This window comes from Bos javanicus, chromosome 6, assembly GCF_032452875.1.
Source record: "Bos javanicus breed banteng chromosome 6, ARS-OSU_banteng_1.0, whole genome shotgun sequence".
Classification (NCBI taxonomy): Eukaryota; Metazoa; Chordata; class Mammalia; order Artiodactyla; family Bovidae; genus Bos; species Bos javanicus.
The window spans coordinates 94,308,342-94,380,430 of NC_083873.1; the positions used below are offsets into that span (position 1 = coordinate 94,308,342).

The 72,089-nt window shown below is 38.4% G+C and overlaps 1 protein-coding gene across 1 annotated transcript; it reads right to left on the reverse strand.

Annotated features, from left to right (window-relative positions):
• Positions 1-11,302: 11,302 nt before the first annotated feature.
• Positions 11,303-20,651, reverse strand: NAA11 (N-alpha-acetyltransferase 11, NatA catalytic subunit). Its single transcript, XM_061420580.1, has 2 exons — positions 19,609-20,651; positions 11,303-11,972 (listed from the first exon to the last, which is right to left on the reverse strand). Exon 1 carries the CDS (start codon positions 20,308-20,310, stop codon positions 19,621-19,623), a length of 690 nt encoding a protein of 229 aa, XP_061276564.1. The 5' UTR covers positions 20,311-20,651; the 3' UTR covers positions 11,303-11,972; positions 19,609-19,620.
• Positions 20,652-72,089: the final 51,438 nt, after the last annotated feature.

Consider the following 72,089-nt stretch of genomic DNA (forward strand, 5'->3'; position numbering starts at 1 on the left):
CATTGTGTATTGCATGTCCTCTGTTCCTTGTATTTAATTGCTATTAAAATAAAAAAACATATTGTTCACAATAATAATACTGTATTCTCCTATTTTGGCAAATTGTATACTGAATCATATGTAAGATTTCTTGGTACTTATTACATGGGGAAGTGATGAATTAAAGTAATAAACTTAAATGGGGATAAAAGTAATTTTCTAGATTTTGGTTCAAAAATCCATGTACAGTAATAGAGGACACCAGAGATTTGGCTAAATGGGAGCATACGTGGCAAGGACTTTGGTATTTTAGTAATAAAAGTTCTGTATGACTAACCAATATATGTCTGCCAAAAAATCTAATTCAAGTTAGACACAATAATAGAAATATAGTGGTGAGGAAAAGGTGGTTGAATATTCTCTCCCTGCTCACTACAGGTCATACTCTGTTGCTGTGTTAGTCACTCAGTCGTGTCCAAGTCTTTGTGACTGCATGGACTATAGCCCATCAGGCTCTTCTGTTTATGGAATTCTCCAGAGAAGAATACTGGAGTGGCTTGCTATGCCCTTCTCCAGACAGGTCATACTAAGCATAGACTATTACTTTTGGTTCCAAATGCCACCCTATAAAAGGAACCAATTTGGTGCTTACCAGGAGAATAGAAATCAGGCCTTTAAAAGTTTTGAAAACTCTTATAAAGAAGGAGCATTTTTAAGCAACTGAGTTTTGAAGGACTTTATAAATGTCCTCAAATATTTCAATTAACATGAAAAGATTAATCATACTCTGTGCAGTTCAAGAAGACAGAACTAGAATGGATCAGTATACATGTTTTCTAGTTCAAAAAAATTAAAAAATTTTAGAAATATTCCAAACATGAGAATTTTGAAAATAAATTCAGTCTTTCATTGTAATGAGTTTCCAGTCATTGAAGTTGTTCAGGTAAATGCTAATGGATGTGATATTAGAGATTCAGGTGGCTCAGAGGTTAAAGCGTCTGCCTCCAATGCGGGAGACCAGGGTTCGATCCCTGGGTCGGGAAGATCCCCTGGAGAAGGAAATGGTAACCCACTCCAGTGTTCTTGCCTGAAAAATCCCATGGACAGAGAAGCCTGGTAGGCTACAGTCCACAGGGTCACAAAGAGTCGGACATGACTGAGCGATTTCACCTTCACCTTCAACTAAAGATTGTATCAGTATCTTTTCCTTTGAGGGTCTGCTACTGCTGCTGCTGCTAAGTCGCTTCAGTCGTGTTTGACTCTGTACAACCCCGTAGACGGCAGCCCACCAGGCTCCCCTGTCCCTGGGATTCTCCAGGCAAGAACACTGCAGTGGGTTGCCATTTCCTTCTCCAATGCATGAAAGCGAAAAGTGAAAGTGTAGTCGCTCAGTCGTGTCCAACTCTTAGCAACCTCATGGACTGCAGCCTACCAGGCTCCTCTGTCCATGGGATTTTCCAGACAAGAGTACTGGAGTGGGGTGCCATTGCCTTCTCCCTTTGAGGGTCTACCATTTACCAAATAACACTTGGCCAGACTCATTCATTTTTGTAAACCCTTGTGAACTCCATGTATTATGTGTCAAATTCCCTTTCATTTGCTCTGCCTTTACAAATGTTGTACTATCCCATTTTATCCATCACTGTCTCAGCTTTGCAAACCTCTTCATATCTTTAAATCTTAGCCTCAGTGTCCCTTCTTCCTGGAGGCCTTCTTGGATTTGGGGTTTTTTTTGTTGTTGTTGTTACAAGTCTATCTCCCTACTAAGTCTGAATTTCTGGAGATAAAATACTGCATATCCTATCAATATATCTGCCACTCTACATAGTGCATAGTGCAGTGGATAGATGGATGGGTGGATTCATTAGTTAAGTATCATTCTAGCCTAAACAGAGATAAGACATATGGCAGCATTTCTGCAAAAGGAGGCAAGGTATGTAGAAAGAAAGTGGTGAATGTCAAGGCATATTATTTTTGGATCAGGAAGTAAAGTAGCTGTAGAACAATAACAAAATAACAAAAGGACAACTTAAAAATTTTAAATGGAAAAGAAAAGCTGTAGAAACATTACTTGAGAGAAAAAATGTGTGCTTATGAACAAATAATTTCCCCTCTGTGTATTACTTGTTTTCTATGGTCAATTCAGCTCATAGAGTCTTTGATTATAATTTTGCATGAAGATTCAATTTTACTTATGATGTTAAAGACTAGAACAGTCTAGAGAGAAAATTTAATTTTATTGCTATATTGCTAAGATATATTGCTAGCATATTCAGTACAAGAGCTCTTACTTCTTTTACAATGTGAAAAGCATCTGCATTCTATATTGGAAATGTATGGGCCCGGTTTCTTTGTGACCAAATAAATCAGCAGTACGTTCTAGTTTGATAACCTTGCCCCTGTGTGATCCTACGGATAAGAAGTATATATGGGAGACACCAAGATAATTGTTTTATGAAGGGAAACTAGTGTTCTCTCATGCCCTGTAGCCTTTAAAAAGGTTAAAAAGAAGGGAAAAAAACACCTTATAATGCATGCTTGGAAAACAATTGCAGTCGTTTTCGGGGCTGAAGATTAAATTATTGTACATTATAGTGTGGATGTCTATGATAAGTAGATTACGATAGATCATTCCAAGAGAACGTGGAGGGAAGATTGCACTAACATTAGCTTCTCTGGTATTTGCAGGCTGTAAATTTCTGTAAATGATAGATGTAAAGATGGAAGACAGATGGATAGAGGAAAAGACAGAATCAGATACTGAATGAATTAGTACTGCAGCCCGTGCTCCAGTGCTGTCTTATTACCATCAGGCCAGCAAGCATCAAAGTCCCCACATCCCCCACTCCCTCCCCCTGAAATGTACCGATTTATATGAAAATTAAGATTACAAATTAAAGCCTGGCTATCCTGGAGTTTTCCAGTTCATCAGCCATCCAATAAAAATGATGTCAAGCCTGTATGCATAATTCCCAGAAGATTACTTTGTCCTTACAGCTAAGCCCTGTCCCTGATATGAAAGATCTCTATCCACTTTTATTGAAATAAAGAACTAACATCATAATCCCAATATTGAGGTATAATCTTCATTATCTCCTGACCCTCTTGAGGTTCCCCCAATCTATATTACTTCAGATTTGTTTATTTATAATCCTTATGTATTTACCTTTATTGAGATAAGATTAAAAACTGAAAAAAAAAGCTCCCCCCCAAAAATCCTTATGATGATTGAGTTTCAGTTCACCAACAATCAACTAATGTGTTAGGCTGAGTTATTTTTTTTTTAAAGTGGCTCTTATAGTTGTCTAGCCTAAGCTTGAAAAGGCATTAATTGGTCCCCTGAGTGTCCCTGTTTCATTAAATGAATTATTTCCAATCCAACCTGGTTTGTGAAATGATGGCAGCATCCTCTTTTCCTGTTTACTAAAAAAGGTCGGGGAGGGGTATATGAAAAGATAGAATAAGCCAGAGAAACTTTTATCTCTTTTCTTAGGAAGTTTTGCTTCATAACTATGGTTAATTACTGGTAAACCACAATCCCCCAACCTTTTTTCCCCCCAAGAGCCTTAATGGCCTCTGGCTATGCCTCGGGCTGTTAACTATCACACTAGTCATTAATGCTGGTCAAGATGATTTCTTGGAGATTACTGCTCATTTATTTTTTTTAAAATAGAACAGACTGTTCTGCACAAAGAATGAAATGGTAGTCATTTTTTCCCTTTTCCAGAAGCATAAACACCTATGAAAACCACATTTTACTGTGATATTTTAAAAAACATTTCACATATCATTTTAGTTTTATTTGCAAAGTTAAAACTGGGTATGCAATGTCCTGGTTTTCACCAATTATCATGCTTTCTTACTTTTAATGAATTTTGGTTGTTGTATTTGGAGAAACACATCTTGAGGGATTTGCTAAGTGTTCTCAGTTATTTGCACCTCTTATTTTACCTTTTGGGGAAAGAAATATTAGGATAATATTATCTGGCTTTCAGATTTGAAAACAGAGGGAAAATAGAAATATTTTACTATTGGCATAGAACTGCACTGGAGTAGTTCTTCTTAAAATAACATTTATTCTTTGATTGCAAAGGGTTGTTGTCTTACCATTGTTTGATATAAAGTGGGGTTTTGTATTGGCTTCCCTGGTAGCTTAGCTGGTGAAGAATCCACCTGCAATGCAGGAGACCCGGTTCAATACCTGGGTCAGGAAGATCCCCTGGAGAAGGGATAGGCTACCCACTCCAGTATTCTTGGACTTCCTTGTTGGCTCAGAGGGGAAAGAATCTGCCTTCAATGCGTGAGACCTGGGTTCAATCCCTGGGTTGGGAAGATCCCCTGGAGGAGGACATGGCAATCCACTCCAGTATTCTTGCCTGGAGAATCCCCATGCACAGAGGAGCCTGGCAGGCTACAGACCATGGGGTCGCAGAGTCAGACATGACTGAGTGACACAGCACAGCACAGGGTTCTGTATAACCTTCATTGGCTCAGTTATTCCTCATCTGTGAATCCTTTCACTTCATTCATTCATGCCTTGAGCATCTGCTATTGCCTGGGCACACTCAGAGGTAAATCAGTAGAGAATGGAGAAGACACTGGAAGACAGAAACAGCTTATGATCACTAAATAATTTTTTGCATAAAATGATACTCAAATGTAAAGTCCTACATTAGAATTAAGGCTTTATTCAAATATTTATGCACAAATTAGAAGGGACATAACTGGTACCGATACTTACTGTGCACCTGGGTGGGTGGGCACCTGGATGAATTTTTTACTTAACCCTTGTAATGACTTTGTAGTCCTTATAGCAACCCTACAATGATTTCTATTTTGTAGATGTATAAATTGGGATGTTAAGATTGTTGAAGATGTGGGAGAAAAAAGAATTGAAGGAACAATGCAAAAAAGAAAGCTTCAGGTCATAAAAAAACATTGCTTCTTAGTATTTCATTTGCTCATAAGTAAGAAATGCATTCTTCTTTTTTAAACAAAAACTGTGGCCCAAGGTGGCAGGCCACCCTGTGGAGCTCCAGTTTAGATCTTCCAGTAGATAAGATGAGAGTATCAATGAAGCAGGTTTATCCTACCAGTCAGATTCATTTGCATTAAATATAAATATTCTTTAGAGAGCAAGGCTGCCAGTGATGAATACTTTCATGTGAATTCTTAAAAATGCTTATTACCAGCCATGATGTAGGATCTACTTATCAATCTATCTATGGGAAGTGGGGACAGAAGGGGCAAAGGAATTTAAAAAGTGATATGATATAGGTTATTTTGAAGGATGGAACTTAAGCCAGGAAAGAATAATAGAATACTGGGTATGAGGGATGAAAGAATAATTCAGGGTGGAAAAGGGAAAATTCATTTATGCTCTTGGATTATCCTAGCCCTGTCTGACATAAGACAGGGTGTACCATGTGCTGGAAAATGTTTATAACTTATAAAGCTTTGAATTCTGAGGGATAAGCCATGAATGACAGAGTGGTTCTAAAAGCTGTACATTCTGTGATAAGCCCTCTCTCTCTATTTTTTTCTCATCAAAGACAGGAACCTATATTTTCACATGACTGACCAAGATATTTTAGAATCAGAATTGTACTGGTATACATACTTTTAAACTATAAATACAGCCTTCTTTCTTTATTCAGGGTGTCCAGTTATTCTGAAACTACCTCCTTTCATTGTGTAAGTTTTAGTAACAAACAAACAAAAGAACTTACTGGATACAAATTAATCTACCCACCCTGCTCCCTCTGACTCCCCAATTATAAAGAAGAGAATAAAATTAAAGAACATGTATGAAGTGGTGGAAAATATATCATGGATCATTGCTTTTCATCCTTTAGTACTTTATAAGGGATACACAGGCATTGAGTAATTTTCAGGGACTCAAAATCTGTTATCAGTTTCCAAGTGTACATCTTCCTAGGCTGATCTGCCTAAGAACCCTTCCGTTTTGTTGGTTCTTTTCTCAACTTCCCTTCACATGAATTGTTTTGCCACTTTTAAAAGAAAGGCATACCTCCAACTAACTGAGAATCTTACTAACTAGGGCATACTTACCAAGGATTTCCTGGTGGCTCAGATGGTAAAGAATCTGCCTGCAATGCAGGAGACCTGGGTTTGATCCCTGGGTTGGGAAGACCTCCTCCTGGAGTAGGGTGTGGCAAACCATTCCAGTATTCTTGCCTGAAGAATCCCCATGGACAGATGAGCTACAGTCCATGGAGTTGCAAAGAGCTGGACATGACTGAGTAACTAAGCACAGCACTTATACCAGTAGGCACAAAACTGTCTTGAATACCAAAGGAACAATAGAAATATTCATTTCCTAGAAGGCTCTTTACCTGAAGGAGTCCATAATTTTCCAAGATTCTTTACAACATCTATTATTTAACAAGCTTTAACTTTTGTACCTTCTTTCAGTAATGAAAGTAATGTACCTTGGGACTTGACACAGCTTTTTGCTCTGGTGATGCTTCAAAAAGTAGCCAGATTTAGATGCTTGCCCTAATGTATCACCATAGTTTACTTAAGATTTTGAATATGTGAAAACTTTGGTGATTTTTTTTAAGTCTCCTTTACTCAAAACCATGCAAATGGGAAAACAAGTACAATTTGATTCACACAAATAATCTTATTACATATGAATGCTTGGGTCATAAAGAGCAAGAGATAAACAACTTTGATTAAGCGTTTCCTTTTAAATGGATACATAGAGATTTGACTTGCTACATTTATAGGAATTCACTCCATTCGTCATACTTCATTCCTTAAAATCTTCACACACATGCACACAGTCATCACTGCAGAAATGCTGATTTTTTTTTTTTTCTGGATGGCTAGAGAGGAAAATTATCAATATTTCACACCAGTTTGAATCTGAGGATAAAAATCTCTGAAAGTAAAAACGTTAGTAATAACATTTACATGTCTTCTTACAAATTACAGTGCAGTTTTCCCTACAATACCTCATTACACAATAACTCAGAAGGTATGAAAGTTATTTTTCTCTATTTTATATATGAGAAAATTGACATGCCAGAGGATATCCAGGTAGTAATAAGCCAAACTAGGACTAAAATTTAAGCCTTTGGACTCAGGTCTGTGATTTCTCACTCTATTAAACCACTTCTTGTGACAATTACTTGCTAAGGACTGTGTTCTCTAAGTAAGGTCTTAAAATATGCAGTTGAGGTGATGACCTTACACAAAATCTATCTTAATTTTGGTGTGAAAGCAATATATGTATGATTTATAATGAAAGGACTTTTTTTTTGCAGAACTTCACAAAATTTAATCTTTATATCCATATAAGGGAACAAGCTGTTTAAATTACCTTTCAAGTGTGCCTCAAGGAAATGATCTGTGTCTTTTAAGATTTCAAAGAAGCATTCATGTCTAGGAAAAAGTATTAAGAAGGGCTGTGATAAGTCACTTAGTCTGTTTCATCAGGTTTTTGGCCAAGTACCGTTAATAACAGTTCTGACTCAGAATACCCAGATGATGAAAGGCTATGAGGAACGAATGACACAGGAGTAGAAGAGCCTGTGATTCCAGACTGGCCTGGTATCTGACTTGTAACTGGACATTGCAGTATTTTAGCTTCTTGTTCTGGAAAGAAATTAAGAAAATTTCAGTGAGAGTATCTGTGAATATTCTGATTCTGCACGTCTGTGCTATATGCCACTACTGCCAAACTACAGGTTATTGTTGGCTTGGAGACAAAAAACAAAGATAAAACTAGGAAAAGGGAGGGGACACTGATGTTGAAAAGGGAGGACTGGGGAAAGGATGGGCAGGCAAGTAATAGAAAGACAACAGCAAAATGCTTCTTTGAACAAATTAACTTAAATTTGGAGTGTCACCATGGGAAAATTGCCCTTCAAATTACCTTCATGATGAATTCAATGTCTTACTGCTGATGCTAAGTCGCTTCAGTCGTGTCTGACTCTATGTGACCCAAGAGACGGCAGCCCACCAGGCTCCTCCGTCCCTGGGATTCTCCAGGCAAGAACACTGGAGTGGGTTGCCATTTCCTTCTCCAAAGCATGAAAGTGAAAAGTGAAAGTGAAGTCACTCAGTCGTCTCTGACTCTTAGTGACCCCATGGATTGGAGCCTACCAGGCTCCTCCAGCCATGGGGTTTTCCAGGCAAGAGTACTGGAGTGGGGTGCCATTGCCTTCTCCACAATGTCTTACTAGTCAATGATTTTCAGGTGGCAGCATACAAAACAATCACCTGGAGGCTTGTTAAAAATACACAATCTGTTTTGTAAATTTGAGCTGGAGTGAAAGAAACTGTGTTTTTAACATAGCACCTGGGTGACTTTGATGAATTGTACTTTGAGAAAACCTGGGCTAGAAATTCTTATCCCTGGATGAGAAATTTTTTCTTGAAATTGTTTCCCACACCACTTAAACCCACATAAAGATCTCATATTCTCTTTTTTTTAATGTGTTCATGTTCAAATTCTATGTCAAATATCAGGATGGGAAACATTCTTAGTGTCTGGAGTAATCTATGGATCAACAAACACAATAAATTGAGTGACAGTTCAAAAATCTCATCTACCCGGTCATTTGTTTGGAAGTCAAAGATGAGGAAGGAAATATTAACATATCAAAGAAAGTGAAAGTTAGTCTCTTTGAGACCATTTGACCCCATGAACTACACAGTCTATGGAATTCTCCAGGTCAGAATACTGGAGTGGGTAGCTGTTCCCTTCTCCAGGGAACCTTCCCAACCCAGGGATCAAACCCATGTCTCCCACGTTGCAGGCAGATTATTTACCAGCTGAGCCATCAAGGAAGCCCAAGAGTACTGGAGTGGGTAGCCTATCCCTTCTCCAGCAGATCTTCCCGAACCCGGACTTGAACAGGGGTCTCCCGCATTGCAGGCAGATTCTTTACCTGCTGAGCCTACCTTCTAATATAATAGAAGATGTCAATTATTATCACTATAGCTCATATACTGTATATATAAATTTTGCTTTACACATTTTGATGAAACAGGTTTGAAATTTTTATTGAAATCATTAGGTCATCAACCTCATATGACAAAATTCCTAAGACAAACAACATTTGCATGTGTATTTAAGAATGAGATTCTAAATTATTTGGAGTCTAATACAAACCAACCTACAGGCCAGTCACAGGTATTCTGGACTAGTTCCGTATTTCGAGATAACTGTTAAGACATCTACAAGTCAAGGTGTGATACCTAGATCAGCAACATCAGCATTGCCCATTGTCCAGGAGCTAGTTAGAAATGCAGACACTCAGCATCCCCCCCACCCCCACTTACGGAAACAAAATCTTCATTTTAACATGGTCCCCAATGACCCATCTGCGTGTAAAAGCTTGAGAAAACTTTCTTTCAACTATTTCAGAGTCCTTATCCTTTCCTAGTTTACTCAGCTTTGGACTAACTTCCAGCACCCCTCTCTGCTCCTCCCACATATCTACTTCCCCATTATTGTTTCAGTCACTTTCGGTTCCTTATTCTTATCTCCAAAGGGAAAACACAGATTCCAACTAGGAAACTCACAGACTTCATTCACAAGTTTCTATTAGCCAGAGAAAACCCTGCATCTTGATGATTAGTGTTTCTGAACAATATGCTCACAGACCTTAGCCCACCCAGATAGTTTCTTTAAAGCAGCAAGTACAGGAGCCAGTGTGGGTCATTTCCTACAGCTAGTCCAAGGGTGTTCACCACGGACTCTCCTACATCCTTGTTTCAATGTCCTGCTTTGGCCTCTCTCGGTTTGTACGGGGTTGGCCAAAAAAACTTGGGTTTTTCCACAGCATCCTATGGAAAAACCCAAATGAAGCTTTTGGCCAACCCAATACTTAAGTAAAAAGCAGTCACCCCATTAAATAATAATAAGCCCCATGTAAAAAGCACAATGCTATTACACAAAGCAGTATCCCAGGCTCCTACATTTTCTGTTGCAGAAAGCTATTGCTCCTGCTAAACCACGGTGATTACCCTGGAACCACCTGGGAATATGCTAATTTATGCCCAAAGCGATATTAGTTATTATTATTTTACTTTCATTATCTAAGTAGGCACAGTGTGAACCAGGTAGGTTGCTATAATTCTGTCTTCTCTTGGTATGAGACTGGGAAAAAGGATCTAACAGTAACATAAAAAAGCTGCCAACAGTTTTGGTAAACAACACTGCAAAAGTCAGGCATCATTTCTTATCTTCCAATTACTCCAGTTCCTATCATCAAGTTAGTAGAGACAGTCATGTGCCGGGTGCCGGAGAGAAATCATTCAGGTAAGCTGAGGCTACTCCTTCTGTTTCTCCATCTGCTAAGCTGTTAACACGAAGACATATTGACAAGGGCTCAAGGAAAACATGGAATATTTCACCAGTAAGATTATGCTGCCCTAGAGACAGATGTTAGAAAGCTGTAATATTTAAAAATAAAGAGATAAATACATGCTTGAGAGGAAGGAATAAAATAGTTTTAGAGTTGGGAGAGAAAATTAAAAAGAAAAACAGTACAGATGGAAAGATGGATGAGAGGTTTGTATTGTCAAATCCTCATGTAGGAAAAAACTTTTATGTCTGCCTCAGGCAATCATTTCCTATTAGGCAGGCATTCTTTTTTTTTTTTTTTTTTAGGCAGGCATTCTTAAGAGTACATTCTTAGAGTAGATTTGTAAGAAGAGCTTAGAAGGGCTAATTATGACTACAGAGAACAGATTTCTCTCTTGTCATCGGATGGTTAATGTCAGGGCTTTAACTTTAAACCATACACACTAGTTTTCATAAAAATTTAAACATGAGCAAAACTACACGCTATGGTAATTCACATTCAGTGAATAGAAAAACATTAAGTAATGATAACTGGATTTTATCTGGTGACCTCTGCTGCACTTCATCAAAAGTGGTCAAAATGATTTACCTTTACTTATTTTTACTGGGGAAAACAGTAAACAGGATTATAACAGTGGGTTATATAAATATTTACAAAAGACATATAGTTGTCACGTGTTAACGCATTTTAAAACTCGATTCTCCCTTTTTTTGCTATTGTTTTCACACTTTTGTAAATAAAATGCAAAAAGGAGCAAGAGGAAAGTGAAAGGAATTTTGGCTTTGAATTCAAATAACTTGAGTTCAGGTCCTAGAAATTTACTTCGCCTCCTTGACTTCAGGTTCCCCATCTATAAAATAGGGATAATAATAAACTTACCTCCCACTTGCTGAGAGGATTAAATATACTGGTAATAAAGGCCCTAGAACTGTGCCTAAACATTATAGGTTCTCAATAAACAGCAAGTTATGTCACTAACCAAAAAAAAAAAAAAAGACACTAACATGCATATTAGATATTCCAATTTAATTACTGGTTGTCCTTTTCTTAAAATCTCCAAGTTCTGATTGCATAATAGAAGCCCTTACCACTTCTTCCCCCTGGGAAGGAGGAGAATACCTCTTCAAGAAAGGAGAGGACATGAGAGCGGACAGGTTCCTGGAAAAAGGAAGAGGAAACAGAATACTTCAACGAGAAGGGGTGAAAAAGGAAGAGGAAGGGGGCATGAGGTCTGACTTGATGGTCCTGACCACCCCCTCAAGAATGAAAACCCAGAGGAACAATGGCAAAAACTAAAAGCCTAGGAGCTTTGGGAGTCTTCCCTGTTTCCTGTTCTGTATTTTAGGAAGGGACAACCTTACAAGACAACCACACCCAACAAAGGACTACTACAAACACAATAAAATGGCAGGCATGGTGTGAGCAGGCCAGGAAAGGTTCGGTGATGGCAGGCCTCAAACTTCTTGGCACTTGCACAGCAGGCTCTTGTGTCCACGTATTCCGTCATGATCCTGGTGGGGTGTGTGGATGGTTGAGAGTGAGAAGCCATTGGGGTTGGCCTGAGATGACCCCAGAGCAGATGCTACAGAGTTCACGGGATAAGCCAGGACTCAGAGAGCAGATGTGGTTGAGACACGAGGACCTGCAATGCTGTTGAGAAGTGAAAAGAGAGCAAGTGAGCAAAGGAGGGCTATAGACTCCGAGAGAATAAAATCAGGGTTTAACCAGTAACAGATTCTGGCAGCAGATCAACAAGGCACTAACAGCCAGTTTAGACTCGCTATATCTCCATGGGGGCCAGTGAGAATTCAGATGACAGCACAAAGAGCCACACGTGAATCTGAGGCTCTCTCCCCTCTCTGTGGTAAAGACACATGGACTTTTCTTGACATCTAAGTGAGGAGAAGGGGATGACAGAGGTTGAGATGGTTGGATGGCATCACTGACTCAACGGACAGGAGTTTTGGGTAAACTCTGGGAGTTGGTGATGGACAGTTAGGCCTGGTGTGCTGCAGTCCATGGGGTCGCAAAGAGTCAGACATGACTGAGCAACTGAACTGAACCGAAAAGCCATTTCTGCCAGGAGAGAGGGGAGTGGGGAGAACAATGAAAGGCTGAGATCTACCCCAAAGATCTTATTTTAAACCTGAAGAAATTATGACACTTTTGCTTGCCATCTTCAAATTCTACCCCATCCTACTCCACTCAAAAAGAAACTTATCTCAAAAAAAAAAAAAAAAAAAGAGAGAGGGAGAAAAAGGAAATTTATCTCAATTCAAATGAAATGAAAAGCCTTTTTAGCTCTTGATAGCTAGATGCAATGTGTCCAATTCTAGAAGTCATATTTTCTTTCTGTGAGACCTGGATATGAAAGCAAAATACCCATTATGTCTCTCTATTCATAACTTAAAAGCATTCTAATTACAATAGGTAATAGAAAGTAGTGCCTTAAGTACACTTTCTCTCCTTTTCATTTTTAAATTCTACATTGGTAATTTGGGCGGGTCTCTCCTTCTTTCAATGACTATATACTGAGAACTTACAATGAAGGAATAATGTGTCAAGAGTTAAGGAAATGAAGATAAATGGGACATGGTGGTTGTTGTTCAGTTGCTAAGTAATTTCTGACTCTTTGCAGTCCCATGGACTGCAGCATGCCAGGCTTCCCTGTCCTTCACTATCTCCTGGAATTTGCTCAAACTCAAGTCTATTGAGTCAGTGATGCCATCCAACCATCTCATCCCCTTCTCCTTCTGCCTTCAATCTTTCCAATCATGAGGGTCTTTCCTGAAGAGTTGGTTCTTTGTATCAGGTGGCCAAAGTATTAGAGCTTCAGCATCAGTCCTTCCAATGAATATTCAGGATTGATTTCCTTTAGGATTGACTGGCTTGATCTCCATGCAGCCCAAGGGACTCTCAAGAGCCTTTTTCAGCACCACAGTTTTAAAGCATCAATTCTATGGCGCTCAGCCTTCTTTACAGTCCAATTCTCACATCCGTACATGACTACTGGAAAAACCATAGCTTTGACTATTTTTTAATCCACTGCCTAGGTTTGTCATAGCTTTTCTTCCAAGGAGCAAGCATCTTTTAATTTCATGGTGCAGTCACTGTCTGCAGTAATTTTGGAGTCCAAGGAACTGGGACATGGGCCCTATCCTTAATAAGGTAGAAAGGTTTGTGTGATATGTGAATGGAATATATAAGTTAAAGAAAAGCTAGTGGAGTATTGCTTCCCATTACTGAGTAGCTGCAAATAAAACAACAGCACAACCTTTAAGTTGTAAAGATGCATTGTTTTCCCATCTATCAGATGCACACAGAAGTTGTAAGATAAAGGCTATTAGGCACAGGCCAGTTAAAAAGCATTTTTGTACAAAATCACAATTTTATTAGAGAAGTCAGTTCCCAAAATAACAACAGTGAATCAAGCAGGACAGGCAGAGGCATATAATACAAAATGTTATTTTTGAAAAAAAGTGTATTTGCTGTCATGGAAGATGTGGGAGAATAGGCCAGAAAGTCTATCATCAATACCTTTTTTAATTTGTTTCAAACACTGTTAAAAGAGGCATGCAAAAGAAGTTATATAAAAACCAATTCTATAGTTCTTTTAGTTTTCTCAGTAAATATTGCTTGATACAATTAAGACGTTAAGATAAAATATGAATATTATTAGTCCTTAACTTATTAGCTTATTAAGTTCAAATTCTTACACTACTGGGATTACTTAAAGACAGGCAATGGCAGCCTGAGAAATAGGTTAATTGTTGACATGACTTTTCGAGAACAAAACAGAATTTTATGACGTGGAATTAAAAAAAATTCCTATGATAGTCTGAGGACTTCAGTCTTAGAACAGCACTGCAGAATATTTCAGGAAAGCTCTTTGAACCAGAGCCATTCACAGAATAACTGTTGTTATCGTCTCTTCCTTACCTCTTCCACCATAGAGCTCCTTAGCATGAAGGGTGTAACATTTAGGAAAAGCCTCTGTTTTTGTCAGTTACCTCTAACAAAGTTGGTATTTCAGTCATCCTAAATATATACATGGCACACTGACTGAAAAGTGACATTGTTAGAGATTATAAATAATTCAACAAATGGTATCTATCTGATTAGTATTTCAAAACAATATTTTATCTCTTCCCACTTCCCCTCCCCTCTTTATCTTTATACAGTGCAGCAGCATTTGAAATCTATGGTTTCTGGCATATCTGGGGTAAGGTTATACTAGGAATTTACCAGACCTGTCAGTCTCTAACTTTCTTCCATATTTCATTATATCATTCCAGTTATAATTAGTTGTCTGGTAAAATTAAGAACAGTCTATTTCAGTGAATGCTCATGTGAACATTTAACAACTTTTTGTTAGGATGACAGCTTAGCGACAGAAAGAATAGACCAGAAAGGGAGAGTCACTCAAGTAACCTTGGTTAACTCAATATTGCCAGCTCAATGGAAAATTCTAAGATTCTGCATTTTTTCCCTTTTTGTTATTAATCATCCACGTATTTCTTGTCAGGAGCATCAATTTGATGGCATTCCTGCCTTAACTAGCATGTTTTGAACTGACCTGTCTTCATTGCTATGGCTCCTTAGAAACTCTGCTGTTGACGAGCATTGATTCAGCTGAATGCTTTGACATTCAGCTTGTCAGTGAAAGCTATTTTAATCATTAAGATGCATCTCCCTTCCAAGGCTGCAAACTGTTGCTGCTCATACACAACATTCTATCACTTGATTACTGTGGAGAAGAAAAAGAGGCTGGATGGTTACTATCACTGCAGTTTGAAAGCGAAAATTTATAGAATAAGTAACTGTGTGTGAAGCATTGTGCTAAGCAATTTTCAGGCATTGTCCACTTAATCTTCACCCTGGTGGAGTCCCAGCATCTGAGTTTGCATCCCTGTTTTCCACTTACTGTCTGAATGACAGGCACTTCTCATCTGTAAAATGGAGCAATGCATTTTGCATGTGTGTGTGTGTGTGCCAAGTCACTTCAGTCATGTCTGACTCTGTGTGACTCTATGGATTTTAGCCTGCCAGGCCTCGCTGTCTGTGGGATGGATTCTCCAGGCAAGAATGCTGGAGTGGGTTGCCATTTCCTCCTCCAGGGGATGTGCCCAACCCAGGGATCGAACCTGCGTCTCTTATGTCTCCTGCATTCGCAGGCAGGTTCTTTACAACTAGCACTACCTGGGTACCTACTTTAGAGGGATTTTAGGAGGATTAAGTGAGACAATTCACAAGTAGTCCCTATAATCGTACCTCTGACACAGTGTTCTCACAGTGTTCTCAGTGACTTTTATTACCATTTTGTAGAGGAAGACATCCGGTCTCCTTCACCAGCTGCCCTATTCACCATCATTTCTAAATCTTCTAACTCTGTCTCCATTGCCCAGACACAAAATAAGATAAGGGAAAATGAAAGGTTATCTCTTTAAGGACTTTCTTCTGTAGGTATTCTAACTCCAGTTCCACAGGGGGAATGCCACAATTGTGGCTGGATAATACTTCTGTTGTATTAACCTTTTAATTTTTGTCTCTATTCTTTCTTTCCTCACAGAAGTCTTTTCCCATTCAGGCAGCTAAGTGTATGTCCTAATAAACCCCTGCTGAATGGGACAAAGGTGAGGGATGGTAAATGCAGCTTTAGACAATTCGGGGGATTTCCATGTAGAGGGGTCAATTCTTCCAGGCATGAAGGCACAAGAGGCATAAAGGCAGCAAGGTGGCAGGGTCCCAGTGTCCCATGCCGAGGTTTGTGCAGAAGACATGTGTGTCGTGTGACTAAGCAGACAGCTCAGACAGCCTGGCAGAATTTTCTGTGCCACGTTATGGAGAGGGAGGGGGCAGCAGAGAGACCCCAGGCTCCTAGCCGGGCATGGAAGCAGAACTTCTCAAAGTCTAGAGCACCACTGGGGTGGTTCCCACTGTTGCAGAAACGATGTTGTGTGGTTACCAGAACTCATTCCTTTTCCTCCCAGGCATACAACTACACTACACTATCTAATCTCCCCTGCAGGTAGTTAGGAAAATGAGACTGACTTTTAACACCTAGATAAACCTCCATGTGTATTATCTTCCCTTATCTGCAAGTTGAATGTATATGAACAAGTGGAGGACATATGATTCTAGAAAATGGCACTGTATCAGGGGTTTTTAGCCTGGGATCCATTAACTGAATTTGGGAGAACCATGAACTTGGATTTGGAACAACAACAAAAAATTCTGGATTTCCACTAGCCTCCAACTGAAATTTAGCATTTCCTTCAATTATGAATACAGGCACTAAGGCACAGTAGTGTGTTACAGACCTTGTGACTTTCTCACCAATACAAATCACAGGTTTTCATATTACACTACAGCTGCTGGAGGTATCTCCAAATTGCATTTACACTCGATTTTCCTTTAAATACATAAATAACACAAGACCCTGATGCTGGGGAAGATGGAAGGCAAAGGAGAAGGGGATGGCAGAGGATGAGATTGTTAGATTGCATCACCGACTCAATGGACATGAATTTGAGCAAACTCTGGGAGACAGTGAAGGACAGGGAAGCCTGGCATGCTGCAGTCCATGGGGTGGTAAGGAGTCAGACACGACTTAGTGACTGAACAACAAAGTAAGTTTATTTTAAAATAATTTGATAACAGTATTAATAAAAATTGGTTTCCTTTGCAATCGCATAGATTTTCAAGCCTTTAAAAGGCAGTTTTCGAGGTGTCCTTAGGTTTCACCAGATTCTTAAACAGGGCTAAGGAGCAGATAAGAGTCCTGAATGACTTCATGGAGAAGGGCCTTTCTTTTCCTCTCCCCTCCACATCCCTACCACATCGCTGACTCATACTGGACCGTGATGTGAGAAAATGTGTGTTACTGTTTTCAGTTATTGAGATTTGGAGATTAATTTTTAGAACAACTAACCTACGCACATTAATACCCTTGCTACCAAAATTGCCCAAACATGGCAGAGAACACCTGAGACCTGAAGAGGACTCTGATTGGAAAGGACCCAGAAGGGGCTCATAAGGACCAAAGATTAGATGGAGCCAACGGAGCTGTCTCCAACATGGAAGGACACTGACGCTAAGTACAAGGAACACCTCTTTCATCTTAGAAATAAAGTCCGATTACAGTAATATAAAGAAACATTTCAGTTATTCCTGAATTTGGACACTGAGATTTATAACTGCCACACAATAATTTTCTTACAATTATTTATTATTTTCTCTTCCCCTGCTAAAGTGACAGTTATTTTTGTTTCTCATATCAGATATTAAGCAATCTCCAATTATCTTTGCTTACTTAAAATCTTACTCAGGTATACTATAACAACTGAAGAGAAGCTGATAACCACAAAGATAAGATGCTATATAATGTAAACATCAGCCTGTCCTAATCACTGGTGTATACCAAGCTCCAAGTCTCATGCCACGCATATACAAATTTTTACCAATGAGTAAATGAATCCAATAGCATTTAATTATATGCAGTGTGTCACTCATAACTGGACTTTGTTATGTGAAAGTTGCTGCCCTTTTCATATATAAGGGTAAGGTGACTAGAAGTTAAAGCTTCTAAATTGACCCTTCAAATTGTTAAGGTGTTACAACGTTCTTTAAGGGAAATTAAATAGTCTTTTAAAACTACTTTTCAGTGACTGATTAATGGGTAGTATGAAGAACAGTAATTGTTTTGTTCTTTGACTTTTCATGTTGATTTTCACACATTATAGAGTGAAAAAAACAGCATAATACATCCCCCAAGTACCCATTACCCAACTTCAACAATTATTACATGTCGTCATTCTTATTTTTTCTATTTCCCCCTCCATGACCTCTTTTGTGTGTGTGTGTGTGTGTGTGTGTGTGATTTTGCTGGAGTATTTTGAAGTAAATCCAAGGCCTCATATTATTTCAACTCTAATTACTTCAATATATATCCTTAGAAAAGACCCTGATGCTGGGAAAGATTGAAGGCAGGAGAAGGGGATGACAGAGGATGAAGTGGTTGGATGGCATCACCGACTCAATGGATGTGAGTTTGAGCAAGCTCCGGGAGTTGGTGATGGACAGGGAAGCCTGGCATGCTGCAGTCCACGAGGTAGCAAAGAGTCGGACACGACTAAGCGACTGATCTGAACTGGTATCTTTAACAGATGAGGGCTTTTTAAAACAATACTACAATATCATTTAGCTCACTTAACCAAATTATTAACAATTCCTTAATAGGATACAATCTGTGTTCAAGTTCTGCCTAGTTGTGTCAAAATGTCTTATATTTAGTTTGTTTAAACCAAACAATCTCCATAACAGTTGTATATGGTTAGTATATCTCTACAACTTGTTTTAACAGATAAATTCCTCCTCTCTTTTTAAAAATGACATTCATTTGTTGGAGAAACCAGATCATTTGTTCTGTAGAAATTTTCTCATTCTGGATTTGGCTGATTGAAATTTAACATGTCCCTATGTTTTTTTTTTTTCCTTAAAAAAATGTTAGATCCAGGGTCTTCTTTGGATTCAAGATACATTTTATACAGACACACAATATTTTCTTTGGGCAAGAATATTTCATAGCTGTCACTGTGCACTTCCTATTGGATTAGGAGGCACATAATATTTGTCTCCCTTATAGTGATGCTCAACCCTCGGTTGAGAAGATCCTCTGAAGGAGGGCATGGCAACCCACTCCAGTATTCTCGCCTGGAGAATCCACATGGACAGAGGAACCTGGTGGACAGTCCATGAGGTTGCAAAGAGTCAAACACCACTGAGCAACTAACCACAGCACAGCACATAGTGATGGTACACTTGACCAGTGACTTCAAGTGTTGCTAGCTTGATCCATCATTGCAAACAGTCCCAACTTTCACCTAATGGCATCATTCATTGATGACAACTGCCTGATCTATTGTTTCAAGAGTTTCAAAATGGCAACTTTATAATTCTAGCATTCTTTCTGCTTTTATTAGCTGTCATTCTATAAAGAAGAAATTTATTTCATAAACTATGTGGATATTCTGAAATACAATTGATATCGAAGACAGGATGTTGTTTATTTTACTGAATTTAATCTACTTTCAGCATGGAATCCTATTAACTTCCTATGATGAGCAATGAGTTTCCCCCAACCCACTCTACACTCCTATCCAAGGTCAGCAGGGTGTTTTCACAGTGAAATCCATTGGGGCTAGAATGGGATGGACTCCGGCGACCCAAGTATGGTGCAGGAATTCAGGGGAGATAGGAACTGGGTCGAGGAAGTGAGAACACTTACCTTAAGCAGGCTCTAGGAGGTGGAGTTGGAGTCTTCTGAACTGTCCTGGGCATCGGGGCTTTCCATGGATTCACTGGGTTCCTTGCTGTCACTCCCGCTACCATCAGTGGCCGGGTTCTTCTCTTGACAGGCCATTTTAGAACCAGGAAGTGTGCTACCCTGGGTCTCTTGGTTCTCCCTGGAGCCCAGCACCACATACCCGCCCTTCTTCAGCTGTAACTGCCTCCTCAGCTCATCTGCCATCTGCGACAAATCCCGCTTCATAGCATAAGCATCTTCTCCATCTGCATAGTATCTGGGTTCCACCTCACTAATCTGAAAGTTAAGAGTGTTAGAATAGAGGTGCAAGGCTGCCCGGTTACTCTTCCTGACATGCAGGGACACGTACTTGGCGCTAAAGTTCTCAATCATGGCCCTGGAGGCCTGGTCCATAAGCTTCTGGGCTAGGCCCAGGCGCCGGTGGGAACGCTTCACAGCCAGTGAGGTTATGTGTCCGTGAGGGACATCATCTGGGTCTTCCTCCATTTTGGCCAGGACGTAGCCCACAATCTTCCCGTCCTCGTCCTCAGCGATGTAAGAGAGCTGGGGCCAAGAAAGGCCATGGTAGAAATAGTATTTCATCTGGTAGTTCTCGGGGAGGCAAAGGAGGTTGCAATGTTGCATGTTCATCAGGTCGTCTGGCCGAGCATTGCGGATGTTCATGATGGCGGCAAGCAGCGAGCCAGTTCTGACGGAGGAGGCTGTGAGAAAGGCTACAGCCGCCAAGCCCTGTTTGCCTTGATGGAGTTTGAGTCCACGGGGCGGAAGCTGCCGGGCTGGCGAGTGCGGAGACTGGTTGGCGGGAAGGCGGGATGCCCAGCAGACGGAAGGGGCGGTGCTAAGTGCTTCCGGAAGTGCGCACCTAGTCCCAGCCAATGAGGTTTTTCACTTCACTATGCATGTGCGCACGCGTGGCTTAGGGGGTGGAGCAGTAGAGTTCCTTATGACCTCAATGATTTTAATACAATGTTTAATGTTTGATCTGTTGCTGACATTATTCTCTTATTTGTTCCAGCTGTAACTTTTAAATTTGGATATATCTGTATAAATGTTCACAAACTGGATAAGCCCATGTAACCAGAGTTTAGAGCAAGAACTAGAACATTTTGCAATTGCAAGCACCCCAGGACACCTTGACACCACCCCTTTCCAGTTCTCCCTGTCCCATGTCCCAAGTGTAACTATGACCTAGATTACTAACAGTCTTTATATACATGAACTCACAGTGCAAACACTGTTTTTGTATCTTCCCCCCACCCCCACCCCCACCCCCACCCCTACGAGCTTCCCTTGTGGCTCAACTGGTAATCCGTCTGCAATGCGGGAGACCTCAGTTCGGTCCCTGGGTTGGGAAGCTCCCTGGAGAAGGGAAAGGCTACCTGCTTCAGTGTTCTGGCCTAGAGAATTCCATGGACTGTATAGCCCATGGACTCTCAAAGAGTCGGACACGAGTGAGCGACGTTCACTCACTTTTTTCCCCACTCAATACTTGTTTCAGATACCTAGTTGTGTATAGTTGGGAGTTCCTTATACTTTTTCTTGTTTTATCTTCCATTGCTCCAAAATATCACAGTTCATTCACCCATTGGACTGTTGCTGGCCATTTGTATTATTTTTAATTTGGGAATGGTATGAATAGTGTAACAAAATGTTTCGGAGCATGTTTTTTGTTGACACCTGCACATTTACCTAGGACTATAATTATTGGGTCAGAACAGACTGTGATGTTCAACTTTTGTATAAATACTGCCAAGCCTTTCGATATGGTTGCTGTACATTTTCATCAATGTTTGGTATTTCCCCATCTTTTTCATTTTAGCCATGGCATAGTGGGGTGGGGGGCTGGAGTGGAGTGGAGGGGTGGTTGGGTGGGGGGTGGTGGGAGGGTGGTAGTATTATATTGTTTTTTATTTTGCATTTATCTAATGAAGTTGAGCACCTTTTTTACATGCTTATTAGTCATACATTTTTTCTGTGAAGTGGTTGTTCAAGTCTTTTTTTTTTCATTTTTCTATTGGGTTGTGTATATTTTTCTCAATATTAAAGAGTTTAAAAAATATATATATTATGAATATAAATCTTTTGTCAGAGATATTTATAATGAATAGCATCCTCCCCTATTGGTTGATTTTTCATTCTCTTGTTATTTCTGACATCAAGTAGGAACTTTAGCACTGTCTAATTTTCCACTTTTAAAATTTCATGGTTAATGCTTTCCATGCCCTGTTTAGGAAACTGTTAACTCCAAGGTCACAGAGACACTCTTCTGTGTTTTCTCCTGAAAGCTTTATTGTTTCACATTTTAGGTTTAGATAGCAATCTATGTGTATTTGTTGTGAGGAAGAAGTTCAGCTATTTTTTGCTTGCATGGATATTATATCCATCTAGCACAATTTATTGAAAAAAGTCACCTTTCCTCCACTGTGTTGCATTCCTGCCTTTGTCATAAATCCTAAATTGCATTTCTAAATAGACTTAAAAATTCTTATACCACCTTGATGTAGCAAGATTTGGGAGTACTTAATAGTACAAAGAAGTCACATTTTATTAGTACCACTTGCATGTAACATGACTATAAGCCTTAGAATTATCTATGTACCTTATACAATCTTCCTTTCCCATTTCCTGGCATATCATTACCTGGACACTCAAACATTAGAATGTATTCTGTTGTGATTAGGTAGTCTCTTTTCTTATAGGTCATGGTTATACTCTAACTTATCTAGAAAATGTGTGCAGCATTCTTTCCAATAAGGATTCATACTCATTTACTAGTTAAAGTAATCTAGAGCCATGTGGTTTGTGTAACATAGCTTGAATAACTACTATTTTTGTTGTAATTTAATAGTTGTGTTTTATTGATAAATTTTTAAGATTTATTATAATATTTTACATCCTTGATGTTTTAAGTGACTCTGTCCATTGAAAAATTACTTCCTGGTATTATTTCTGGTCATAAATTTCTCTTTTATGTTATACCTCACTCTGTGAACAAGGATGTTTTCAGATGACCTATCTCTAAAAGCATAATGCAGAGAGTCTATAGTTCTTCTGCAATAGGTTCTTCCTAAAAAACATGGACTACCAGAATTTGAGTTCCTTGTGTTCTTCTGTAGGAACATTGTATCTTTACTGGACTTGCTAAAGTATAGGCTTGAAAAATGGGGCAGGTGTGACAAAACAGATCAACTAAGAAGAACTCAGAACTCACATATCAATTATGTATCCATCACTTGTGTTGTCATTACTTTTGTTCAGAGCTTCCTTGCTGGCTCGTGGTAAAGAATCTGCCCGCCAATGCAGGAGATGAGGGTTCAATCCCTGGGTCAGAAGATCCCCTGTACAAGGAAATGGCAACTGATTCCAGTATTCTTGCTTGAGAAATCCCATGGACAGAGGAGCGTGTTAGGTTGCAGTCCATGGGGTCGCAAAGAGGCAGACTCGACTTAGCAACTGAGCACATGTGTACATACTTTTTTTTTACCTTTTTCATTCCATAGGCCATGAAAGCAAGAAGAAGAAGGTCTTTGGGCCTGTACAGATGTGAGAAGAAGAGGCACCCTATGAGTCAGTAAATTTTGTTTGTTATTTTGTTTAATCTTGAATCTGAGAGGTAACAACACAAAGTTTTCAGAGGCAACTAGTTGGATCCAGAAAGTGAAAGTGGCCGTTGCTTTGGCTGTAGTGTGAGCCAAAGCATTTCCCTGTGCAAGTCATTTAGAGAACAAAACCCTTTATGGCAGCAATATGATAATGTATAGGAGTAGTAGTAGTAGTAGCAGTAATGCTCAGTTGTGTTTGGCTCTTTAGGACGACATGGACTGTAGTCTGCCAGGTTCTTCTGTCCATGGGATTTCCCAGGCAAGATTATGGGAGTGAGTTGCCATTTCCGCCTCCTCCAGAGGATCTTCCAGGCCCAGGAATCAAAACTGCATCTCCTGCATCTCTTGCATTGGCAGGCAGATTCTTTACCACTAGCACCACTTGGGAAGCCATGATAATGTATAACAGATCATAAATGAACAAATAAATGTTTTTATACTTACTGAGGTGATGAACTCTTGTTTCCTTCATTGTCCATAACCATAAATAAGACCAAAAATAATAAATTCAGTCATGTGGGTAAGCAAGAATAGACAAAAAGGAGGAATTTCTACTTTACCATATTGCTGCATATTCTAAACCCACCTTTTTCTGGCCATCGACAGGGCATATCTACCTAAAGTATGAGGTCAATAGTTTGGAGGATAAAAAGGTTTTGCAGCTAATAATGGGTTTGAACAGTGGGCAGGGGCTGTAAGACAGTCATGAAACTCCACTTGTATTGAAGTGGTAACAAACAGGTTGAGTTTAATATGAGCCCAGCCTTCTCTATTTGCAGAGAAGAATAAAATTGCATATTTTAAAGACACATTAGAATATGTCTTTAGGAATGCTGTGACCGTGTGGGGAATAGCTAAGTCAAAGAGATCTGGACAGAACTGACTCATATTAATGAATGGGCCAGTCTTTGTCTTCATGAAGCTGTGTTCATACCTAAAATAGTTTCTTTTTCCTCACAACAAAAAATATATAGATTTACATTACCAAGAACACAGTTCTATGTTTCTCTACAACATTTGTTTAAATCAGAAAAAAGACTATTTGGCTTCTTGTGACAAAGATCATGGCTCTAGGATGTTCATTTAAGCACGATGCAATAGAAGCTTTGGGCTTCTGAGGTGGTGCAGTGGTAAAGAATCCACCTGCCAATGCAGGAGATGCAAGAGATGGGGGTTTGAGCCCTGGGTTGGGAAGATCCCCTGGAGGAGGAAATGGCAACTCACTCCAGTATTTTTCCCTAAGAAATCCTATGGACAGAGGAGCCTGGTGGACTATAGTCCATGGTGTCACAAAGAGTCGGACATGATTGAACACTCACATACACACAAATAGAAGCTTTGAATAGAAGCATATTTGATATGCTATGTAAGCAATAGCTAAATATATCTAAGAGGGTGGACATTAGTGAAATTCAAGTGAATCTTGGGACACTGAAATTAGTTTTTATCCTAAAAGATGACCTCACTCCTATTGGTATTAACATGTCATGTCCTAAGTAATGAATCTGAGACAGGTGTCACCATGCATTTTTAGAGGCCTTGTAACATACAGTCTACAAAAGTGGTAAGATTTCAGTGAAGGAGTAGCTAACAGGTCATCAACATCTTGAATAAGGGCAGAGTTTCCAGTATGTAAAATGTTATCCAAATCCCTTTCTGAATGTGGAAGATCAAGCAAAACCTTTCAACATCATCTCAAGGAATTTGGGTCAATGTGAATTGCAGGTCTATATGGTTCTTGGCTTGTACTGGAAAAGAAAGCAAATTAGAACAAAGTTCCACGGCTGTAAAATATTCAGTAGTATGTAGGAAGCAGGAGAGGATAACAAGGGGACAGGGTTGGGAATGATGGAAAAAGAAGGTAATATCGTAGCATGCAGTGCTTGAAGATCTTTAACATTAAGATTATTTCTGTTAGGTTTCTTGCAACGCCAAGTGGATAGAAATGTTAGGGATTCTTTTTAGGCATTTTCTTAAAGTAAGCAGATGATTCAGCATTGTAATTGATTTGGACTGTGATATGTAAGCATTGCTTGTAATGATCGATGTGTCCACAGGCAAAAAGCCTGGGAAGACTTCAGACAAACATAGCATTTGCTTTGATTTTTTCTTATCTCTTCAGATTTGGCTCAAATATCCTCTCTTTTATTGATTCCTATCCTCCTGGGAAAATGAACTACTCTCTTATTTGTGTGCTCCTCTCAATCTTATCTATGTTTTATGTGTATCATTTATTTTTAGTTTCTGTGTTCTTTGTTTCTTGAAGATATGACCCTATCTTATGGAAATAGTTTTCTAGGAACTAGCAAATTATCTGCCACATAGTAGGTCTTGAGTGGATGCTTATATAATGAATATGTAATTAGAGGTATAAATATATTAAGACAAGCTAAGTGAATCTTTTCTTTGTGCAGTCTAACTAAATTGTATGATTATAGTACCTATTTTTGTGTAATGACATCCATTATTGTTGTTTAAGTGTGTAATGAGAAAATATGACAGTACTTATGCTGCATCAGCTTCTATACTTAGCATTATTTTCCCTAACCAACTACATTATGTACCAAATGCTCTAATGTCTAGGCTACTCAGAGATATGCAGATCATTTTCATTATGTAAAAGAAAAGTAAATTGAACATAATTTAGCAATCAGTTTACAGCTCTAGATTTCTCTTTCATGCTTTGGGAAGTGGGTTGGTCATTGTCTATTGTACTAATGTTCATTTTGACCCCTCACCCATAAATCATGTGTCTCAGACTTGCTTTCCAACTAGCTTCCAGATAGATTTGGTCCATAGGCAACCTGGAAAGGGGTGGGTGGAGGGAGGTGGGAGAGAGGGGGGATAGGAGAAGCCAGAGTATTTGTCCCCTACTAGCTGATCCTCAGGAGAAGGCAATGGCACCCCACTCTAGTTCTCTTGCCTGGAAAATCCCATGGATGGCGAAGCCTAGTGAGCTGCAGTCCATGGGGTCGCTAAGAGTCGGACGGGACTGAGCGACTTCACTTTCACTTTTCACTTTCATGCATTGGAGAAGGAAATGGCAACCCACTTCAGTGTTCTTGCCTGGAGAATCCCAGGGACGGCGGGCCCTGGTGGGCTTCTGTCTATGGGGTTGCACAGAGTCGGACACGACTGAAGCGACTTAGCAGCAGCAGCGGCAGCAGCTGATCCTCAGGTGCCATCTTTCTGCAGTGGCTGGTTTCCTCTGGGCTTTCAGCTCCCTGCTAGACAGCCTCTGCTTTTCCATCAGGCAATCATGGCTTCTAGTCTAGGGTAATAAGACTTCCCCCTTTATCCCTCCAGCTCCAGAATTGGTAGTGGTTTCCTGCCTTTGCTAATTTTTTGATTGCTTCACCATCCCCTGTTGGCTTCTCAGCTCTTCCCATCACTCACTACCATGCATTAAATTGCCTCATTTTAAATTACCTGGAGTGGTTTGCTGGCTGGTCCCTGACTGACAGAAATTGTAGCAATCGACTATGTTTTTAATGTAAATTTAAATTTTATGTTATTTTTCTCAGTCTGACATATATTAGCTAAATACTGAAGCCACTTAGAATGATAATAAGGTGAAATACTCGGAGACAGTCATGGATTCACTGTTCTCAGATATGAGATGGGAGGACCTCTTTGCTGCTGCTGCTGCTGCTGCTAAGTCGCTTCAGTTGTGTCCGACTCTGTGCGACCCCAGAGACAGCAGCCCACCAGGCTCCCGTCCCTGGGATTCTCCAGGCAAGAACACCGGAGTGGGTTGCCATTTCCTTCTCCAATGCATGAAAGTGAAAAGTGAAAGTGAAGTCGCTCAGTCGTATCCGACTCTTAGCGACCCCATGGACTGCAGCCTACCAGGCTCCTCCATCCATGGGATTTTCCAGGCAAGAGTACTGGAGGGAGGACCTCTTTAGATTAATAGAATTCCTGCTGGCAGAGATACTAGAAACCTCTTCCATCAGTTCCACATTATTACCATGTAAGTGTCCCAGTTGTCTCTAAGTACCATTAGGAAGTCAAGCACTATAAGGGTTTGGAGATTGTCAGAAGTCACTTGTAGTTAGTACTGTGTCAGCAGCAATTTGTATACAAGCTTATAAACATCATTCGATGGAAATAGAAGTGGGAGTGAAGAGTGGCAGTAGAGGAGTAATGACTAGAGAATAGCTGATTTATCTAAAGAGAAGAGCTCTTTAAGAAATCATGCTGGACATAGTGAGAAGAAGCTTGACTTTCATTCTTGATTCAAGTATTTCTTTAGCTGTGATTTTGGTCAGGCCACAGGAGATTTTTCTATTCTCCTCTAGAGGATAGAAATCTGTATATCAACCCTGCTACTTTATTTTGAGAATGAAATGGGATAATGTATGTGAGACCTTCTTGCAGTAGACTATATGGAATAAGTTATTTTGAAGCCCTGAAAGTCCTGGCTGGTAGATACACTTGAGGAGAACAAAAATTGAGACAGGATGAAGGAAATACAGCAGATGCAGAATGACAGACATTATGAATAGGTTTCAAAATAATTAGAATAAGAAAAGTAATACTGGATTGACAAAAAAGTGTGAGAATACTAGTCCATAGGTTTTGAAAGGATACAGGAGGAAAACCTAATTTATCTCACATTTTCCCATTTAAATCTTGTAATATGTTCCATTGTTAGTTATAGAACTAGCCTTTTTTAAAACCTCACTGACATATTTTATTCCTTGATCCCTTTGGAGCAGTGGATACAACCAAATGCTCTCATCTGTATTGTGAAGCAGGAAGTAGAGTAATTAAGTAAGAGGAATAAAACTACTTGAGAAATTAGTCATAGAATTTTACAGAGAACTGAGGATGCCAAACTCCTACATAAATTGCTTTTGGTTTCCTGGTATATAACTAGTTGCCAACATTTATAAATGTCATTGCTTTGTAATCTCCATGCTGCATGGTCTGGTCACTTTGAAAGTAGCTGATTTAATTATTATTGTGTGTGTGTGTGTGTGTGTGTGCGTGCAAGAATTCAGCTGCTTAAAGATGGAATTTTTCCTCAAACTCAAGGGGCTAATAAGCCTTCTCAATAATTATCTATGGGGACAGCTCAGTTTTAATTTTCTAATGTTTCTTTCAAAAAGAAATTTTAACAACCATGCCAAGTGTAGTTTTATCTTTGGGTTGAGCCACACGGTATGTTAAATCTTGTCTGGTTCTAAAATTCTGTGACTTTAGTCTAGTACAGATGAATTTTTCTGGAGGAGTGGGCTAGTGGGAGTCAAAGAGGAGAGGGATGATGTGGTGACATGAAACTGATATGAAACTGAAATTCACTAAATGAAAATAATTTCTTCTAACCTATCAGGAATAGCTATTCAAATGTTTGCATCAAAAGGGGAAAACTGAATAGATAATCTTTTTCTCCTTGTTAGTGAAAAATTTTTGTAGTAAATAATCTGCTGTATTTTTCAAACCACAACAGTACCGTATAAACAGTACCACCCTATTTACAACCAGTTCTGTAGTTCTAGGCTACAATTAATTTGTGAAGTAGAATATGTTAGAAATGTTCAATAATTTAGAAATTCTTTCTAACCAATTATGATAATTAACACTTTGTGGAATCTGATTAAGCATCACTTTGTTATACGTGATAAGTGTGTAAGAGACATGAGTATATCTACACAAAGTCTTACTGAGACGTGTAGTTCCCAACATAACTCTAGGAGTAATAATTGGCTTTAGCTACTGTTGTCATCAAATTCAGGACTAGCTTTGGAGAAGCAGAATTAGATTTTGAAAAACTAGTGTAAAATCAGAGAACTGGCTTGCCTTTCAATATTTCACCAGGAAAAATCATAATTTCAGGTTTGATGAAGTTTCTCAGGACTCTTTGGTAATTTCCCTGATCCACCATTCAAGATGTGTAAGCAAAACAGCTCAATATTAGGAGCATAGGTTGTATGTTTCAGTTGGATAAATAATTCATCCCTAATCAAGTTACAAGTTTAACAATGGTTTATGATTCAGTTTCTCATTAATTCAAGAAATGTGAAGCATATTTAGAATTTTTCCCTCTCCCTCAATTTTCTACCTCTGTGTTTTCCTCTCTCACTGTTATTAGCACTTGGGTTTTTCTCAGCTTCACTCCCCCAACACAGCACAGATTGGACATGCAAAGCACACAACACAGAAGAAAGATGACACCTGGGTCATGAGTCTCCTGGCTCACTTCGCTGATCTGCCTCAACTGCCATCACTAATTAGGTTGAAGAGATGATGACGACCATGGCTGTTACTGCTGTTGCTGTATTTAAATGCACTTGGAGAGCCATACATAATTTTTTTCCACTTGATGAAATTATTACTCAATTTCTAATCTAGGAAGACAAGAGATTAACTTCCTAGAATTTGGGCACCTTTTTAAAGGATTATGTACTCAATGGTGAGTTATGTCTTCCATTTTAAAAGAGTGTTTATAACACATCTGCAGTTTGATAGATAACAAAATAAACACTCAGATACTCACTGCAGAACCTAAGAAGTAGGTTAGTGCCAATACCATTGAAACCACTTTTATAGTCGTCTCAAACATCTTTCTTCCCCAGAGGCAATCTCAACCTTAAGTATATAACATGAACAATTCCTCATTTATATCTGTCCTTAAATGACATATTATTTGATTTTTCCTATTTTAATAATTGTATTAGTAAAGTTGTAGTGTGTATACTTCTGATTTGCAATTTTTTTGCTCAACAAGTTTTTGAGATTCATCCATGCTGGCATATTTTATTTAATTTTATCATGGTCTACTATAATGGGCTTCCCTGGTGGCTCAGATGGTAAAGAATCCACCTGCAATGCAGGAGACCCTGGTTCTATCCCTGGGTCAGAAATATTCCTTGGAGAAGAGAATGGCAACCCACACCAGTATTCTTGCCTGGAGAATTCCATGGACAGAGGAGCCTGGCTGGGTCCCATATCTTTTGGGACCATGAGGTCCCAAAGAGTTGGACGTGACTGAGTGACTAACACTTTTACTTTTTCACACTGTAACATTGTATGACTACACTGCATTAATTTATTAATTCATTTGTATTAATTTATTCATTTGCCAATTTACTGACTATGCCAAAGCCTTTGACTGTGTGGATCACAATAAACTGCAGGAAATTCTGAAAGAGATGGGAATACCAGACCACCTGACCTGCCTCTTGGGAAACCTGTATGCAGGTCAGGAAGCAACAGTTAGAACTGGACATGGAACAACAGATGGTTCCAAATAAGAAAAGGAGTACATCAAGGCTGTATATTGCCACCCTGCTTATTTAACTTCTATGCAGACTACATCATGAGAAATGCTGGGCTGGAGGAAGCACAAACTGGAATCCAGATTGCCGGGAGAAATATCAATAACCTCAGATATGCAGATGACACCACCCTTATGGCAGAAAGTGAAGAACTAATGAGCCTCTTGATGAAAGTGAAAGAGGAGAGTGAAAAAGTCAGCTTAAAGCTCAACATTCAGAAAACTAAGATCATGGCAAATAGTCTCATCACTTCATGGGAAATAGATGGGGAAACAGTGGAAACAGTGGCTGACTTTATTTTTCTGGGCTCCAAAATCACTGCAGGTGGTGATTGCAGCCATGAAATTAAAAGACGCTTGCTCCTTGGAAGGAAAGTTATGACCAACCTAGATAGCATATTCAAAAGCAAAGACATTACTTTGCTGACAAAGGTCCCTCAAGTCAAAGCTATGGTTTTTCCAGTAGCATGTATGGATGAGAGAGTTGGCCTATAAAGAAAGCTGAGCACTGAAGAATTGATGCTTTTGAACTGTGGTGTTGGAGAAGGTTCTTGAGAGTCCCTTGGACTGCAAGGAGATCCAACCAGTCCATTCTGAAGGAAATCAGTCCTGGGTGTTCATTGGAAGGACTGATGTTGAAGGTGAAGCTCCAATACTTTGGCCACCTGATGTGAAGAGCTGACTCATTTGAAAAGACCCTGATGCTGGGAAAGATTGAGGGCAGGAGGAGAAGGGGATGACAGAGAATGAGATGGTTGGATGGCATCACCGACTCAATGGACATAGGTTTGGGTGAACTCTGGGAGTTGGTGATGGACAGGGAGGCCTGGCGTGCTGCAGTTCATGGAGTTGCAAAGAGTCGGACACAACTGAGCGACTGAACTGAACTGATTCATTTGCCACCCATAGACATTTGAGTTATTTCAAGATTTTTGTTGTTTCTTGCTATTACAAGCTGTTATTTTTCTGCAACTGCATAAGAAATATCCACAAATTTAGAGATGTAAAACAGCATAATTTGTCACAGTTTGTGAGCCTGAAGTCTGGGCACAGCCTGGCCCAGTTGGTTTTCTTTGCTTAGGATCTCGTAAAAGCAAAATAAAGGTGAGGGCTGCAGCCTCAGAGGCACACTGTCTTCTTCCAAGCTTATTTCAGTTGTTGTTGCAATTTAGTTCTTTGCAGTTGTTAGATTGAGGTCTCCACTTTCTTGCTGCCTGCCAATTGCAGACCTTTATCAGGTACAGGGACCACCCCTCCTTCCCTGGCATGTGAACCATTCAACAATATGGCATTTTGCTTATTCAAGGCCAGCAGACTTAACATCTTTAGTTTTGAATCTTTTCTACCTCTTGTCAAGGCTCCCTGATTAGGTCAGACTTACCAAGAGTGGCATTCATTTGAATTAACTCAAAGTTAACTAATCAGAGACATTAATTACTTCTGTGAAAGCCTTTCTGTCATATCACATAACATAACCATAGAGGTGATATATCATCATATTCACTAGTTCTACTCACACTTAAGGTGAGTGCTTTATACAGGAAACCAGAGAATGGAACTCTTGGGGGCCATTTTAGAATTCTGCCTACCACACAAACAATTCTGTACGTGAATCATCTTGAATATGTCTCCTTGAATATTTTCTACAGAAAAATAAATTTTCTGTAATTGTAGACTTTTTTTAAAATATGTTTTCTACCTCTTCTAAGTTTGGCTGAACTGTTTCAAAATGATTTTACCATACGGGGCCCCATTAAGAGAACTTCTTTTGTATACATGCTCAGTAACAATTAGAATTTACCAACTGAGCTATCAGAGTTATGCTTTGGTTTTTTTGGCCCCAAGGCATGTGAGATCTTAGCTCCCTGACCAGGAATCGAATCTATAGCCTCTACATGGGAAGGCAAAGTCTTAACCACTGGACCACAAGGGCAGACCCCCTAGATCATTTTTTTAATTGATATTATAATTCATGAATTACATTTACTAAATCTTTCTTACTAAAAACTTTTATGTATTAATAATATTCAGAGAACTCATTATATTATCTTACTCTTTTAGTAATTTGTAGGTTTTAAAATTTTTCCTATGAGGACAAATGTGTCATTTAACTAATAAAGACAAAATTTCCCCCTTTTTTATCCTGTTTGGTATTGCCTTTTCATGTTTTATTTAGCTGGGTATGTCCTCCATACAATGTGAGTAGAAGTAGTAATAAGCATTATCTTTATGACTTTGGAAGTAAAGCTTTTTTTAATACTAAGCCAACAAGTATAACACTTACCATGTTTGGGTGGATATCCTTTATCCTTGTCTTTGTCTTCACAAATTGATGTAAAAATTTAAAGGAATTCTAACAAAACCTCAATACGGACTTGGAGGAATTTGACAAGACGATTGTTAAATGTATATGAGCAAACAAAACATTCAGAATAACCAAGATATCACTGAAGAAAAAGAAAAATATGGGGGGACATGACCTACTAGATACCAAAACTGCTCATCAGACATAAAGAGGGCCACTTTATAATGATAAAAGATCAATTCATCAATAGGACAACAAGATAGAATTTCACAGGTTTATGCAACTAACAACAGAGCTCCAAAATGTATACATGAAGCAAAAACTGATAGAACTGAAATAGTTCTAACTGAAGATTTCACGATCTGGTCTCAGTAACTGATGAAACATACAGACAGCAAATCAGTAAGTATATAGAACACTTGAACAACTGCTGCTAGCAATCAATTTTAATTGAATTTATGGAACAATTTATCCTCAAACAGCAGAATTATAGTGCACATGCATAGTTACCAGAATAGGCCATGTTCTGGGCCATAAAACAACTCAATACATTTAAGAAGATTTAAAGTGTACAATGTATATTCTCTGACCATAGTCAAATTAAGTCAGAAATAAGTCACAGAAGATACTAGAAAATACCCAAATATTTGGAAACTGTACAGGATATTTCTAAATGTCTTACGGGTCAAGGAAAATATTACAAAGGCAATTAGGCAGTATTTTGAATTGAAAGTTTTACTACTTACAAAAACAGAGATGTCAATGATATTTGTAATGTTATTGCTAGATAGGGTGGTGGGTTCACAAGTGTTTGCTTTGTTATTATTCTTTAAGGCTTTAACATATGTTACATATATACTTTAGTTTATTAAAATTTTACAATTAAATGATAAATGTAAGTTTGTCTAAAATAAGCATGTGGAAGATACTCTGAAGAAAGACTGTATAGACACAATTTAAAGTGAATTTAGTCTAGATATATCCATATGATAAATTCCAAGCTTTAAATAAAGAGAACATTAAATCTCAGGCTACATTACATGAAATCACTTGGTTGTTAATTGTTGCTGCTGTACTTCTAAAAACATTTGACCTTGAATAACACTTAAGAACATACCACATCCCATGCTTGTTGCAAGTTCAGGTTCTGTATAATCTTTGTTGGGCTTCCCTGGTGGCTCAGAGGTTAAAGCGTCTGCCTGCAATGCGGGAGACCTGGGTTCGATCCCTGGGTCGGGAAGATCCCCTGGAAAAGGAAATGGCAACCCACTCCAGTATTCTTGCCTGGGAAATCCCATGGATGCAGGAGCCTGGTGGCCTACAGTCCACGGGGTCGCAAAGAGTTGGACATGACTGAGCGACTTCACTTTCACTTTCATAGTCTTTGTTAAAGAACAGAAAAGGAACATATGTGCTCTGTGCAGTTGCTTGTATCATTAGGGAAAAAAAAAAAAAATCCACAGCATCTGCAATTCCTTGTTTAATTAGATCCTGAAGCAATGGCTGCAGCTGAGCCATTTATTGCTTCTGCAAACCAAAGCCAAAATAGGGAAGATGTTTTTCTGGAGATCACTTTTGAAAGGGGAATATGATGGTAACAGCATAGGTGGGACAACTCTGAGTAAAGAACTTAGGCTGACCTCTGCTGTAATGGCAACAACTACAGACAGGCGGCATGTTCAACATCTGGCAGCAAGGCATATGCGAGTGGGGACCAAAACTTACAGTGACATAAAAGCAGGAGAAACTCAGACTTTACTACAGTGACCAACCAAAGGATAACTGTCAGTAAATGTCAGCTCCTGTTTCAGTTTTTATCTTAATATGAATAAACACTTTCATTCTTAAGCCATATTTCAATTTAATATGAGCTATTTTTTGGAATTGTGTGTATAAAAAATTTTCCTGAGGTACGCTCAATACAGGCTTCCAGGTGCTAGTGGTAAAGAACCCACTTTCCAGTACAGGAGACAGAGGTGTGGGTTCGGTATCTGGGTGGGGAAGATCCTCTGAAGAAGGAGGTGGGCAACCCACTCCAGTATTCTTGCCTGGAGAATCCCATGGACAGAGGAGCCTGGAGGGTTATGGTCTGTGGGATCCCAAAGAGTTGTACTCAACTGAAGGGACTTAGGACAGACAGATGCTCAATACAAACACAGATTGAATTGTTGCGAGTTTATTAGATTTTCCCCTTGAAATGAATGGTTACATGTTTTCTGTTATTAATAATTTAAAATTATTTTTGGATAAAAAAATACAGCCTTCAGATACTAGGTTGGCCCAAAATTTTGTTGAGATTTTTCTATAATGACCAAAAAAAAAAAACGAACAAACTTTTTGGCTAACACAAGAGCTATTCTTTCCCCAGGCAACTATTTACCATAACAAAATGTTTGTTGCTCAAAGTCGTTATATACATTTTCTTAGTCCTTGAAGATTAAAGTGTAAATAATCCTTCCTTCTCAATGTTGACAAACTTGTTTCTTAGATTCAAAGGTTGCTTTTTAGAAAAGATTATATCATAAAGCTTGTATAGAGTGTTTTCACTATTGGCTGTAAAATATATCTTTAAAAACTTTTAATTTTCACCGTCCCTCAGAAAAACGACATTTTTATAATATTAAATGGGACCAGGAAAGCATGTCAGATTTATAAAACTGTTTGTTCCCACAAAACTATAAGAGTGGAAGGCTTTTAAAAAGGGCTGGCATAAGGCACTTCATTATTTTGAATGCCCGATTAATGTTCATAGTTTTCCGTTGCTCACTTTATGTGGGGGTTGGTCTGAAAAGCAGTATATTATGCAATGGTTTTGTCATGTATCAGGGATGATATTAACAGTCTAATGCTAAACAGGTTCTGAGGAAATGAAGAGGGAAAAAAATGACTTACTATATTTACCCTGAAACAAGATTCAATCTGCCACTGTATTTAATGCTATATTTTTCATTATCTCACAAGCATATGTTGAAACCGCTACAGATGATGAAGTTAGCTGCTGGGCAGAGTTATCATCAATGCTTTCCATCTTTATTTTAATAAGAGGAAGGAGCAAATTGTTTGTGACCTTTGTCAAGGGCTTCCTGGAAGATAGGATACCTAGCCGCAAAATCACTAGCCTGGAGCCCTACTGAATATTCAAAACCACTGTTCCTAGAATAAAACATCTTATAACAAAGCTGCGTGTTGTTTCTGATAGAGTCTTGTCTTGAACAAAAGGTCCAGAAGCTAAAGGTAAAATATATTTTCTTTTTTCCTTCTTTAAAAATAATACATGTGTAATATTTGTTAGTGGTTATATTGGGTCTGTAAGGAAAACCCATTTCCCTAAGGTCAACACACCCTTAAAAATAATGATGCCTGCTACCGTGCAGGACACTGGAATCTTATTTAACCTTGACACATTTTGAAAGCCAAGCCTCTGAGGTTAGATGGAATCACCATATCTAAATAGCAATACGTAGTAGCATCTATTGAGTGCTTACCACTGTTACTGTGCTAAGCGCTTTACTCATATAATCCTTACTCTGGAGATAAATCCTGTGATTATCTCTGTTTTATAGACTGGTAAACTGCACAGAGAAAGACCAAGTAATTTGCCTAAGGTTACCCAGTCATTGTTGGAGATCAGACAATAAAGCTGAGACCCAGTGCATCTGATTCTGGGTGCCTCATTACTGTGCTTGGAGAAGGAAATGGAAGCCAACTCCAGTATTCTTGCCTGGAGAATCCTGTGGATGGAGGAGCCTGGTGGGCTGCTATCCATAGGGTTGCACAGAGTCAGACACAACTGAGGTGACTTAGCATGCATGCATGCATTGGAGAAGGAAATGGCAACCCACTCCAGTGTTCTTGCCTGGAGAATCTCAGGGACAGAAGAGCCTGGTGGGGTCGCACAGAGTCGGACACGACTGAAGCGACTTAGCAGCAGCAGCAGCGTTACTGTGCTACACTGAAGGCTCCTGAATTTCTCAAATTGCTGTCTTTTAGGATGATCACAGTTATTATTTAAACGATATATGGGGTATTTCTGTCAATTAAAGGATCAAAGCGTGTGAGAAGTCTTTGGCTTCTGTGGCACACACTCAATTATCCTACTAAATTTGAAAGAGCAATGGATAACCTATGTTTCCCTGTAGGACTACTGCATTTCCGTCGTATAGTTATCATAACCCACCTCTATCTTCAAAATGTTTTAGTCATATATTTAGTCCTATCTGGAGACCAAAATATCTTAAAAAATGACATTCATTTTATTGCCATGGACTAAATGTCTCCTCATCTTTGGAAAGTGATTAGGTTTGATGAGGTCATGAGAGTAGAATCCTCATGATGAAATTATTGTCTTTGTGAACTAAGTCTCTGTGTTTCTCCCCCTCTCCCTCTCTGTATCATGTGAGGAGGCAGCTGTCTGCAAGACAAAAAGATGACCCTCACTAGGCAATGAATCTACTAGCACATTGATTTTAGACTTCTCAGCCTCCAGAACTGAGAGAAATAAATGTTTGCTCTTTGAGCCACCCATCCTATGTTATTCTGTTATAGCAGCCTGAACTGAATAAGACAAATGCCATTCACTTTATTGTCATCACACAAGCGAGAAAATCTGAGGTAATATAAGCAGGGATTTACAGAACTGACTCATTGGAAAAGACCCTGATGCTGGGACAGATTGAAGGCAAAAGGAGAAGAGGATAGCAGAGGATGAGATGGTTGGATAGCTTCACCAACTCAATGCACATGAACCTGGGCAAACTCTGGGAGAAAGTGAGGGACAGGGAGGCCTGGCATGCTGCAGTCCACGGGGTCGCACAGAGTCAGACACAACTGAAGAACTGAACGACAACCACAGGCTAACACTAAGAACTCTGAATGAGGCGTCCCCAAGACATGACTTGGTTTCTTCTTTCATTGAAGAGCCATGTATTGCTCACTCAATTTCCTTATGAATTGATTTCTTAAAAAAACAAAGAAGATCACTTTTCATTTAAAGAGTAAATCATAGTAATTTCTTTTTTAAATATTCACATAAAATATCCTTTTAAATGCACTAAACACTTTCATATCACTGTTTCATAGAAACTCCACTCTCTCATTATTAAATAAATATTTCAAGAATTATATTATGAACCAGTGCCTTGAATTTGCCCAAACTAAATGACTAAAGCCCCTGACACTGAATTTCAATCATATAATTTTATGTACGTACATCTGTTAGTTGAAAAATTGAATATACACTGTCAAAATTTTTAAACTGAAAGCTGTTTTGTAACATATTTTAAATGGAAAAAATGGAATACAGTGTTATTCTCCTAGCTTGTTTCATTCTTGTTTGTTTTTTTTTTTTTAGCTTTAGCAAAGAATTCTTGTCACAACATTAAAGAAATATGGACAGTCTTCAGCAATGAAATTGATAATGAACAAAAATGAAAATAAAACCATGGTTAATCATAAAAGAGTGAGAAGAGCAAAATTAGGGTTTGGAAGTGATGAAAATCTTTAAGTAGCAACTTTTTAAGAGTTATATAATTAGAACAACGTTGTCTACTCCAACATGACAATCCTTTAAGTGATGACATGTCAGTGCTGCCTACTGATTCAGGTCCTCTTTACAGGGTTAGTCCTGAATGGCTTGACCTAATTTGAACATGACATTGCTTTTTAGCTGTCAAATCTCTCCGATCAATTTTTTTTTAATTGATAATTTATTCAGTTCTGATCTGGCCTAGCCTCTTAAGGGCTACGCATGAATTTTTCTTCCAGTGACCTCACTCTCAGGAGCACATTCATGGAAGAACAGGAAAAATATCTGCCCTAATATGAACTGACTCACAGGGTGGCATGCCCACATGCTTTGCCTTGGACTGATGGTCAGGACTCAAACAGATGTGATAGGAATTCTCATTGCTGTTTCATTGATTGATGCTGATTGATTTAATACCATGTGGTTGCTATACGAAGTTTGCAAGGGAAAATATGTTTTTGAAGATAATAATATTCATGAACTCTAAACTTTCGTAAGAAAAATTTGAGAGAAGGAACGTTACCTGAAAGTGGTCTCCTACTTGTATGTCCTTTTTTTTTTTTTTTTTTTAATTGAAGTATAGTTGACTTATAATATCAGTTTCAGTTGTGTGTGTGTGTTAGTCACTCAGTCGTGTCTGACTATTTATGACCCCATGGACTGTAGCCTGCCAGGTTCCTCTGTCCATGGGATTCTCCAGACAAGAATACTGGAGCCGGTTGCCATTTCCTACTCCAGGGGATTTTAAGACAGAATTAAACCCATGTTTCTTGCGTCTCCTGCATTGCCAGACCATCAGGGAAGCCCATTCAGTTGTACAAGAGTGATTTAATATTTTTATAGCATACAGTCTTTGTTTTCCTCTGTCTTGCTTATTACATATGATACAGAGTGATTACAATGCTATTGACTGTATTGCCTATGCTGTACATTACATCCTTGTGACTTACGTATTTCATCACTGGTAGTTTGCAGCTCTTAATCTCGTTCACGTATTTCCTCCCTCCCCCACCACCCTTCCCTCTGGCAACTGCTAGTTTGTTCTTTGTGAGTCAGTTTCTGTATTGTTTTGTTTGTTCACTTGTTTTATTTTTTCAATTCCACATGTAAGTGAAAAATTTCACTAAGCATGATACCCTCCAGGTCCATTCATGTTGTTACAAATGTCAAGATTTCATTCTTTTTTATAGCTAATATTCCATTGTATGTATGTGTAGCCCGTATATATGTATATATGTACACATATATATGTATGTATGTATGAGTGACTGAGTGACCATGTGACCACCAGGGAAGTGCATGTGTGTGTGTGTGTGTGTGTGTGTGTATGTATGAATATAATTAATAATATAAAATATATGTTTATATGTAAAAATATGTGTATATATATAAATCTACACACACATGGGCTTCCCTGGTGGCTCAGTGGTAAAGAATCTGCTTGCAGTGCAGGAGAAACAGGAGACATGGGTTTGACCCCTGGATCAGGAAGATCCCCTGGAGGAGGGCATGGCAACCCACTCCAGTATTCTTGCCTGGAGAATCCCATGAACAGAGGAGCCTGGTGGGCTACAATCCATAGGGTCGTACAGAATTGGACGCAACTGAAGTGACTTAGCACGCATGCAAGCATGCATATATACACACGCATATAAGTATGTATGTGTGTACATACACACATATATATTTGTATACAAATATATGTGTGTCTGTGTGTGTATATATATATCTCTCTCACAATGTTTTATCCATTCATCTGCCTTCTTCTGTTATCATATACTTAACTAACTCTGTCTTTCACTGTTGGGATTGTAGTCTGTTCACACTAAGTTAGAAACCATTATTAAAGAAGTTAAAATGATGTAAAAGAAATGGAGTGGAATTTGGAGTAAGGAAGACTAATTCCAGGCTATCCATTGGGAAGGCACAGAAAAACCTCTCTCTGAGATATTCATGGTTAGATGTCTGCAAAACAGAGCTCTTAATCCCTATTTCACAATATACTTTTTAACATTAGAAAAAAATACATTAAAGACAGCATAGATCTTAATAGACATGGAGTAATCAACTAATGCTTGAGAATGTTTTCATCTAGATGCAAATGTATTTATTCTTATTTTATACATGTAATTCTGATTTCCTGTAATATACTGAAACCACTGCTAATCCTAAAATGAGGGTCACACCTATTCATTCATTCATTCACATTGCATATTCAGAATATATGAAAAGTGTGCATAGGAACACCCACATCCATATTTGCCTCTAAATTAAGATGCTTTATGGAGTCCCCGAGCCCATTTAGTTTTTTTCTCTTCTATGTCCACAAATCCTAGGATAAGACATTGTGATTCAGAGCCTCTATTCCATGGCATTTGTTTGGATGATTAAATTGGTAGAGCAGCACTAATAATGCTATCTGCCAAATGGTTCTGCATTCCTTTGTCTTCTTTGATTATGCCACTGTTGGCTAAAGAATCAGGGAAGAAACTTCTAAAATTCGATTTTCTTTTGTAGAAGCTGATTGGCTGTATTCCAAGGGAACAAAGCCAGATTGTCTTTGGAAATTGAAACCAAAACCCTGGACTTGAGATCAGAGACCTTAGTGCTATCATTCATTAATACTGTTTTGATATCCAGCTCTTGAAAAATCCTCTGTATGAACAATTGGGGAGTCTAGCAAAATAGTTTTGACATTTTGCTAACATTAGTGCTTCAACACTGAACCATCTGCTGGAGAGTTCTGAGTCTGAACGAAAGGTGTAAACCTGGATTAGCATCGATATGGTTTTCTATCAAGTTTGGCTTATTCTCATCTCACTGGATGTTTTCCAGGTCCCTTTGGAAGCCAAGATTGCCACTGTAGAGTGTAATGCCATATGTTAAGATTCATATGACATATTACCTAAAAGTCATGAATTATCATACCGTGTCTCTTTATGGAGCTGTGATTAGAAATGTTTATGTAAATGCACCTCCAAAGAAAAATGGTACCCACTGTTAGGTAACATAATGCATGGTAAAAATGACAAGATTCTCTGACTCAGTATATATTGAAAATAGTCTAATCCTGAGATAATGAAATATCAAAATCACAAGCCTTTTCCCAAATATACTGATCTTAAAGGGGGGAGGATAGATCAGAGAAGTCCTTGGGAATAAGCCAGAAACTTCTCTGAAACAATAAAATCACCAAGAATAGTGATTCTAAATGACTCTAAAAGCTAAATGCTAAATTATATGTCTGGGGTGTGTGTGTGTGTGTGTGTGCACGTGCACCATTGTGTCTGAAAATTCTTTGCAACCCCCTGGACTGTAGCCTACCAGGTTTCTCTGCCCATGTGATTCTCCAGGCAAGAATACTGGAGCGGGTCACCATATCCTACTCCAGGGGATCTTCTTGAGACAGAGATCAAACCCACATTTCTCACATCTCCTGCATTGGCAGGTGGATTCTTTACCATTGTGCTACCTGGGAAGCCTTAGCTTTATGTCTAAGGGCAAGTTAAAAATTGCAGAACATACTGTGTTTCGCAAGAAAACATAAAGATGAATGTTTTGTTCTGTTGAATATTTCAAAATGTTATATTTATATATGTATGTGTATATATATACGCACACATATTTATCCACACATTCAAACATACACATAGTATTTTCTGGTTGTTAATAAAAGATTCTGCAGGTTACAAGTAGACCTTGACACTCTTTTCTAATGCTATTGAAGAAATGGATAAATGGAGCTCATCTTGGGATCTAAAAATATGACACAATATTATGACTTTTAAGACTTTGGAGCTAAGAGCTGTGTATTTCTTTGTGCACAAATAGAAAGTAACTATGTCAAGCTACTATTGCTACCAGTAGAAACAATAGACTTCGAAAGCTTCAGTCATATCTCCTATTCTAGTCCCTTGCTGTGAAACTTATTAAGGCATAAGGATTAAACTAACTTTGGGCATAGAGAATGCCTCTATATTCTAACCAATGTTCTGTATTTTATATTTTAACTAATTAATGTTCATAGACATTTACTGACAGACCTACATTTATACTTTTCTTAGGGCATCTGGAATAGTATAGTTTTTTGATTAATGCCAAATGTTAAAATACCAATCATTGTAAGAGACAAAGATAAATCCTTGAGAACAAAAAATCAGGCTTGTTTAACCTCTGGATGTAGAACATTGATTTTTTTTTCTATACATGAATTAATCATGAAAGATTAATTAAGGTTGGTAATTCTCTATATCAGCTGTAGAAGAGATATACATTTCTGAGGAGTTAGTCGCTCAGTTGTGTCCGACATTTTGCAACACTATGGACTGTAGCCCACCAGGTTCCTCTGTTCATGGAGTTCTCTAGGCAAGAATACTGGAGTGAGTAGCCAATTCCCTTCTTCAAGGGATCTTTCCAACCCAGGGATTGAACCCAGGTATCCTGCGTTGCTGCTGCTGCTAAGTCGCTTCAGTCGTGTCCGACTCTGTGCGACCCCATAGACGGCAGCCCACCAGGCTCCTGTCCCTGGGATTCTCCAGGCAAGAATACTGGAATGGATTGCCATTTCCTTCTCCAATGCCTGAAAGTGAAAAGTGAAAGTAAAGTCGCTCAGTCGTGTCTGACTCTCAGTGACCCCATTGACTGCAGCCTACCAGGCTCCTCCACCCATGGGATTTTCCAGGCAAGAGTACTGGAGTGGGATGCCATTGCCTTCTCCGATCCTGCATTGCAGGCAAATTCTTTACCATCTGAGCCAGCTGTAGGAGAAATATACATTTCTATATATAACAATAAGTAGTTAATTTTGTCCATAACATTTTCTAGGTATATTTTAAGTGATCTAATAAATTTGACATTCAAGTGTAAGGAATGTTCCCACATATAACTAGTCCAAATTCTAAAAGTCCCAAATCTTTAGGGAATTGTATGGAGCAAGATATTCGTATACAAACATGCATAAAAATACACGCATTTCATGTAGTTACAAAATGAATAGCTACCCCAAAACTTGCTGGCCCATATTTTCTTCGCTCCAATCAGACTTAGTGGGCATATACTCAGGGTTCAGTGTCACTGTGGGATCAGCATGATCGGCTGTCACTGGTTTCCCTGACATCTGTCCCTACAGTGAGACAAGCTGCAGCATGAATTATTGAAGACATACGCATGCAGATCTGTGTCATGATCACGCCAAATAATACACGTTGCCACACTCAAGAGCTGAAAGTAGTCATGGCCGACATCGTCTTTAACCTCTTTGACAATCTGCTACTGGGTTACAGATTTAAAAGAAAATCACATCATTACGTTTCATGATTGGCTTTTCAGGTTAAGTAAAAAAAAATCTTCTCCCCTGCCCCACCAAAGAGTTTTTATCTGCTCTCTTCAGCAGATATTTGCCAAATAGTTTGAACAGGCACATTTTGTTAAATCTTTCTGTTTCATCAGATGATTAATATTCTATAGTTAAATGATAAAAACAGAATTAGTTTCCTCATTTGTAAAGAGATTTCAATTTGGCAGATTAGTACGTTTCTTCACTAACAAGTTGTCTTTAATAGGGGGATCTTGAAGCAGCTTACGAAAAATAATGCCTGTATTGGTCATCTTTTCTAAAATTAATGTGGAATTTAAACAAGAACTTGGTTGATATTCTTATCCAACACGAAATATACTCCAGAATAACAGCTCAAGGGTCCTTCAGTTGAATATTTTATACTGCAGTGAAGGAGTGCCATTATAATACAACCCCCCAAATCCTCACAAAATTATATCTAGCTCTCACATTTTTATGTATTATTTGTTATAGCTTTATGTTTATCTATTAAAGGCTGAATGATATATAAATATTTATAATTCTGGAGCAAATGTTATTGCTATATTACTAATGATTTTACTGTTTAATTGAATGATTCAACTATAACTCATGTTGTTATGTTTTAACAAGTTGCTTAATCTCTCTGTGTCTCAGATTCATTGTTATTAAATGGCATACTTGCCTGCTGTGCAGAGTTGTTATATAGGTAGAATAAACCAGTAGATCTAAAAATGCACTTCACAAATTGAGAACACTGCTATTGTATTTAATATCTATAATAGCTGTTTATAAGCTAAAGCTGTTATGACGTTCCTCCAGATATATTTATTTGTATTTTAACAAGAAAATCTCAGAAATGTCTCAATAATTCTAGCCACTCTGTCTTACTTTCTACTCCATTCTTATTTCTGTTTCCAAGTTGATTGTCAACCACTCAGGAACTCATATGGTGTCTGTGGCTCTCAGAAATAAATTTCTGGAATGCTGCTTGTATGTGTGTGTGCTTAGTCACTTCAGTCATATCCAACTCTCTGCGACCCTATGGACCATGGCCTTCCAGGCTCCTCTGTCCATGGGATTCTCCAGGCAAGAATACTGGAGTGGGGTGCCATTTCCTTCTCCTGGAATGGTGCTTAGAAGATTGGAATTGGATATCACTGGGAGAAAATTCCTATTGGTTCTCTCATGTTTCTGCACATCTTTTGAGAAGAAGAACTGACTGCCTTTGTTCTGGACTATTATTTAAAGTATATTTCCACAGTGAACAGACTTGGAAGATAACATTTTCCTCCAGAGCAGTGAACATACATACTAACTGTCTAGTGTAAAATATTTGGGTTTTCTGAGCTCAGAGTTCCTGTCTATAATGCGTCCAACTGCACATGAGGGTATCATCTGGCCCTTTTGTTGTGGCCCCATTGGAACTGGGGTTCAGCACAAATGATAATTCTATGACTACTGCTGTGGTTGTAATAAACCATTCTTCATCTTTGACCGAGAATGCTTTTGCTAGTATGCCTGAAACTGTAGTGAGCTAACTTGTTAGACTGCAAGGACAGTAAAATCTCAGACCCTTCACAATTCTTGGTAGATAGTTCTAGGAAAAAATCCCCACTGCATCCCTGTTCCAAAGTATTTATCTCTTTCATGATGAGAGTTTGAGCGGCCAGGGGAACAGGCAAGCAGGGAAACTAACTTTGAAATAAAGGAATTACAAGGCAAGAAAGAAAGAATGGAGAGAAGTTCACTACTCATTCCTGCTGGTGCCAGGTTGTCAATAAAAGAAAGTTTAAATGTAGTGCAAACCTGATGATATTGGAAATAGCTGTTGCTTGTGGATAGGTATGAGTGATAAATTCCTGAATCTGTACCTTTAACCTGTCTTCACCCACCACATGGTCAATGCCTTCTGACCATAAACCAAAACAGCTCCGATGCAGTTCACAGCTGTTGCCCTGAAAGTTGCTTGTTCCACTCCTGACTTTCTCCAATCCAGTTCCTAGATCTTGACATTATTATCTAGTTAATTTCCTGTTTCTTCAGTTTGAACCTGGTTTTTCTGACTGTGAACATCAGCATATTTTGGTTAAGAAGGGAGCTTTCATTTCTTTCTTGGATAAAAGGGTAGAAATTGTTGGGTTTTGTTTTGTTTTCTTTTTTATGTTGTTTGTTTGTTTTGATAGCTGGTATATTTTTCTTTGTGCAATTCTCTCTCTCTCTCTTTAATGGTAAAAATACCACAAAGTTTCTTCTTATTCTCAACATCATGGTTGCATCAGATCAGTTCTGTTCCAAGTTCCTTTGGTGAAATTAATAAGCATATTTTACCCTTCTCGTTCTACACAAGGATTTCCCTTGTGGCTCAGCTGGTAAAGAATCCGCCTGCAATGCGGAAGTCCAGGGTTAGATCCCTGGGTTGGGAAGATCTCTTGGAGAAAGGAAAAGCTACCCATTCCAGGATACTGGCCTAGAGAATTCCATGAACTGTATAGTCCATGGGATGGCAAAGAGTTGGACATGATGGAGTGACTTTCACTTTCACTTTCTTTCACCCTTTTCTACACTGATTTCAAGATGGACACATAACTTAACCTGTCCATTAATCTCAAGTATTTTGCTGGTTAGTCTAAGTAGGATCTTGATGGATCTGAACAAGGAGACACAGTTTTGGTTGCTGCAGCAGCCATAAACAGACATGAAGGGACAGAGGAGACAAATAGAAAGAGATTTCTCGTTATATAATTTTTTATTCCGGATCAAGGCCTGTTGTTTGATGCTATTGATGGACTTTTCATTCAAATAATATCATAGCATTCCTTTTTTGGGGGATTGGGTTTTCTGATAAAAGCAATGGGAAGTATCCTAAGAAAGAAAATATACACTGCCCTGGATTAAATCCTTTGGGACTCAGTTGTTAATATTGGCAGAATCATTGTTCTGGTTGTGCTTATATAGATCCTTCTAAAAAGGTATTCACAATATTCTGGAGAAAGATTTTTTTATAAAATGGAAATAAGAAAAGAGTATCGGTAAAAACTTGTTTGGGAATGCAAGTTGACCTAGTCAATTCATGTTGCCTCTGACTGGTTTGAGTAAAATTTTGAAGCCAATTAAGTTGGTCCTATGAATTCAGTATGTTTTTTATGTGTCCTCTTTGTCTATTAGAATTATGGAAACTTTGTCTCCTGATACCTTGCTTAGTTGCCAGGAACCTTATATGCTTTCTTTTCAGATCCCTGTCCAATCCTGTTTCAAAAACTTCACTCACACTGAAGTGTTTGTATGTGTGTGTGTGTGTATGTGTGTATATGTGTGTGAACTCCCTAGAAAATATGCCAAAATCGATGAATCCTTTGCCCCTAAATGTTCACACAAATTCATTTAAACAAAAATGAGCATCTAGTTTAAGAGGGTTTATTATTTTTCTAAATCTTGTCTAGGTTCAGGGGTCCTAGGTTAAGGATCCATTCATTAAGTTATAAATAACAGATAATAGCTTTATGTACTAACTCCTGCCCCAAATATATTTATTAAGCAACAGTTAAAAATCTTAAATAAAAGATACATTTCTAATTGTGTGACTCTGTGCACTGGTGGTTGGTTTTAGGTAATTTGGGTGAAGGCATCTTCCTGTCTTTCCTGAAACTGCATTGGGTCAAGACCTTATGTACTTTATTCTCACTGGTCTAGCTGAATAAACTGGGCATTAATGGGAATCAGGGAGCTAGTTTCTAGTCATTATACTAGAGTAATAGTCTAGTAATAGTAGTAATAGTAATGCAGTAATGTAATAATGTGCTACATTAAGAATGTAATAATGCTGCCTCTGCAGCCAGCAGGTTTGACAGTTGTCTACTGGGAGTAACTATCTCATTGTGCTCCATTATTCCCAGGGCTAGTTTCAGGCTGAATAAACATTGGAGAAGGTTAGTTTCCTCTCAAACTAAAAGAGCTGAGGCACACAGTTAATTAAATTTAAAAAATCATAATGCACTTCTAAGTACTTGACTGGAGTGTGTGAATTACCAAATTCGCATTAAGTAAGGTTACTAAAATTGCAGAAAATTGTTTTGTGCCAGGGTAAGAGAAAAAGATTTGGATCTACCTTACTCTATATGTCTTCATATGTCTTATAATCCAGGGTGCTGTGCTGCGCTTAGTCACTCAGTCATGTCTGACTCCTTGCAGCCCTGTGGATTGCAGCCTGCCTGGTTCTTCTGTCCATGGGGATTCTTCAGGCAAGAATGTTGGAGTGGGTTGCCATTTCCTTCTCCAGGGAATCTTCCTGACCCAGGGGTCAAACCCGGGTCTCCCACATTGCAGGCAGAATCTTTACCATCTGAGCCACCAGGGAATCCCTGAACTACCAGGGAAGCCCATAATCCAGGGTATGCATCTGAAACTATAAAATTTCTTTTTGAGTCTATCATATATGGCTCACTTTCAACATTATTTACATATAGCTCCAATGTAGTTCATTTCTGAATATTGAGACAATTTGGGCTAACTTTGGATTCCTGAGGGCAGGATAAAGAAAACTGAGAGGGAAAAATATTTATAAAGAATTCATAGTCTCATTTAAAAGGTGATTGAATGGGGAAAACATAGTTTTTCAAAAAAATCTATAGTTCTCTGCTCTAAGCCAATTATAAAAAAGATATACAGAAAATACTTGCATTGTTTGCAGTTGATATACTTGTCCCCCCAGTGTTAACTTATTTATGAGTATGCAAATTTTATGCAGATTAGGATACTCCCTGGGGGTATAGCATTCTTCTGTCAGCAAGATATTCCAAAAACAGATGTTTTAATATAGTTCTTTAGGATTTGATGAGGGAAATTATGAAGTGCTATGTGAAGTCAGTTTTTGTAATTTGAAAATTTTTCAAAAGCATATTGATGCAGTCTTCCTTAGAGCAGATATACAAGCCCTTTTTACTAGTAGTCAGAACACAAAAGGATTTAGTATGGAAAAAAATAATAAATATGTGCCATCTGAAAGGACTTTTCAGAATTCAGGCATTTCTTTTCTTTTACAACTATGATTATATTCAGCTTTTGGGGTGTTCTGTACCAAAATTCTGTACAAATTTGAGCTTTGTGAGAATGGATTATTTGTTAAAACATACTCCAGACAATAGTTTAGCTTGCATAAAGAAAGTTAGAATTACAGACTCTTCATAATTTTCAGAGACTGAGAACGTTTGTATAATTACTGTTAGTTTAACAATAGAATAAAATCATTTCTTTAAAATGGAACAGAAAGCCCACTGATTTGATATCTCTTTCTCTAGACCTCACTTAATTATGGAAATAAACAAAAAGCTTTTCTCATTTCATTTCACAGAAATTCGTAATAGTGGCTTGACATATGGCATGTCAGGTGTGAGGGACAGTTGCCACTTCACCTTCTATTCCCATTTCCCACCCATCCATTCCCTACCTCTCCAGCTAATTTCTTAAAGGTACAGAAATATGTTCAATAAGGCGAATTAGGTCAAATACACCAAAGTTGCTAATTTTTGTGAGCTTCTCTAGCATGAAATATATAATGTATTGGTATCATTTGTAGCCATAAAATTCTGATAAAGAAATGAAGACTCTTTTAAAGAGCTACAGCACAGTAGGCTTGTGAGAAGGACCTTTTCCCCCCAACTATATATTTCTGTTTAAAAAAAAAAATCTGGGCTTTTGGCTCTCAATACCAATTTGCATACTGTTTTGCATATATTTACATATGACATTCCCAAGACCCTAATTCCAAATATGCAAAATAAAATAAAATAAAATAGGGTGCATGACTACAGTTGAATTCCAACTCAATGGGAAGGGCATGGCGCGTGCGTGCACGTGCTCGTGCACACACACACACACACACACACACACAATACATAACAGATTTAAAAATCAATCATTCTAATTTCATTCCAGATGAAGAGGCAGTAACCCTGAAGCTAAAGAGGGCTATGCCTCAGCTCTTCTTGGCAGAGGGTTTGCCTGGGACTCCTTTGGCTTATCTTGCCTTTCTGATCCTCCTAGTCACACTTATTACAGGTCACCTCGTCATCATTATCATCAGTCTGCATTTTTAACATTTGTACATCTACATAGGTGATGTCTTTTGATGCTCACAGAAACCCTCTAAGGGAAACAGAAATTGTTCTCCTTAATTCAGAAATGTAGAACCTGAGGGCAGGAGAGGTTAAATCATTTCCCTAGCAATATATTTATAGCAAGCAGCAGTGAAAGTGAAAGTCATTCAGTCGTGTCCCACTCTGTGACCCCATGGATCATAGCCTGCCAGGCTCCCCTGTCCATGGGATTCTCCAGGCAAGAATACTGGAGTGGGTAGCCATTTCCTTCTCCAGGGGATCTCCCCAACCCAGGGATCGAACCCAGGTCTCCTGCTTTGCAGGTGGATTCTTTACCAGCTGAGCAAGCAGCAGAGCTGGGGGGGGGGGGTGGAAATCTGAGATAGTCTACAGTTTACTCCAAATTTAATGTTCTTTCCTCTACTCCAAGATGCTTTCCTTGTCTCCTGCATCCTAGTTTTATAAATTAGATCATAGCTGCTTAGTCTTTCTTTTTGTATTTATTATCCCTTTCCCCAGGCTCTTCTGGGGCTCTTTTATCTAGCCTTTTTTCCTCCATCATCTCAGATCCTTAATATTTTAATATTTTCTCCATTTTATTTCTTTGACTTGTTTTAAGAAAAAGAGCTTATAAACTCATCTGTGTTCCAATATTTATGATTTAACTACACTACAAAATAATCTTACTTCAGCAAACCTAATTAACATGTATTTGTGAATTTATTGAGAATCTATTATATGCCAAGCACTTCTCTAGATTATGGGTACAAAAGCACGGAACAGAACAATAAAAATGTATTGCCTTCAGGGAACTTAAATTTCAGGGTCAGGTGAAGTGGAGATGAAGAAGGAAATGGCAACCTACTCCAGTATTTTGCCTGAAGAATCCCTTAGACAAAGGAACCTGGAGAGCTACTGTCCATGGGATCACAAAGAGTCAGACACGACTGAGCAATTTAGGCAATAAATAAATTATACAGCGTATTAAGTGATTATAATGCTATAGAAAAAAGGAAAGAAGATAGGGAATACCAGATTTTGATTGGGAGAGATTGGTTCAATTTTAAATAAGGTATTCAAGGAATGCCTTAATGAGCAAGTGACATTTATGTGATGACATGGGGAGGTTGTAAGTGAGCTCTCTAAACATCTGGGTGAAGATTCTTCTGGTCAGATACAAGAGCAAACGAAGTTTCTGAGGCAGGAGTAAAACTAGCATATTTAAAGAACAGCAAGGAGACCATGGTAGCCTTTGAGAGGGCTTGTGAGATGGAAAACTATTGGAGAATGGAATGAAGGAGTGTACTGACTTGTCTTATCACTTGTGCCAGATTGAAAAAAACTGACCACAGCATCTGTAAGCCTTCCCAGCAAGAGGTGGAATCTTGTCAGGGTCTTGTGAGGAGACAGAAATCATATTAGTTACTTGAAAGAACTGTATATAATGAAATGCTTATAATCAGGTACAAAAGCCTAACATAGTCACTGAAGGATGAAGAAGATAATTTTAAATTGTCACCAAAAGAGGAAAGCATCCATACCCTGTAGGGCTGGGAAAAAAGGAAAGAGGTTGGAATATTTCAACTACTTCAGAGTTAGAGGAGGTATATCATGGAGTTGAAAGAATCAGACCTCTAGAGTGAGAACTGAGGCCAGCTTTAGCTGATATCTCTGAGAGATCATGACAAGACTGATGATAAATGCTGGGAAAACTGCTCATTGGATTGGGTTCTTCATCTGGGAAAGAGCTGCTACCAGGGGTGAAGAAGTGATGATGGGGTGATGCTTACATGAACCACAAGCAGGGAGGAACCAAGTAGGGAGGAGCTAGTTCCTTCTTCCTCTGGCAGTCTTGCTTTAGCAAGCTCTCTCCCCTACTGACCAAATCTAGCATCATCATCTGGTACATTCCTACTCCATCATCATAAAGTGGGAGTATAGAGGAATGAGTTTGAATCTGAGAAAAAAAATTGCCATGAACACAACTCTTTCTTCACCCTTGAGGCTGGGCTGGCTACCTGACTTGCTTGATCAATAAAATTTAGCAAGTTGCATTATTTGATCTTCAAGGGTAGTCTCAAGAGGCAGCTGTTACTTTTACTCACTTTGTTTGCTACCTTGAGATCACCATGTACTGAAGTCATTCTAAAGTCTTGGAGGAAGAGAAGCCACATGAAGGAGAGCCAAGGCATCACAGAGGCCATCTTGGATCTGCCAGATCCCATTGGGAACGAGAGGTATGTGCTCAGCTATATTGCCAGATCGCTACAAATGAGGACTGCTACACACTTTATGTTATTCCCCTAATGAAAAGGAGTGTCTAATGTAGTGGTCCTATCTCTAGCTCACCATCATATGTTGGGTGCCGGAGAAACAGAATAACTTGTCTTTTTAGTAAACAGATCTCTGGATCACAAGGAATGCAGTTAAGGAGTCATGTCGATACCTGGACCAGGTGCTGCTGCTGGGGCTGCTAAGTCGCTTCCGTCCTGTCGGACTCTGTGCGACCCCATAGATGGCAGCCCACCAGGCTCCCCCATCCCTGGGATTCTCCAGGCAAGAACACCGGAGTGGGTTGCCATTTCCTTCTCCAATGCATGAAAGTGAAAGGTGGAAGTGAAGTCGCTCAGTCGTGTCTGACTCTTCGCGACCCCATGGACTTCAGCATACCAGGCTCCTCCGTCTGTGGGATTTTCCAAGCCAGAGTACTGGAGTGGGGTGCCATTGACCAGGTGCAGATTGTATTATAGTGGAGTTTGAGCCTGTTTCTGTAGCAGGATGAGAACTGGAGGAGAGGGGTGAGCAATTTATTATTATTTTTTTGCCTATGTAAGGAATGGAAATCACTGTAACCAGAGGGTAAACTGTGATCATTTGAAAAGCATGGCTGCATTATTTTGTATCTTTTTTCATCAAAATGTGTGGTCTAGCTAGTCCAGACTCCTGGAGAATGAAAGACTGTGTAGAAAACTGAGGTTCTCTAGTCAATAGCCAAGTCAGACCTATGAGTAAGGCTCTCTTGGATCTTCCAGCCCAACTTAGCCTCCAGACAAATGCAGCTGCAGGAGTAAGCCCAGATGAAACCATCAGAGGAGCAGCTTAGCTAATCTGAAGAATCAGGAGAAATAGATAAATCATCATTGTTTTAAGTCACTAAGTTTTGGGATGATTTGATTCACAATGACAGCTCTAGTTATTTTGTTCAAGGTTGTCTATAAGTGGCAAGAATGGGGAAAATAGTGGCTCAGACAGTAAAGGATCTTCCTGCAATGAGGGAGACCCAGGTTCGATCCCTGGGTTGGGAAGATTCCCTGGAGAAAGGAATGACTACTCACTCCAGTATTCTTATCTAGAGAGTTCTATGAATAGAGGAGCCCAGCAGGCTATAGTGCATGGGGTTGCAAAGAGTCAGACATTACTGAGTGACTAACACACAACACACACACTGGAGAAGATAGACGGCTTCCAGGTGCTTCCGTGGTAAAGAACCTACATGTCACTGCAGAAGACGCAGATGAGGAAGGAGATGTGCGTTTGATCTCTGGGTTGGGAAGATCCCTGGAGGAGGAGATGGCAACCCACTCCGGTATTCTTGCCTGAAGAATCCCATGGACAAAGGAGCCTGGTAGGCCACAGTCCATGGGGGTCTCAAAAGAGTCAGACACTGCTAAGTGACTGAGTGCTCATGCATGCACCGAGAAGGTAGAGAAGCCTAAAGACAAATCAAACATAATGTCTTCCCTCAAGCTGAAACTATAAATTTAATTTTAAAAAATACACAAGACTTGGACTTTCCTGGTGGTACGGTGAAAAAGAATCTGCTTGCCAATGCAAGGGACACAGATTCGATCCCTGGTCTGGGAAGATTCCATATGCCGTGGGCAACTAAAGCCTGTGCTCCACAGCTACCGAGCCCACGCTATAGGGCCCAGGAGCCACAGCTACTGAGGCCCGCGTGCCCTAGAGCCAGTACTCAGCATCAAGAGAAGCCACTTCAGTGAGAGGCACAATGAAGTGTAACTGCCACTTTTTGCAAGTAGAAAAAGCCTGTGCACAGCAATGAAGACCCAGTGTGACCAAGTATATAGATATAATTTAATTAAAAAAATATATACAGGACTTACAGCAAAGAAACAAACCTATGATGGCAAATACTAAGGCAACAAAATATGAATAAGAAAAGGTGATTTTTAAAGCCAGGATCATTACCATTTACTCAAAATCATACAATGCATAAACTATGCCTATAGTCTGCCAAATAATAACATAATAATAATATCACTTATAAAGAATACAAACAAATAAAGTATAAGCATTCCAAAAAATCAAAGCAAAATAGGTATCATTTAAATGTATTAAGTCATTTAATCCTCACAATAACCTTAAATGAATGAGTGTACTATTATTCCCATTTTATAGATGAAGAAATATGAGGATAACTATATCATAGCTAGTAAGAGTTGGAGCTGAAGTTCAATCTCAAGCAGACATGAAATTATAGAGTCTATGCTCTGAACCACTCACTATGCTATATATTAAAAAGTCAAAGATCAACTTTGGGGAAAGTCTTAGTTGAGTAACTGACTTTTATTGAATTTTATTTTTTTTGGATTCCTATTAAGCATATTACATTTTATTGGATTCTTGATGTGTAGTTACAATCTTTTTGTTTATTGTGCTTAAAAATTGTCATTTTATATAGTTAAGCCTTTTTTTTTTTTAGTTTTCTGTTTCAGTTTTTTAAAATATAAATTTATTTATTTTAATTGGAGGTTAATTACTTTACAATATTGTATTGGTTTTGCCATACATCAACATGAATCCACCCCAGGTATACACGTGTTCCCCATCCCGAACCCCCCTCCCATCTCCCTCCCCGTACCATCCCTCTGGGTCGTCCCAGTGCACCAGCCCCAAGCATCCTGTATCATGCATCAAACCTGGACTGGTGATTCATTTCATATATGATATTATACATGTTTCAATGCCATTCTCCCTAATCATCCCACCCTCTCCCTCTCCCACAGAGTCCAAAAGACTGTTCTATACATCTGTGTCTCTTTTGCTGTCTCGCTTACAGGGTTATCATTACCATCTTTCTAAATTCCATATATATGCGTTAGTATACTGCATTGGTGTTTTTCTTTCTGGCTTACTTCACTCTGTATAATAGGCTCCAGTATCATCCACCTCATTAGAACTGATTCAAATGTATTCTTTTTAATGGCTGAGTAATACTTCATTGTGTATATGTACCACAGTTTTCTTATCCATTCATCTGCTGATGGACATCTAGGTTGCTATATAGTTAAATCTTAAGTTCAGTCTACCTATGATGGATTAAAAAAGTGAGGAAAAATTTTCTAAAGCAGATGGTACTTAAGTTAGGTATTATAGAAAGAACAAGAGAAAAATATGTCTCAAACCTCTGTGCCTGTTCAAATCCTATTTAGATTTTAAATCCTATATAGAAATTCTTTTCCATAAAGGCATTTCTGATTTTTTCCACCTTAAAGTAAATGCTTTTCCTCTGAATTTCCTGAACAATAAATATGTCTCTTAGAGTATATTTGCTGTCATATCCAACATTTGCTTATAGATATGCTGTATCACTTTCCAGATGGAATCCAGGTCTGATTTATGTTTGTATTTCTTTTGTTGACAGTGGTATGAGTGGATAGATGGGTGGGAGAATGAATGTATGACTGGATGGATGGCTGGCTGGATGAACAAATGTCATGCCTTTGAACAAATTCACACTCTTAACCCATGTTTTCAACATCCCTAAAGGAATATTTTCTGTGAAAATGTTTTTCTAATGTGTTAAGATAAATCATTCTCTTAGTCACGTCTGACTCTTTGTGATCCCATGGACTGTGGCCCTCTAGGGTCCTCTGTCCATGGAATTCTCCAGGGAAGAATTCTGGAATGGGTAGCCATTCCCTTCTCCAGGCAATCTTCCCAAAGCAGGGATCGAATCTGGGTCTTCTCCACTGCAGGCAGATTCTTTACCATCTGAGCCACCAGGGAAGCCCAAGATGAATTAATGGGAAGTTACTGAAACGTATCCTAAGATTTTGCATGTAGAAGGAATATGCCATAATTTTTGGCTTGATTACTTGTCTTTTCACAGTACCTACTTAGTAATTATTCTCTTCCATTTCAAAATTAAGCTTCCCTTGTATCTCAGTCACTAAAGAATCTACCTGCAATGCAGGAGACCTGGGTTTGATTCCTGGGTCAGGAAGATCCTCTGAAGAAGGAAATGGCTACCCATTATAGTATTCTTGCCTGGAGAATCCCATGGACAGAGGAGCCTGGCAGGCTACAGTCCATAGGGTAGCAAGAGTTGGACACGACTTAGCAATTAAACCACTGCCCATATCAAAATTACCATTACTTATCCATAATGGATATATATATATATATATATATATATATATATATATATATATATATACACACACACACACACACACACACGTTATATATATATATATATATATAGTCTGTTTGTTTCTGGGCATCTATTTGAGTGCCCATATGTAAGGCACTATTTTACTGAAAGGCAAGGGCTTATTTCTTCCTAATTTCTAAGAGGAGACCACTTCAGATATTTTAAAAAGGTAAACGAGTTACCCAGGACTATCATATAATTTTCAGGGTCCAGTGTAAAACGAAAATATGAGTCACTTGTTTAAAAATGAATTTTTCCAGATGGTGACAGGAGAGCTTTCAACCAAGTTTAGGGCCCTCCTAAGTGAATATGTAAGGGTACAGGTGGTTTCATATGCATGAAGTGGGCCCTGGCGTTACCCACAGTCTTTTCATTTGTAGCCTTAACAAATAGCTCTTTTATCACGTAGGAAGAGTGAAAGATCTATCTTCCCAGTTAGGGGAAGAAACTTTCCCACTTCTCACTTCCCACCGAGGGGAAGAAACATTTGATGATAACCACAAAGTGTCACCAAACATGCACATTGGGGGTGATTGCATATATGCTCTGGTCTGAAATACTAGGACTTGACCAAATCCATTTCTATTGGGTTGAAGACAGGGAGTGGAGTTGCTAAGTCATGGACATTCTTATATTCAGCTTCAATAGATATTGTCAAATGGTTTTTCAGAGTCATACAAATGTATACTTACCAGCAGCATGTGAGAGTTCTGACTGCTCCACATCCTTGCCAACACTTGATATTAAAGCCTTTTTCAGGTTAGCTGTTCTGATATGTGTGTATTAGTATCACATTGTGGTTTTAACATTCACTTCTTGGATGACTTATACAATTGAACATTTCTCCACATGTTTGGGCTTTTAGTCCTTTTGTCGAAGTGTCTGTATAAGTCTTTTGACCACTTTTCTACTGTGTTGCCAATATTTTTCTTATTTACTTATAAGAAGTCTTTATATATCTGGAGATATGGGCCCATTCTTGGATATATGTGTTAATATCTTCTCTCTTTGGGTTGCCTTTTTATTCTCTTAATGGTGCTTTTTGATGAATACTCATTCATATTTTTAAAACATATCTTTTTAATGATTTTTATTTAAAAAAATTATTTTTCATTGGAGGATAATTGCTTTACAGTATTGTGTTGGTTTCTGCCATATATCAGCATAAATCAGCCGTAAGTGTATGTATGTCCTCTCCCTCTTGAAACACCCTCCCACCTCCCACCTCCATCCCACCCCTCTAGGTTGTCACAGAGCACCAGTCTGAGCTGCCTGTGTCCTACAGCAAATTCCCACTGGCTATCTATTTTACATATGGTAATGTATATGTTTCTATTCTGCTCTCTTAATTCATCCCATCCTTTCCTTCCCTTGCTGTGTCCACAAGCCTGTTCTCTGTATCTGTGTCTCCATTGCTGCAAATATCTTCATCAGTTCCATCTTTTTAGATTCTATGTATATATGCATTAATATATGTTTGTGTGACTAACTTCTCTCTGTATAATAGGCTCTAGCTTCATCCACATCATTAGAACTGACTCCAGTGCATTCCTTTTTATAAATAAAGTGAAGTTGCTCAGTTGTGTCCGACTCTTTGTGACCCCATGGACTGTAGCCTATCAGACTCCTCCGTCCATGGGATTTTCCAGGCAAGAGTGCTGGAGTGGATTGCCATTTCCTTCTCCAGGGGACCTTCCCGACCCAGGAATTGAACCCGAGTCTCCCGCATTGCAGGCAGATGCTTTACCGTCTGAGCCACCAGGGAAGCCCATTCCTTTTTATGGCTGAATAATATTCATATATATATGTACCACAACTTTATCCATTCATCTCTCGGTGGACATCTAGGTTGCTTCCATGTCCTAGCTATTGTAAATAGTGCTGCGATGAACATTGGGTCACATGTGTGTTTTTCAATTATGATTTCCTCAGGGTATAGGTCCAGTAGTGGAATTGTTGGGTCATATGATAGTTTTATTCCTAGGTTTTTAAGGAATCTCCATACTATAGTTTCTATAGTGGTTAAATCAATTTACATTCCCTCCAACTCCAGCATTTATTGTTTGCAGATTTTTTGATGATGGTCATTCTGACTGGTGTGAAGTGATACCTCATTGTAGTTTTGATTTGCATTTCTCTAGTAATGAGTGATACTGAGCATCTGTTCATAAAACATATCTCCTAATGCACATTATATATAAAAAAGAACCTAAAAGGACAAAAAGACTATAAAAAACATAAATTAATATTTGTGCAAGTGATATTGAATGGATAATGATAAAGCTAAAAGTAATAGAAATGTATAGCTAAACAACAAGAATAATACTGATCATTCATTAAAAGCAAAATCAAAGAACTCTGGAAATTGTGGGAACTCTATTTGCACATGTATGCACAGTAGGAGCTTTGTGATGTTGCCAAATGCTGTGTGACAGCAGACTTCTTAGCAGCATACTAAACGATCAATAAATTCTAATAACACTCTAATTTTGATTCATGAATACTAAAGTTTAATAGCACTTCTTTTTTTTTTCTTTTTGATTGTGGGATGCTTGACTCTCAAGCCAGTTTATTGCCATTTATTGCGGTTCTACTTATTAAGAAGGTTATTAGTATTTAGACCTTTGGTAGGCTGCAGTCCATGGGGTGGCGAAGAGTCGGACATGACTGAGTGACTTCACTTTCACTTTTCACTTTCATGCATTGGAGAAGGAAATGGCAACCCACTCCAGTGTTCTTGCCTGGAGAATCCCAGGAACGGGGGAGCCTGGTGGGCTGCCGTCTATGGGGTCGCACAGAGTTGGACATGACTGAAGCAATTTAGCAGCAGCAGCAGCAGCATACTTAGGAGTCTCTAAGATAGGTCTGATTAATTCTGAATAATGAATAACAAATGCAAGTTTCTTTCTGGCTTTTTATCTACATTCAAATTTGCCTGTGGTCAACTATAACTTTCAGACTTTTTTCTTCTACAAAAACTTGTGTTAACCAGTCTCCTCCAAATATATTTGTATTATTGCTTATTGTCCTCTAACATAATACAAACTTATATACTTTTCATAAACATCTATATTTTGTTATCAAAGGGTATAATTTTGTTTGCTGGCTGTTTGTCTTCATTCATTCATTTTTTCATCTATTCATTTTATAAATTCTAGAAATATTCTATAAATATAGAACATTTTATAAATATTAGTTGTGCATCTGCTAGATACTAGGCAATCAGCTGTGAACCAAACAGACAAAAATCCTTGCCTACATGAAGCTTGCATTCCAATGGAAGAGAGACAGATAGGATTATATCTATCTACCTACTACCTACCTATCTGTCTACCTACCATCTATCTAGAGAGCAATGAATGAAAAGAAATACCATGGAGAAAAATAATTTAGAGAATGGGGTTGGATAGTAGGAATCGTTCGCAATTTTTGTTATTGTGGTCAGAAAAGACCTCATTGGGAAGGTAATTTTTCAGTAGAGTTCTGAGAAGTGAGACAAGAGTCCTGGTTATATACAAAAAAACAGGGCTTAGACCTGGAGACAGGGGAGTACTTAGATGGAGCTGACATCAGTGTTGTTATTTTTGATGACTGCAAGTTGACCCTGAGATATAGCATCCTTGTAATCAAGGTCACAATTTGGCAATTAGCAGGTGTGACCCAGGAACTTTGACTGGAAATAGATCTGAAAATAAAATCACTTACCTAGGAGACATATTGTGCAGCTCTGATCATTAGAAATTAAAGACAGCACATTTATTAGATGTTGAAAGAATTCTATGATGATTTTGAGACAATTTGAGATTGTAGGCAAAGTTGTGACCTGTGATTGGGAATGAGAAATAAATTGTATCTGCCTTTACACACACACACACACAAATTGGGGGATTAATTTATTTCCTGGGCATTGAGTTATTCATCGTTTAAAATTAAGAAAGTAATTGTATCAAGGACTGTTAAGAATTTGTTGCATTAATATTCCAAAGGGCACAAAGGAGGCAAAAAGCCCCATGCTGAGTGTGGTGGCCTAGACACAGACAGATGGATGTTACCCGGCATTTTAGGTCCCAAAGTTCTTCTCTTAGTGTTCTTTTTCATATCTTTATTATTTGGGTAAATGGATAAGCAATTAACAAAATCAGGTATTTGTTCACTTGATATAATTGGGTATGTTAACAAATATGACATTCATAAAGAAAGAATAAAACTATTGGTCAGGACTTTATAAACCACTTATGTCACCTTGAAGTTGGGGTTTTTGAAAATTATCATGTCTATATCATTGATATTAATCTAGCTCACAGCTACTTTTCACTATTCTTCTAAAAGCATAATGATTTTCTGAGAATTTCAATAAAAATATTTCCATAAATGTTTACAGGAGTGATTATGAAAAATGTCAGAAGTACTACAGTGATTACTTAAATATACCATGATGAAAATCAGTTAGCAAGAGTTATTAGAACAGCTTGAGAAAAATCCACCTGTCTAAACAGAAAAACAAGGCATCACATTCACTAAAGTCATTGTTCTTTTTTTTTTATTGAATTCATTGAATATTGAATTCTTATTTTATTAATAGTCCAATAAGTCTCAACAAATTGTACGTGTTGTCATTTATCTATGAAGGTATTTTTTTCACTCCTAGTATATTTATATATCCTGCCTTCCTTCTCTTTTCCCCTCCTATTCCCCCTCCCAGCCTCATTTCTTTCTTTTCTGCCTTTTTTCTTTCTATTATGTGTTTATATCTTTATCTTTGCAACACATCTGATTTGTCTAACCTCCAGGAGAGTTGGACCATAAACTAGGATGAGCACTGAAAAATTGATGCTTTCAAATTGTGCTGCTAGAGATGACTCTTGAGAGTCCCTTAGACAGAAGGAGAGCAAACCAGTCAATCCTAAAGGAAATCAACCCTGAATATTCATTGGAAGGGCTGATGCTAAAGCTGAAGCTCTAATACTTTGGCCACCTATGCAAAGAGCCGACTCATTAGAAGAGACTATGCTGGGAAAGATTGAAGGCAGGAGGAAAAAGGGACAACAGAGGATGAGATGGTTGGATGGCATCACTGACAATTGATATGAGTTTGAGCAAACTCTGGGAGATATGAAGGACAGGGACGTCTGGCCTGCTGCAGTCCATCAGGTCTCAAACAGTCAGATATGACTTAGCAATTGAACAACAACCAGCAGGGCAGCTATATGAATACCAGTCTCGTTTGACATACACACACTTCAGCATTGTGTGCTTAACAATATTATATGATGTCCTGAGAGCAGTATCCCACAGGAGGTGGCTAGGCAGTTACTAACTGTGGCCTCCAGTGTTGGTGACTCTAGTTCATGACTTAATATTTGTTTTAGATATTTTCCACCACTGAAATTGGGGCATTCCAGGTGGCTCAGTAGTAAAGAACCTGCCTGCCAATGCAGGAGATGTGGGTTGGATCCCTGGGTTGGGAAGATTCCCTGGAGAAGGAAATGGCTACCCACTCCAGCATTCTTGCCTGGAAAATCTCATGGACAGAAGGAGTCTGGTGGGCTACAGTCCATGGGGTTGCAAAAGAGGAGGAAATGACTTAGCAACTAAAAGAACAACAACCATTGATATTGTTAAACTAAATGAAATCACCATTTTCAGTGATTCAAACCAGATGACTGCTGACAACTTCACTTGGTTTGGTTTGCATATTACCATTTGTTATACGGATCCTAAAAGATCTCTTGTAGTAACTAGATTTTTTGGAGAATGTATTAAAGAGCATAGATTTATTTTGAATATTATTTGAAATCTCAACTTTTGAAAGTCTTGATGTTTCAGAGAAAAGGGTCTATATGGAAATATTTTTACCCAATTGCAGATCATGAAATTATGGAAGGGAATTATGCATACTTTTCATATTTTTGTTACACTAGTGCATCAAAATTCCAGCATTAAAACATTAAAAAAAACATAGACTGTTCTGAAATAGTTTTACTATTTCCAAATATGATATTTTTAATGCAGTATAAAATGTTTTTGAGGTTCTATGGTATTAATTAGTTCAAAATTATTATTTTCCTTCTTTTCTTTCCATTTCTACTTTATGTTATTATTTCTTTGTTTCCTAGAAATCATCTCACTATAAGTATACTGTAATCATGTAGGGAGCTATTGAAAGATAGATTTTGAATTTCAGTTTCGTAAAATTGGTATCAACTGAATCAGAATCTTTAAAGCTTGAAAAAACTTCAGCCATAAAAAAGAATGAGATTATGTCATTTGCCGCAACATGGATTGACCTAGAGACTATTATACTAAGTGAAGTAAGTCAGAAAAAGTAAAACAAATACCATATGATATCACTTATATGTGGAACGTAAAAAATGACACAAATGTACTATCTATGAAGCAGAGATCAGACTTGTTACCAAGTGGGAGGGGGTATGGAGGAGAGATGGATTGGAAGGTTGGGATTAGCAGATGCAAGCTATTCTATATAAAATTAATAAAAAATAAGATCCTACTTTATAGCACAGGGAAATATATTCATATCCTATGATAAACCATAATGGAAAAGAATATAAAAAATATACATAATGTATATGCTGCTGCTGCTGCTTCTGCTAAGTCACTTCAGTCATGTCCAACTCCATGTGACTCCATAGACAGCAGCCCACCAGGCTCCCCCGTCCCTGGGATTCTCCAGGCAAGAACACTGGAGTGGGTTTCCATTTCCTTCTCCAATGCATGAAAGGAAAAGTGAAAGTGAAGTCGCTCAGTCATGTCCAACTCTTAGTGACCCCATGGACCACCAGCCTCCTCTATCCATGGGATTTTCCAGGCAAGAGTACTGGAATGGGGTGCCATTGCCTTCTCCAATAGCAGCTATAGATGACACCAAAAAACTTGCTTTACCACCTCAAAATGTAAAGATATTTGTATGTCTGCACTTATAAAAATAAAAACATGCTATATTATGGAATGTATATTTCTAAAACTAAGTGCCTGAAAGTTAAATTCTAAAAAAAAAAAGGAATAATTCTTCCCAGAAAAATTCTCTACAGTCAATTTTACTGTTATATACCAACAATTAAAAAAGAAAAATAAACTGGAATACAATTATAGCAATAATTGTCGTGTGGTTTGTAGTGGATGCACTTTGCAAAGTTTGTAGTGGATGGACTTTGCAAAGTGCTTTCATGTACATTCTTGGATTTTTGTTGCATTATTTACATTTAGACTAATTCTTGCTTGTATTCAGTTTAATTTCTTACTTGCTTATGAAATCATTCATGGTTTTATTAAACTTGTGTTCATATTAAATTTCTTTGGCTAACAGACATTGTTAACATTTGACCAAATCTCAACTGAGAAAATGAGTTTTAAGTTAAAGTAGATAAAGGATATTGTGATTTCTACTTCTGACACTTTAGAAAACTTAACCTTTATTTGCAGTCTCTGTGTTTGGCTAGGGAAAGCCATTTTATCAATGAAAACATTCAGAAGTCACCTAAAATGAATTCTTGGAAAGCTGTAACTTTGGACTGTGATGGCCACCTTTCATCAGCCAAGAAGAGCACAACAGCTAAGGTTTTTATAAAGATTAATATAAGCAAACAAACAAAAAACCAAAAAACTATAAACCTGTGATTGCATCTTCTCCCAGGAAGTCCTTGTGGTAATACATGAATCATGGATACAAGACTCAATGATTCATGTGTTGTTGTTGTTCAGCTGCTAAGTCGTGTCTGACTCTTTGTGACCCCGTGGACTGTAGACTGCCAGGCTCCTCTGTCCTCCTCTACCTCCCAGAGTTTGCTCATATTCATGTCCATTGAGTTGGTGATGCTATCAAACCATCTCATCCTTGCCGCCTCTTTCTTCTTTTGCCTTCAACATTTCCCGGCATCAGGGTCTTTTCCAACGAGTTGATTCTTTGCATCAGGTGGTCAAAGTCCTAATAGAGATTTATACTAATAGGGAGTTCCACCTCACCAACTTTTTCTTAAGACATGATCTTTCCTTTCTTTAGGGATCATTTCCAGTGGCATTTGAATCAGTGGTGCAAGTCAGTCTTAGGATTTAGTTGATCCTGCACCACAGAGATTTTTCCCCGAAAAGTCCTCAAGACTTCCATTGTCTTAACAAACGTCTTCCCCTCATTTTAGTTTCATAATTTGTGGGCTCTCTTAATGATAATATCTTTTCCTTGTAATAGGTATTCACTTAAAAAGCCTTCAAAATATTAACCAGTCGCTGAAGGTTCTTTGAAGAAAAATATGACTGCTCGTGTAAACAATTAATGGTTGTTAAGCATGGCAGTGTATATTATGACAAACAACACATGCTACATTATGCCAGCTGGTGTAATGATGTGATAATGGCTGACTCATTAACTCTGGCACACAGTTTACGATGCCCTTCTATGACAGGATTAATTGATTCACACATACATTAAAACAAAAATAACTACACTGAAATTCAGCTGGAAGCCTGGCTCCTCATTTGTCATAAACCCTGCCATTGGTGATAGCTGACAAAGACCCTAATGCTGAATGGTTGAGGTTCCCTTACTGACCTCACCTTTGATTCTGACTGAGAGCAAGAGCTTTGGAAGCACACCAGCATGCTTTAAGGTACAGGCTTTCCCTAGAAAAGAGTTCACATATGAGCAGAATACATACACACATACAGTGAAATGGTTCAACATATTTTTTCTAAAGCAAATTCAGCAACAAAACAACCATTATTAAAGGGTGTCTTATCTACTAGAAATATAGTTTTGACGCTTCTCTCAAATTATTAGATATTTAAAGAGTTTCTTTCAGATACCTAATCAAATACTTCTCAGAGTGTTTCTGGAACTGTAATGAATTCTGACTTATATTAGGCAGCAATAAACAGAGCACTCACCAGGGTGCTAACTTTTCTCCTTTGCCTCAGCTGTCAATTTTATGTCTTCATTGAATGTGAGAATTGGCAATGCTTAAAAATTGAGCCTAGGCAACTATTCTCACCTAAAAGCTGAAAATGTAGTAACAGTCTCATTACATTGGAAGGCTCACTCATTTTAATGTAAAATCTACATTTATTATTATTTGAAGGCACTTTCAACTCAGAACTAAATTATTTTACTAAATGATTTTTTTTCAACTGAGACTTTTTATACTCAATTTAATTATTTCTAGTTGGGGTATTCCTGGTGGCCTAGATGGTAAAGAATCTGCTTGCAATATGGGAGACCTGGGTTTCATTAAATTAAAACTAAATTGTATAATATGATTTTCATTTCAGAAGTGCCTTAGACATACTACATTTATTATTATTGGTATTGTTATTATTACTAGCAATTATGGCATAAATGTTGGAGGATATAGAAAACACAGGAGTTTACCTGCATGTATTTTATCTAGTATGCTGCTGCTGCTGCTAAGTTGCTTCGGTCGTGTCCGACTCTGTACTGAAACTTAAAATGTAATAGAGGAAAAATGTGCTAACTTAAAAAATTATAATTCCTCTAATTATTTTCATTAATTTTATTCATTTTACCATTTTTGTTTTCAGACATAAAGGAGGCATGTCCCATCTTTACATTGAGACTAAATAATCTTCTATCTGGTCAAGTAACAAAGTAATTGGTTAAGGTTAATGAGAGTTATGGAGAAGGCAATGGCACCCCACTCCAGTACTCTTGCCTGGAAAATCCCATGGATGGAGGAGCCTGGAAGGCTGAAGTCCATGGGGTTGCTGAGGGTCGGACACGACTGAGCGACTTCACCTTTCAATTTTCACTTTCACGCATTGGAGAAGGAAATGGCAACCCACTCCAGTGTTATTGCCTGGAGAATCCCAGGGACAGCGGAGCCTGGTGGGCTGCCGTCTATGGGGTCACACAGAATCGGACACGACTGAAGCGACTTAGCAGCAGCAGCAGCAGCAATGAGAGTTAAAGCCTAAAGAGAAACCCAGGAGTCATTTTGGAAGAAAAAAATGGCACAATCAACTTGCCTTTCTTTTTACCTTGCTAATTACCATTATAGAATTAAGGAAGTAATTCCAAACTTTTTCATTATCAAGGGCTATGTTTTCTTCTATAGATGACTTTTTGTAAATTTTTGTATCTTTAATTATAAAACCCATGTCTAATAGCAACAACTAAGAGGATTCAATGAAAACATAAAGAAAAAAATTAGAGATTATTCTTAATTTCATAACCCAGAGATAATCACAATTAACAGACTAACGTATTTCTTGTCAGAGTTGCTCTATATATAGATTATATATTTTTTTTAAAATTGAGATATTATAAATATGATTTTGTATCTATTTTTCTTTCTTCTTATGATTACATCCTGAACATTTTATATTTTATTAAATGTTTTAAAACCAATATTTTTCATGGCTTTTAACACTTGCTTCAGTACCTCAGTATTGCTGGATGTTTACACTGATTTTAAACTTTCTTTATAATAATATATGCTGTAATGAATAGAGGTCCTATTTTTGAGAAGTTTGATCTATAAAACAAATTAAATTTGTCAACAAATAATTTAGATGCTACACCATTTAAAAGTTAATCAAAGTCATAGTAATTGTGGTCCAGATTTTCAGGTCAACATTAGAAATCAGTGTTGTTGCCCCAAATTATTAACATTTCATCCAAAGTAGACAGGAAAGGTTATGTTTATTTGTTACTATATAATTTGTCAGGAAAGCTCACAATCTACCTTTCATGTGTTGATGTAAGAAAAACTGATCTGAGATCTACAAACTGACAACTACTTCACTAGCTGATTAACACTTAGTCACACTTTACAGGATACGTAGAATTGATAGCTAGTTTTATTTATTCTCTGTACCTTAAGATTAAGAAAATATGTTCTTCCAAAGAGGTGAGTATGATTAAGTAAATCACAGCAGTAAGAAGAGAATTCACTGAAGAATTTTTTTAATAAGTGGATAGGTAAATATAAAGACAGGTAGATTATTGGCTATGCCTTCAAAATGGGATATTCATTTTGTGGCAAGAACTGTGTCCAGCTCGAGGTCAGAGATGTGCTGTCTTGCATCTTTGTATGCTGTCTCTGCTTCTTGAACCTTCTCAGTGTTTGGCTGGTATGCTTAGTAGTTTGTAGTATATCAGTGGTACCTTTCTTATTTTATTGAGATGAGTGTGTTTTCTCTATATTTCATACTTTTAGTTTATGATTTTGTTTTGTATGTATGTGTATGTCATTTATCTTTTTGTTTGTAACTGTTATTTCTAGTGGAGTTTGACTAATAAAATTGAGCAAAATGTCTTAATATGTACTCTTTAAAATACTTTTTTAGATGTAAAAAATAGATTGGCTTATCAAAGCTGTTATAGTTGTAATGTCTATGTTTCTCGTCCTTCAGTTTGCAATTCCTGGTCTAAAATAGATCTTGGTTGACAAAAGAAGGATGAGTGATGAAGTTGTCACTGCTAGAAATGTGATAGAGTAAGGGGGAAGAAGAAATTCATGAGGACCAAGTTGCAATGGATATACAGTGCTTTTCTGCGTATAACACAGGCTGCAAGGACACCAGAGGGAAATGTTTCCACCATATAAGAGAATCTGTTTTAAGAGAAAGTGTTGGGGCCAAGAAGCTCAGTAGAATCTGTTGGCAACTTCAGCTTCTCTGCAATTCCGTCATGGCCACAAGACCTTAAAATCTCCTGTAAGTGACCTGTCCCGTTTCTTCAAACTTGATTAATAATCAGAAAGAAATGTGAAGGAAGAAGGAGAAGATGAATATGCTATGCTAAGTCACTTCAGTAGTGGCCGACTTTGTGCGGCCCCATAGACGGCAGCCCACTAGGCTTCCCTGTCCCTGGGATTCTCCAGGCAAGAACACTGGAGTGGGTTGCCATTTCCTTCTCCAATGCATGAAAGTGAAAAGTGAAACTGAAGTCGCTCAGTCATGTCCGACTCTTAGCGACCCCATGGACTGCAGCCCACCAGGCTCCTCCATCCATGGGATTTTCTAGGCAAGAGTACTGGAGTGGGGTGCCATTGCCTTCTTGGAGAAGATGGATAAGGAGAAGAATAATAAGTAGTAGAAGAAGGAGGAGGAGGGGGAGGAAGAAGGGGAGAGTAACATATGCAAAGCAAATGAAGCACTAACATTAAATGAGATAATTAGCATCAAGGGCTTAGAACTATGTCTGCAAATAACAAATATTCACCAATGTTAGACATACATTACAAGAGTAGTTATCTAAAAAACACAGACAACTCTCTGACAAATAATCATCTATACTCTCTCTCAAATAGACAGATAGATATTGCTTCTATGGCCTTTATGTTTGTGTTCCACCAAAAAATTCATATGTTGAAATCCTAATGCCCAATGTGCTGGTATTAGGAGGCAGGGCCTATGGGACCTTATATTGCTGTTGTTGTTCAGTTGCTCATTCGTGTCTGACTCTTTGCAACTCCATGGACTGCCGCATGCCAGGCTTCCCTGTCCTTCACCATCTCCCAGAGCTTGATCAAACTCATGTCCATTGAGTTGGTGATGCCATCCAACCATCTCATCCTCTTCTCATCGTCCCCTTCTCCTCCTGCCTTCAATCTCTCCCAGCATCAGGATCTTTTCTAATGAGTCGGCTCTTCGCATCAGGTGGCCAAAGTATTGGAGCTTCAGCTTTAGCATCAGTCCTTCCAATAGATATTTGGGACTGATTTCCTTTAGGATTGACCGGTTTGATCTCCTTGCAGTCCAAGGGACCTCAAGAGTCTTATCCAACATCATAATTCAAAAGCATCAATTCTTCAGTGCTCAGTCTTCTTTATGGCTCAGCTTTCACATCCATATATGACTGCTGGAAAAACCATAGCTTTGATTATATGGATCTTTGTTGGCAAAGTAATGTCTCTGATATTTAATATGCTTTCTAGGTTTGTTATAGCTTTTCTTCCAAGGAGCAATCATCTTTTAATTCCATGGCTGCAGTCACCATCTGTAGTAATTTTGAAGACCAAGAAAATAAACTTTGTCACTGTTTTCATTGTTTCCCCATCTATTTTCCATGAAGTGATGGGACCAGATGCCATGATCTTCATTTTTTGAATGTTGAGTTTTAAGCTAGCTTTTTCACCCTCCTCTTTCACCTTCATCAAGAGGTTTTCAGTTCTTCTTCACTCTCTGCCATAAGGATGGTGTTATCTGAATATCTGAGGTTATTGATATTTCTCCCAGCAATCAGGATCCCAGCTTGTGCTTCATCTAGCCTGGCATTTCACATGATATACTCTGCATATAAGTTAAATAAGCAGGATGACAATATATAGCCTTGACATACTTCTTTCCTAATTTTGAACCAGTCCATTGTTCCATGTCCAGTTCTAAGTGTTGTTTCTTGATCTGCATACAGGTTTCTCAAGAGGCAAATAAGGTACATAATATTAGAGCCTCCATAAAGGGGACGCTAGAGAACTCTCATTCCTTCCCTTTCTGCCACATGAGGGTATAAAAAGACGTTTGCAGTCTTGCAACCCACAAGAGGACCCTTACCAGACCATGCAAGCACCATTATCTGGGACTTCTAGTTTCCAAAACTGTGATAAATAAAACTATGTTGTTTATAAGCTACCCAGTCTGTGTATTTTTTAATAGCAACCTGAACAGACTAAAATATATATCCTTATATATACACACCCACACAGAGAAAGAGAGCTGAAAAAGGAGATGCAATGTTACAAAGGAGATAAAAAAGCAGCAAAAGAGATGAAAAGTTATGAAGCAGAGCTTAAAATAGAAATGGAAGCCAAAATAAGCATGACTAAAAATATGAAAGTATGTTGGAAACACCAAAAAACTAGAATAAATGGGACTTGGAAAATGTGTTGACACAAAGCATGGGTGGACTTGAGGAACTCACTGAAAACATAATCGAGACAAGAAAGCTTTATCATACATGAGCTATCTTGCAAGCATCAGAAAACTAAACACTAATAAAACAATGTCAAGGACTCAAATAGGCTCGAAGGGAATAGACTTGAGGAAGTCACTCAAAACAACACTGGCAGGATAAGAACATGAAAACGACTGAAACGTTAACAATAAAAATACACATCCATTGACAGGGATCCAGTGAATGTATAGTTGATACCCCAGAAGAAGAGGACAAAATAAATAAAGACAAGCTGTCATGCAAACAAATGTCTTTTAAAAAAAGACTCTAATTAGCAGATAAAACAACATACAATGCCCTTAGGAAAAACTGATATCTAGTGTTGTACACCCAATTGTATTTTGGTGAATTTAATAACCTAAAAGAATAAAGAAAACAGTCATGAAAGCATTATAGAAAATGGGAAGTTGCAAAGCAAGTCCAATCAGACAAATAAATGTGATTGGTCTGAGACATTACTCAGCACTCCATTCAATGCCAGAAGACAAAGAAGTAATATCTACAAAGTTTTGAGGAAAAAGAAAGTATAACTCAAGAATCTCATACCTAGCCAATATGTCCTTCAAGTTTAAATGAAAAGAGAGATGTTATCAAGAATGCAAAAACTTAGAACAGGGAGTTTGTTATTTAAAGTAAAAGAATAAAAAAAAGAAGGATATGTTTCTATGCCAAAAGTCAGCTGCCAAAAGATGGATGAATTAGTTTAGGCATGGAGACGCTGTGATTGATAGACTGCTGAAAACTGTGGGAATTATGTACAAGTTATAAAATTTGGTGCTATAAAACTGATAACACACCTAACAAACAGTTGGGATGAGACTCTGGGAGCTGTAAAGCACCTATAAGTTTGCTGAATCCCATCTGTCTAAACATCCAGTCCAAAGATACCATTTAAAGTTTGAACTTGTAGTTAAAACAAAACATCAACTCTGATCTCTTACATAATAGTCTTTCCTTGAGAGAAATCTTTTGGAAAATGAAACGTTTTGTCATGGAGAAACACCTGAATCTCATCATCTCTCCAGTTGCACTTAATTTTTTTTCCACACAATTCAAATTAAGTGAATTTCATACAGACCAAGAGCTCACAGCTCCCCAGCGCTTACCCTCTGTTTCGTCTTGATTAAACTTTAGTGAGGCCTGTCTCTTTCCTGTCAGTTCTGCTCATCTCCAAGCCTGAGTGAACACTAAAAACCAGACGCGCTAAGTCACTTCAGTTGTGGCAGTCCCTTCGTGACGCCATGGACCACGCCCTGCCAGTACGCTGTGTCCATGGGATTCTCCAGGTATGAATACTGGAGTGAGTGGCCATTTCCTTCTCTAGGGATCAAGCCTGCATCTCCTCCTACGTCTCCTGCATTAGCAGGCAGGTTCTTTATCAGCCCACTCCAAGAACTGGCTGACACAGCAGGGCACTTTTCCTCTCAGACCTCCTGGTCATTTCCACTTGTTTGCCCCGCTTCCTCTTAAAAATTCCTACTAATCTTTCATATTCTCTGTATTCATTTTTTTTTAAAACTTTCAGTCACAAGTTATCATAAACTAGATGACTTAAAACAATAGAAATTTATTCTCTTACAGTTGTGGAGGCTGGAAGTTTGAAAGTTCTTCAAGGTGTCAGCAAGGCCACATTCCCTTTGAGACTCTACGTGTCTAGCTTCTGTCCCCTGCCTCTGCCTAGCTTCTGGGGGTGGCCGTTAATCATGGGCATTTTTGGGTTTGTAGCTACTTGACTCCAACATCTGCCTCCATCTTTACATGGCATTCTTCCCTCATATTTTCACAGTCTTCATATTGGCAGGTTGGATTAAGAGCCCATCCTCCTCCAGTATGACTTCCTCTGAACTTCTGAAGTAGCTCTGTTTCCAAATAAAGTCACATGCTGAGGTATTGGGGATAGGATTTCAATATATCTTTTTGGAAGACACAGTTCAAC

Coding starts and splice junctions, on each gene's coding strand:
- NAA11 (XM_061420580.1), bottom strand. CDS start 20,310: ATGAACATCCGCAATGCTCGGCCAGACGACCTGATGAACATGCAACAT.